This window comes from Xenopus tropicalis, chromosome 7 (assembly GCF_000004195.4).
Source record: "Xenopus tropicalis strain Nigerian chromosome 7, UCB_Xtro_10.0, whole genome shotgun sequence".
In the NCBI taxonomy this organism is placed as follows: domain Eukaryota; kingdom Metazoa; phylum Chordata; class Amphibia; order Anura; family Pipidae; genus Xenopus; species Xenopus tropicalis.
In genome coordinates, this window is record NC_030683.2 from 125,335,635 (window position 1) to 125,407,723 (window position 72,089).

The 72,089-nt window shown below is 39.2% G+C and overlaps 1 protein-coding gene across 1 annotated transcript; it reads left to right on the plus strand.

Annotated features, from left to right (window-relative positions):
- Nucleotides 1–4,962: 4,962 nt before the first annotated feature.
- On the plus strand, nucleotides 4,963–59,057 carry LOC105945759 (sushi, nidogen and EGF-like domain-containing protein 1). Its single transcript, XM_031906573.1, has 8 exons — nucleotides 4,963–5,039; nucleotides 6,096–6,131; nucleotides 48,284–48,337; nucleotides 52,069–52,187; nucleotides 53,738–53,971; nucleotides 56,343–56,435; nucleotides 56,747–56,778; nucleotides 59,021–59,057. The coding sequence occupies exons 1-8, from the start codon at nucleotides 5,003–5,005 to the stop codon at nucleotides 59,055–59,057; spliced, it is 642 nt and encodes a 213-aa protein (XP_031762433.1). The 5' UTR covers nucleotides 4,963–5,002.
- Nucleotides 59,058–72,089: the final 13,032 nt, after the last annotated feature.

The following is a 72,089-nucleotide window of genomic DNA, read 5'->3' on the forward strand; positions in this document are numbered from 1 at the left end:
AAAAAGGAATCATTTAACCATTAAATAAACCCAATAGGGCTGTTCTGCCCCCAATAAGGGTTAACTATATCTTAGTTGGGATCAAGTACAGGTATTGTTTTATTATTACAGAGAAAAGGGAATCATTGAACTATTAAATAAACCCAATAGGGCTGTTCTGCCCCCAATAAGGGGTAATTATATCTTAGTTGGGATCAAGTACAGGTACTGTTTTATTATTACAGAGAAAACAGAATCATTTAAACAGGGAATAAACCCAATAGGACTGTCCTGCCCCCAATAAGGGGTAATTATATCTTAGTTGGGATCAAGTACAAGTACTGTTTTATTATTTCAGAGAAAAGGGAATCATTTAACCATTAAATAAACCCAATAGGGCTGTTCTGCCCCAATAAGGGTAAGTATATCTTAGTTGGGATCAAGTACAGGTACTTTTTTTATTATTACAGAGAAAAAGGAATCATTTAACCATTAAATAAACCCAATAGGGCTGTTCTGCCCCCAATAAGGGGTAATTATATCTTAGTTGGGATCAAGTCCAAGTACTGTTTTATTATTATAGAGAAAAAGGAATCATTTAAACAGGGAATAAACCCAATAGGGCTGTTCTGCCCCCAATAAGGGGTAATTATATCTTAGTTGGGATCAAGTACAGGTACTGTTTTATTATTTCAGAGAAAAGGGAATCATTTAACCATTAAATAAACCCAATAGGGCTGTTCTGCCCCCAATAAGGGGTAATTATATCTTAGTTGGGATCAAGTACAGGTACTGTTTTACTATTTCAGAGTAAAATAGAAAAAGGAATCATTTAACCATTAAATAAACCCAATAGGGCTGTTCTGTCCCAATAAGGGGTAATTATATCTTAGTTGGAAACAAGTACAGGTACTGTTTTATTATTACAGAGAAAAAGGAATCATTTAACCATTAAATAAACCTAATAGGGCTTTTCTGCCCCAATAAGGGGTAATTATATCTTAGTTGGGATCAAGTACAGGTACTTTTTTATTATTACAGAGAAAAAGGAATCATTTAACCATTAAATAAACCCAATAGGGCTGGTCTGCCACCAATAAGGGGTAATTATATCTTAGTTGGGATCAAGTACAGGTACTGTTTTATTATTACAGAGAAAAAGGAATCATTTAAACAGGAAATAAACCCAATAGGGCTGTTTTGCCCCCAATAAGGGGTAATTATATCTTAGTTTGGATCAAGTACAAGTACTGTTTTATTATTACAGAGAAAAGGGAATCATTTAACCATGAAATAAACCCAATAGGGCTGTTCTGCCCCCAATAAGGGGTAATTATATCTTAGTTGGGATCAAGTACAGGTACTGTTTTATTATTACAGAGAAAAGGGAATCATTTAACCATGAAATAAACCCAATAGGGCTGTTCTGCCCCCAATAAGGGGTAATTATATCTTAGTCGGGATCAAGTACAGGTACTGTTTTATTATTACAGAGAAAAGGGAATCATTTAACCATTAAATAAACCCAATAGAACTGTTCTACCCCCAATAAGGGGTAATTATATCTTAGTTGGGATCAAGTACAGGTAATATTTTATTATTACAGAGAAAAGGGAATCATTTAACCATTAAATAAACCCAATAGGGCTGTTCTGCCCCCAATAAGGGGTAATTATATCTTAGTTGGGATCAAGTACAGGTACTATTTTATTATTACAGAGAAAAGGGAATCATTTAACCATTAAATAAACCCAATAGGGCTGTTCTGCCCCAATAAGGGGTAATTATATCTTAGTTGGGATCAAGTACAGGTACTGTTTTATTATTTCAGAGAAAAGGGAATCATTTAACCATTAAATAAACCCAATAGGGCTGTTCTGCCCCCAATAAGGGGTAATTATATCTTAGTTGGGATCAAGTACAGGTATTTTTTTATTATTACAAGAGAAAAAGGAATCATTTAACCATTAAATAAACCCAATAGGGCTGTTCTGCCCCCAATAAGGGGTAATTATATCTTAGTTGGGATCAAGTACAGGTACTGTTTTATTATTACAGAGAAAAAGGAATCATTTAAACAGGAAATAAACCCAATAGGGCTGTTCTGCCCCCAATAAGGGGTAATTATATCTTAGTTGGGATCAAGTACAGGTACTGTTTTATTATTACAGAGAAAAAGGAATCATTTAAACAGGAAATAAACCCAATAGGGCTGTTCTACCCCCAATAAGGGGTAATTATATCTTAGTTGGGATCAAGTACAGGTACTGTTTTATTATTACAGAGAAAAAGGAATCATTTAACCATGAAATAAACCCAATAGAACTGTTCTACCCCCAATAAGGTGTAATTATAACTTAGTTGGGATCAAGTACAGGTACTGTTTTATTATTTCAGAGAAAAGGGGAATCATTTAACCATTAAATAAACCCAATAGGGCTGTTCTGCCCCCAATAAGGGGTAATTATATCTTAGTTGGGATCAAGTACAGGTACTTTTTTATTATTACAAGAGAAAAAGGAATCATTTAACCATTAAATAAACCCAATAGGGCTGTTCTGCCCCCAATAAGGGTTAACTATATCTTAGTTGGGATCAAGTACAGGTATTGTTTTATTATTACAGAGAAAAGGGAATCATTGAACTATTAAATAAACCCAATAGGGCTGTTCTGCCCCCAATAAGGGGTAATTATATCTTAGTTGGGATCAAGTACAGGTACTGTTTTATTATTACAGAGAAAACAGAATCATTTAAACAGGGAATAAACCCAATAGGACTGTCCTGCCCCCAATAAGGGGTAATTATATCTTAGTTGGGATCAAGTACAAGTACTGTTTTATTATTTCAGAGAAAAGGGAATCATTTAACCATTAAATAAACCCAATAGGGCTGTTCTGCCCCAATAAGGGGTAAGTATATCTTAGTTGGGATCAAGTACAGGTACTTTTTTTATTATTACAGAGAAAAAGGAATCATTTAACCATTAAATAAACCCAATAGGGCTGTTCTGCCCCCAATAAGGGGTAATTATATCTTAGTTGGGATCAAGTCCAAGTACTGTTTTATTATTATAGAGAAAAAGGAATCATTTAAACAGGGAATAAACCCAATAGGGCTGTTCTGCCCCCAATAAGGGGTAATTATATCTTAGTTGGGATCAAGTACAGGTACTGTTTTATTATTTCAGAGAAAAGGGAATCATTTAACCATTAAATAAACCCAATAGGGCTGTTCTGCCCCCAATAAGGGGTAATTATATCTTAGTTTGGATCAAGTACAGGTACTGTTTTATTATTACAGAGAAAAGGGAATCATTTAACCATTAAATAAACCCAATAGGGCTGTTCTGCCCCCAATAAGGGGTAATTATATCTTAGTTGGGATCAAGTACAGGTACTGTTTTACTATTTCAGAGTAAAATAGAAAAAGGAATCATTTAACCATTAAATAAACCCAATAGGGCTGTTCTGTCCCAATAAGGGGTAATTATATCTTAGTTGGAAACAAGTACAGGTACTGTTTTATTATTACAGAGAAAAAGGAATCATTTAACCATTAAATAAACCTAATAGGGCTTTTCTGCCCCAATAAGGGGTAATTATATCTTAGTTGGGATCAAGTACAGGTACTTTTTTATTATTACAGAGAAAAAGGAATCATTTAACCATTAAATAAACCCAATAGGGCTGGTCTGCCACCAATAAGGGGTAATTATATCTTAGTTGGGATCAAGTACAGGTACTGTTTTATTATTACAGAGAAAAAGGAATCATTTAAACAGGAAATAAACCCAATAGGGCTGTTTTGCCCCCAATAAGGGGTAATTATATCTTAGTTTGGATCAAGTACAAGTACTGTTTTATTATTACAGAGAAAAGGGAATCATTTAACCATGAAATAAACCCAATAGGGCTGTTCTGCCCCCAATAAGGGGTAATTATATCTTAGTTGGGATCAAGTACAGGTACTGTTTTATTATTACAGAGAAAAGGGAATCATTTAACCATTAAATAAACCCAATAGGGCTGTTCTGCCCCCAATAAGGGGTAATTATATCTTAGTTGGGATCAAGTACAGGTACTGTTTTATTATTACAGAGAAAAGGGAATCATTTAACCATTAAAAAAACCCAATAGGATTGCTCTGCCCCAATAAGGGGTAATTATATCTTAGTAATTAAATCTTAGTTGGGATCAAATTTCAGGTACTGTTTTATTATTATAGAGAAAAGATAATCATTTATAAAAATTAGAATTATTTGCTTATAATGGAGTCAATGGGACATTCTAATTGTAAAATGATCGTTTGTATAGGAAGAGGTTAAGCTTAAAGGGGCACTAAACCCTGCTGCACAGCGCGGCTCAGCCAAACTTTACTCAGCTGTTGCTGGACTACAAATCCAAGAACAATGTACCATAAAATGAAGGGTGAGGCATGGTGGGAGCTGTAGTCCAGTAATGTCAGGGCTGTATTCTTAATGCAATATTTTACAATAAAACTTTTCCAAAACTTTCCCCCAAATCCCCATTAAAATGCAAGAAATCCCCCAATGAGAATCCCAGCTGATGTGAGTAAATCCGGCTCCCTGTTCTCTGTTCCTGCAATTAGAGTTGGGAGCAATAAGCACAGTTTCCCAGCACTGAACAAGTCTGTCCCTTTATCCCCATGTCTGATTCATGTGCCATATAATGACGGGAAAAATGCCATCATTATCTCTATATGTAAGGTACCAGCAAGGGGCCTGACACAGTGCTGGGAATCAGCATTCTTATTGGTCACTTCTCTTGCACTTACAGTCACATTGTTGCTCAGTAGAATTCTCATTGGGGAATTTCCTTGCATCTATAATGATGTTTTTGACAACTTCTATAGCAAAGCTAGGGGGCACAGTGGGGCAGCTTTATGGTTGGGTTTACATAACCTTTAAAAAAAATGTCAGTTTATTACAAAGAAATTTTAAAAACTTGTTCCACAGGTGCATCAGGATCATCTCTACCAGAGTTGCTGTTCCTGTATAAATATGGCCCTTTGTTATATTGCAAAGATTCTTCTATTTGGTGAGTTTTGTTATGTTGATTGTAAAAACTTTGCTAAAGTTTAAAAAAAGTGAAAAAGCTGTCTCTCTCTACTCCCCAACATTAGTCCATTTTCCACATCTTGCATAGCAAGACCCATACTATCTACCCAAGGAGGATGACTTATCTAGAGCCTATAGTAAAATAAAACTGAAATGGGTGGTTCACATTTATGTTAACTTTTAGTATGCTATAGAATGTCCTATCCCTAGCAACCTTGCAATTGGTATTCATTGTTTATTTTTTATAGTTTTTTAATTATTTGCCTTTATCTTCTACATATTTCCAGCTTTCAAAATGGGGGTCACTGACCTCTGAGGCCTCTTACATGGTAACAACGTAGTAACATAGTTAGGTTGAACAAAGACAGACATCCATGAAGTTCAAACTTAATGCCGATATATAACCTGCCTATCTTTATTGTATTTGATTTTCTTCATTCATGGCTCTGTAAACAGTGCTGCTATCTCACCCCCAGTTAACAGAAGTGACATTATTCGCAGTTGTGCACATGATGTCACTTCTATTTATGCATGACATCACTTCCTGTGCAATTGACATCACATCTGCCCACCCTCCAGCTCTGCCACGTGATCCACTGAAAGTCTCTGGCGGTGGCTGGGGATCTATATATAGGTATGCACCGTATCCACTATTTTAGGATTTGGTCGAACACCAGATCCTAATTTGTATATGCAGAAGTAAAGGTAAAAGAGCAAAAGGCGAAAAAATTTCAACTACCGTGTTTGTGTGACAAAATCACAGGATTGTAAGAATTTGAATTCAGTTAGGCCAGCGGTATAGATTCAACCAAATCAAGATCCTGCTGAAAAAGGCCAGATCTTGGCCAAATCCCGTACCAAATCCAGGATATAGGCACCCGAGGGTCCCCCCCCTAATGCTGCCGGCCTAGGCATGGGCCCTATATAAATACCCTATATAAATATGGCCCTGGTAGGAGTGACTAATAGGATGCATTCAAAATCTCAGATTCACTCATATTTTTGTTCCTTTCTTTCTCTTCCGTTTCCTTTTCAGCTCACATTGGGTTACAAGGAGCAGCCGCAACAAATGGTATTTGAGTTTTTAATTTATTTTAATCGCTGTAAAACAGATTACAGATGGCACTTACAACTGAAAGCGCATAGACCACACACTAGGAGCTGATTTACTAATATTAAGGGGCATTTTTACTAAGCTATTTTGAGAAAATTTTATTTTGCTTTATGTGTAGATATTTTTGAGATTTCTGAATGGGTTTTTTTGCCAGTATGTAATTTTTCTGATATTTTTTCAGAAAAAAATAGTTTATGGATAAGTTCTTTCTGTAATTTGGATCTCCATACCTTAAGGGCAAAATTCCACAAGCGTTTTTCATGGGATCGACAAAACACATGCAGCAAATTGCATATAGTTACATATAGCTCATCAAAATATATATTGGGGCCGATACAAAAATTGCATTTGTAAACAACATGTCATTTTTTCCATCAAGCTACTTGCTGCATCTGCGTCCATCACAATATTGTTGCATCCAGTCAGAGCAATTTTTTTTGCCTGTACTTGATCCCAACTAAGATATAATTACCCCTTATTGGGGCAGAACAGCCCTATTGAGTTTATTTCATGGTTAAATAATTCCCTTTTCTCTGTAATAATAAAACTGTACCTGTACTTGATCCCAACTAAGATATAATTACCCCTTATTGGGGCAGAACAGCCCTATTGAGTTTATTTCATGGTTAAATAATTCCCTTTTCTCTGTAATAATAAAACTGTACCTGTACTTGATCCCAACTAAGATATAATTACCCCTTATTGGGGCAGAACTGCCCTATTGGGTTTATTTAATGGTTAAATGATTCCCTTTTCTCTATAAAAATAAAACAGTACCTTGTAGGGGTAATTATATCTTAGTTGGGATCAAGTACAGGTACTGTTTTATTATTACAGAGAAAAGGGAATCATTTAACCATTAAATAAACCCAATAGGGCTGTTCTGCCCCAATAAGGGGTAATTATATCTTAGTTGGGATCAAGTAAAGGTACTGTTTTATTATTACAGAGAAAAGGGAATCATTTAACCATGAAATAAACCCAATAGGGCTGTTCTGCCCCAATAAGGGGTAATTATATCTTAGTTGGGATCAAGTACAGGTACTGTTTTATTATTACAGAGAAAAGGGAATAATTTAACCATTAAATAAACCCAATAGGGCTGTTCTTTCCCAATAAGGGGTAATTATATCTTAGTTGGGATCAAGTACAGGTACTGTTTTATTATTACAGAGAAAAGGGAATCATTTAACCATTAAATAAACCCAATAGGGCTGTTCTGCCCCAATAAGGGGTAATTATATCTTAGTTGGGATCAAGAACAGGTACTGTTTTATTATTACAGAGAAAAGGGAATCATTTAACCATTAAATAAACCCAATAGGGCTGTTCTGCCCCAATAAGGGGTAATTATATCTTAGTTCGGATCAAGTACAAGTACTATTCCGAATTATGGGATGGTCATCTTCCATAAACTCCATTTTAATTAAGTAATTCAAAATTGTCAAACATATTTCCTTTTTCCCTGTAATTATAAATCAGTACAAGTATAGGATATATCTAGTATAAATAAATTTGAAGCAACTGGACTTGTTTAGTAATCATTGAAGACGTTTCACTACTCATCCGAGCAGTATATATGCTGAGGACTTCCCATACCAGCCAGTTGAACTGAAGAAGCTGCTCGGATGAGTAGTGAAACGTCTTCAATGATTACTAAACAAGTCCAGTTGCTTCAAATTTATTTATACTAGATATACCATGACCTGGATGAATGAAAATCTTCATAGACAAGTATAGGATATGTTTTCCAGAAACCCATTATCTAGAAAGCTCCAAATTACAGGAAGGCTATTTTACCACAGACTCACATTTTAATCAAATAATTCAAACTTTCAAAAATTATTTCCTTTTTGTCTGTAATAATAAAACAGTGCTCTAATCCTTTTAGTAATCCTTACTGGGGGAAAAACGATCCTAATGGCCTTATCAATGAATTTTCAAGTTTGGGAATTCTTGTTTGTTTACATGAATTGAATAAACTTGCATATTAAATGCTGACTTTATTAATAAGGAAAACTCATTTGAAAGAAAAACTTTAATGTTTACAAACTTAAAAATCTAAAAAAAAAACTCAAAAAATTGAGTTTGATATTGTGGCTTGACTTTGCCTATGACAACTCTCATTGACTTCAATAGAAACTCACAAGCTTTGAGATGGCAAACGTTTACATTCAAGTTTTTTTGCACATTATAAATCCCAGACATTCAAGTTTTTGAAACAAAATTCAAATTTAAGTCTTTTTTAGTGAAAGTTGATCAATCCCCCCTTAATGTTTTAATCATTTTTAGAAGACTTAGGGGCCCATTTACTAACCATTAAGTTTTCAGCGACTTTAAGTGATAAAAATCTGATTTGAGGAAGAAAAAAAAAAGGCTTCATTATTTTAGATATACTATGGGGCACATTTACTAAGCATCTTTTACTTGTAGATATTTTTTAGATTTACTAAAGGATTTTTACTAGTTCTCAATTTTTCTGATATCGTTTCTTGAAAAATGCCTGTTTTTCAGAAATTTACCCCAAAATTTCTAGTTTTTTTGATAATAACTCCCATAGTTTGTGATTTATTAATGTTCAGTGAACAAAAAAAATTGACAGTTTTGATCTGTCGAGTACTATTGAGTATTCTTACAATAGCAGAGGAATAAAATAGTCAGTGACAGCCTGTCCTTGACACATTGTCAAGGACAAGTTAATCCCATCATTGTTTTCTGTATCACCCAGTTTCAAGGGTAAGTTAATCCCATCGTTGTTTTCTATATCACTCGTTTTCAAGGGGAAGTTAATACCCTCATCAAAAAAAACATTTTTTTAGTAAATCAGCCCCTTAAAGTATGGAGATACAAATTACAGAGAAAGATCCCTTATACAGCAAATGACAGGTCCTGCACATTCTGAATAACAGGTCTCAGGTCCTCCCAGCTGAGGAAGTGGCTTGCAAAAGTATTCTGCCCCCTTGAACTTTTCCACATTTTGTCACATTACAGCCACAAACATGAATCAATTTTATTGGAATTCCACGTGAAAGCCCAATACAAAGTGGGGTACATGTGAGAAGTGGAAGGAAAATCATACGTGATTCCAAACATTTTTTACAAATAAATAACTGCAAAGTGGGGTGTGCGTAATTATTCAGCCCCCTGAGTCAATACTTTGTAAAACCACCTTTTGCTGCAATTCCAGCTGCCAGGCTTTAGGGTATGTCTCTACCAGCTTTGCCCATCTACAGACTGAAATCCTTGCCCATTCTTCTTTGCAAAACAGCTCCAGCTCAGTCAGATTAGATGGACAGCGTTTGGGAACAGCAGTTTTCAGATCTTGCCACAGATTCTCGATTGGATTTAGATCTGGACTTTGACTGGGTCATTCTAACACATGGATATGTTTTGTTTTAAACCATTCCATTGTTGCCCTGGCTTTATGTTTAGGGTCGTTGTCCTGCTGGAAGGTGAACCTCCGCCCCAGTCTCAAGTCTTTTGCAGACTCCAAGAGGTTTTCTTCCAAAAAAGAAAAAAAAAAGCCCTGTATTTGGCTCCATCCATTTTCCCATCAACTCTGACCAGCTTCCCTGTCCCTGCTGAAGAGAAGCCCCCCCAGAGCATGATGCTGCCACCACCATATGTGACAGTGGGGATGGTGTGTTCAGAGTGATGTGCAGTGTTAGTTTTCCGCCACACATAGCGTTTTGCATTTTGGCCAAAAAGTTCCATTTTGGTCTCATCTGACCAGAGCACTTTCTTCTACATGTTTGCTGTGTCCCCCACATGGCTTGTGGCAAACTGCAAACGGGACTTCTTATGGTTTTCTGTTAACAATGGCTTTCTTCTTGCCACTCTTCCATAAAGGCCAACTTTGTGCAGTGCACGACTAATAGTTGTCGGACAGATTCCCCCACCTGAGCTGTAGATCTCTGCAGCCCCCCCAGAGTCACCATGGGCCTCTTGGCTGCATTTCTGATCAGCGCTCTCCTTGTTGGGCCTGTGAGTTTAGGGGGGGCCGTGCCTTGGTAGGGTTACAGTTGTGCCATACTCCTTCCATTTCTGAATGATCGGTGGAACAGGGCTCCGTGGGATGTTCAAGGCTTTGGAAATCTTTTTGTAGCCTAAGCCTGCTTTAAATTTCTCAATAACTTTATCCCTGACCTGTCTGGTGTGTTCTTTGGACTTCATGGTGTTGTTGCTCCCAATATTCTCTTAGACAACCTCTGAGGCCGTCACAGAGCAGCTGTATTTGTACTGACATTAGATTACACACAGGGGCACTCTATTTAGTTATTAGCACTCATCAGGCAATGTCTATGGGCAACTGACTGCACTCAGACCAAAGGGGGCTGAATAATTACGCACGCCCCACTTTGCAGTTATTTATTTGTAAAAAATGTTTGGAATCATGTATGATTTTCGTTCCACTTCTCACGTGTACCCCACTTTGTATTGGTGTTTCACGTGGAATTACAATAAAATTGATTCATGTTTGTGGCTGTAATGTGACAAAATGTGGAAAAGTTCAAGGGGGCCGAATACTTTTGCAAGCCACTGTAAATTGTAGGATGGCAAACAATTAGAAAAATATGTTTGTTTGTTTTTTAAATGAAAAGAACAGGCAGAATGCATTATATAACACACGTCCTATTGATCATCCCGATTTTTAACCAACAAGTTTTAGGAGTAAACTTCCCCTTTAACCTTGATAATATGTCACATGACTTTGTAGTCCAGAAACAACTAAAGCTTGGTTGAGCAGTGCAGTGCAGTAGGGTGTAGATCCGCTTTAATGAGGCTATTCTCATTGTTGATGGTGTTTGTCATATTGTCTCCTTCACATCCATTTAGGTGTTCTGTATGAATACGGGAACCCAACTGACAGTCTGACCACAAGAGGTGATGGTGGTTCCATGCCTGTATTTCTTAATAGCAATTTCCCTGCTTTTGGAAATTCCTTTTCTACTTTTGACGTGAGTTACACATATATACTACTCATTGATTGTTCTGGAAACATACACAGATACCCTGGAGTAAAAGCAGCAACTGCAGTTACCATTTAAAGGGAATATAAACCCTCCATAAAAGTGTCTCACTGCGCAACAAATTAACCAAATATGTCATTACAGATGCAAGAGAACTGACCAATGAGAATGCTGATTCCCAGCACTGTGTCAGCCATCTTGCTCCTTGAGATTATTGTGCCATTTTGGCTTCATGATATTAAGCTGTAATTAAACAGGTGGAACTGATACCCAACTGGGGCACATTGTCTGGAAACTGCATTGGCAAGTGCTATACCCCTGCACTGTTATCCTCTGCCACTTCCAGTAGACCTTTAAAGGATAAGTAAACCTTAAAAATAAGTAATGAAAAATTGCTCAGGGTGCTTTTCTAAGCTCTTTTGCAATTTGCATAATTATTTAGATTTGTTCAGTTTCAGAGCTACAGCTATTTAAGTGTTTGTTAACTGCCAATGCAGTGAATTTTGTAACAACAGCACCACCTGCTGGTCAGTTCCTGTAACTGTACAGACAAAGAGATATCCCTTCAGAAGGAAAACAGAGAAGGGTTCAGATGTTGTTCTGCTCAGGAAGGAGATGGGAAAGGGCATCTGAGGCTTCTGGTCTCTTTCCTGAGCAGAGCAACATCAGAACCCTTCTCTGTTTTCCTTCTGAAGGGACATCTCTTTGTCTGTACAGTTACAGGAACTGACCAGCAGGTGGTGCTGTTGTTACAAAATTCACTGCATTGGCAGTTAACAAACACTTAAATAGCTGTAGCTCTGAAACTGAACAAATCTAAATAATTATGCAAATTGCAAAAGAGCTTAGAAAAGCACCCTGAGCAATTTTTCATTACTTATTTTTAAGGTTTACTTATCCTTCAAACTTGCCAGACATGCAAATGGATGTCACCAAAGCTGTGACATTCTGCCTCCTGTGGTGCAGGGCACACAATCAAATCACAGGCAGTGACTGAAGCTCAGTTATTAACCATTAGCATTTAGACTTCTAGGCATTTATACTAAGGCCTCACCAATTGGCCCATCTTCAGAGATCCCAAAGCTGAGTCTCCAGGCTTCTAGTCTGGCAAATACGTGCCCCTTGTTTTAGTCAGTGGATCCTGGAGAGCCATATTACACGAGGGGGCACATTTATCAATCCCGAATTGGAATCCCGAATGGGAAAAATTCGGATTGGATACGAAAATTTCTGAAGATCGCAAATATCACGAAAATGCTTATGAAAAAATTGTATTAATCACAAAAAAATCGTATTAGTCATGATAATATCGTATTGGCGATCCGAAAGTCACTAAATTTTCGTACCGAACCATTGTAAACAGCGGCAGAGCCTTTCTGAATTTTTCGCGCAGAAAAGTTGTTTGTGTCTTGGTAAATCTCCCCCTAGGTAAAATTTTTGTTGGTGATGGGCAAATTTTTTTTATCAGACATGGATTCGTGGCGAAATTCCACATTTCACCATTGGTGAATTTTATCACATGACTGTTGGGAACATTTGCCACATGAAATAAATTTGCCAAGAAAAAATGCCATTGATTTTAATGTATTTGGAGAAAAAGTTGCGCCTAAAAAAAAAGTTGCACAAATAAATAAAAAGTCACATGGTAGGAGTGGGAAAAATAACCACTGACTTTAATGTACTTAGAGCACATTTTTTTACGATTTCGCGAAATTTTCGACAAAGTGAAATAGGACAGATTCACTCATCACTTATCTTTCTCCAACTAAAGCCCCACTGATTACAAATACGAGGGTTTCATAAATGAATGTCTTTCTGTTCTAGCTGTACAACAGAGGATACCTGGATTTAAGTGGATTCCATATTGCCCCGTTTTATGCCAACATTTCTACTGCAATATCTGGTAACATTTACTACCGGCAGAGCACTGATTCCAGCCTCCTGGCAAACGCATCGCAAGACATCAACACCTACTTTCCAGGTTTAGGGTTTTCTGCCAAACGAGTGTTTATAGCGACATGGGACAAGGTGCCACGGAATGGAGGAAATGCCAGTCAGGTATCACTTTTATGTTATTTCTCAATCTGCATCATAATCTCATAATAAATGTTCTGCTATTAAATACTGGCAAAGGGGAGTTTGGTAGCTTCATTTTAGCTTTAATCTCAAAGCTTGACAGCTCCAAAGAAAAATGATATACATATATATCCAGATAAAAAAATTGAGCACTCATGGGACTTACGAATAAGTGAAAAAGTTTTTATTAGTTTGTCAACGTTTCTATCCTGCTAAGAAGACCTTTCTCAAGACATCCCAAACACACCAGGATCCCACAGCCTAAAGTAGCCCCTTGATTATGTCAATTGGCCTCCAACCCACTCCCTGTGATGCCATCAGTGTGCAGTATATACATTGTCATGAAATGCCCCTACAAATATGAGCGCATTCAAAACAAATGCCCAATAGTCAAAAAGAGGAGGAGAAGGGCTGAGAGGAGTCACTCATGCAAAGTATCAAGTGAAGTGGTTTCATATAGAACTACAGTTTCATAGTAACCAAAAATACCCTGCACCTCACTGTTCACAGGGGGGCACTTATCAGCCATTGCTCAGCCGACACATGGGTTTCAGAAGACTCCTCATCAAGTAGACTTGATGAAGGGTATTGACCAGAAACATGTCGTGTTACCACTACCCACAATAAATGTTTTGCAGCAAACCTGCTGAAGCTTTTTTTCCTACTTTTTACAGAAGACTCCGCACCTGCCAAGTTAGAGTCAGAATATGTTGGTTGGTTGCAGAATAATAGTACAGGCTCATTGGTTACTCTGTGTAGACATAATAATGCCCCATTAAAAGAGGACTTGTAATATTACAAACAGGCTGAGGAAGCCCCGACACACCATTTGGAACATAAGGCACATAGCATATCAAATAATGATTGGCTGTATAGGTGCTTAAAGGTAATATCACCCCTGGCCCAGGCAGGCTAAAAAAGCCCCGGTCAAAAAAGAGAAAAGAAACTCACACTTCTCTGAGTAAAGTTCAGACTGCACTGGGTGTTTACCACCCTAATTGATTAACTCCAATACAGAAAAAAAACTCAAGTGCTTCTTCTGATTAAATAATTAAAACATAGCTTTTATTTAATCTAAAGTTAAAAAGTGAATTTCATATAATGAATAAATAGTTAAATAAGTTACAAAAGATATATTTACACATTTATTAGTCTTTGTTGGTTGTCTTGATAATCAGTAATAGATTGATATTAATCATTGTACATGATCAGTTATCTAATAAATTGCAAGGATAAAATTCAAGGGGGTGAAAATCAGTGAGGTAGAAGTTCACTATAATATTTACACTTATTTACAGGGTAAGTCACATTTCATTAGTCTCATGCATCGTCACAGGAGACATAAATCTATGTATCCCATAGCACTGGCCTCATAGTAGTAAGATTAGCCAGATGCAGTACGGGGAAGAGGGGGAAGAGGGGGGAAGGTAGGTGCATGTATTAGATCAGTGCTGTCCAACTTCTGTGGTACCAAGGGCCGGAATTTTTCCGGCCTCCGTGGTGGAGGGCCGATAATGGAAGCTAGTTTTGACCACTCCCCTTTTTAAAACCACACCCACTTGAAACCACACCCATATTATTGCATGACCATAGCCATATTAATGGTGGTAGTACAGAAAAAACCTGCCATACTCTGCCTTCCCTACCCTGCCTGTGTGTGCCATACTCTGCCTTCCCTACCCTGCCTGTGTGTGCCATACTCTGCCTTCCCTACCCTGCCTGTGTGTGCCATACTCTGCCTTCCCTACCCTGCCTGTGTGTGCCATACTCTGCCTTCCCTACCCTGCCTGTGTGTGCCATACTCTGCCTGCCCTACCCTGCCTGTGTGTGCCATACTCTGCCTGCCCTACCCTGCCTGTGTGTGTGTGCCATACTCTGCCTGCCTGTGCCATACTCTGCCTGTCCTATTCTGCCTGTGTGTATGGCACACACAGGCAGCCTACAGTGATGCAATGCTGGCACTGCTCCTACAGTCTGCACAATAACTATATATTAAAAAACTTTTTAATTGCAGTACCACCACAGTATATGTTCTTTTTATAGTGTGCAGCAGTGCTGTCCAACTTCTGTGGTACCAAGGGCCGGAATTTTTCCGGCCTCCGTGGTGGAGGGCCGATAATGGAAGCTAGTTTTGACCACTCCCCTTTTTAAAACCACACCCACTTGAAACCACACCCATATTATTGCATGACCATAGCCATATTAATGGTGGTAGTACAGAAAAAACCTGCCATACTCTGCCTTCCCTACCCTGCCTGTGTGTGCCATACTCTGCCTTCCCTACCCTGCCTGTGTGTGCCATACTCTGCCTTCCCTACCCTGCCTGTGTGTGCCATACTCTGCCTTCCCTACCCTGCCTGTGTGTGCCATACTCTGCCTTCCCTACCCTGCCTGTGTGTGCCATACTCTGCCTTCCCTACCCTGCCTGTGTGTGCCATACTCTGCCTGCCCTACCCTGCCTGTGTGTGCCATACTCTGCCTGCCCTACCCTGCCTGTGTGTGTGTGCCATACTCTGCCTGCCTGTGCCATACTCAGCCTGTCCTATTCTGCCTGTGTGTATGGCACACACAGGCAGCCTACAGTGATGCAATGCTGGCACTGCTCCTACAGTCTGCACAATAACTATATATTAAAAAACTTTTTAATTGCAGTACCACCACAGTATATGTTCTTTTTATAGTGTGCAGGGTTTATTTGTGGGTTTCTACTGAGGTGTGAACAGGAGAACAATGGGGTGATTACAGCCTGAGCCTGAGGTGTGAACACTGCAGGGGGTGAACAATGCAGGGATTAAAAGGTGTGAACAACACAGGGGATTACATTTTTAAACAATACAGGTGGATTACAGCCTGAATCTGAGGTGTTAACCATGCAGGGGGCCAGTACAGATACCATTTAATAAAGCTTACACAAAGATAAGCCATCAAAGCAGCCAGACAGGTGGGGGGCCACACAGAGGGGGGTCGCGGGCCGCCAGTTGGACAGCACTGTATTAGATCATTGGGGTCTGAAAACACCGTAGTTAAACTGTCAAACCAACCTCTATAAACAGTCTATTGTACTAAAGCCCCACTTTCTCTTCTATTGTCAAATAAATATCCACCTCATTGAGGTTACATAGGGAACTAAGTACTGATCAAATGGGAGGTTGCCAAGCGCTCTCGTCACAACCTTCCACCAACCTAAAAAAGCCCCGGCACAGTATGTAGGGAGAGTAGTTATATTTATATAAGGTAAAGCGCCCATTTAAAATACTGCAGCCAGAAGTTTTGAGTCAACTCAGGGCAACTAAGTCCCATTGAGTGCACCATTTTTTCATGTGGATACTCATTTCTCTTGGATCCACCCAGGCCATTTTTCCCTATATTGAGAGTCCGTTATAACCATTTGTTTGTTGTTTTATATATATATATATATATATATATAATCAGTCCTGATGGTGTCTGCACTCCAAGGCTTTAGTATTCTGTGGGGTGCACAGCCAAAATCTGAGTATTTAGCATGAAATAATCCATGGCCGGCACACCCTTAAAATTCAAAAAAAATTTTTTATTGAAAACTCATTGTTTAAAAACCAACGTTTCGGTCCTCATTAGGACCTTTATCAAGGATAAAACAACGGTGTATCATCTCACATATAAATACCCTTGCAATCTAAACAAGTGAAAAAGGTGCCCAATCCCCATTTCCAAACCATTATGTAATTAGCCAATGCTGTTACGTGTGCAGAAATTCAAACGGGCCAATGCTTGGCCTATATCAGTGCATATAGAATATGACAAACTCATTCAATAAACATAAAGTGATCATGTCATAAAACAACCTTATATCACATAAAACCTAATATATAGCGTAAAAACCATATGACATAAATAATTAAAAGTGCTTTGCCATAAAATACAATGTTAAAGTGCAATAATCATAAAACACACTTATAAAGGTGCAATATATATTCTCACCATACGGTGTCACCAGTGCATCAAGTGAGCTCATTTAGTGTCCATAAAAAACTTTTTTTCTTTTCAAAAAATGTCCTGTGGGAAAAAAAATAAATACTATATTGTAATTCTATCCCAATAGTAAGTGTCCATTAAAAAAATTATCTGACACCTTTTGGAAATACTACAAAGATATATACAGAAAGTCTCCTTAAAATATCTATCTAAGTCAAAAAACAGCTCAAATTTAAACCTTGAGGGTGCACGCAATTTAACTCACTGATCCAAAAGGCTTCTCTCCTGAGCAGTCTATTGCCGCTATCGCCACCCCTAGGGTGTATTTCAATCTGCTCTATAGGCATACACCGGAATGAAGAAGCATCATGCTTTGCCTCGGCCCAGTGCTTAGCAACCGGTTGTTGTGCAATATCTTGCTTTTGTTCCTCCATTTTTTTAATCTTAGTCGCCCGTTCTGGATCTAGGGCTGCTCTAATGCTTGCTCGGTGCATGCCTATCCTCTCTTTAAGCTGCCTCACAGGTTGCTGTATTGTGGTAAGACTGTGAGGCAGCTTAAAGAGAGGATAGGCATGCACCGAGCAAGCATTAGAGCAGCCCTAGATCCAGAACGGGCGACTAAGATTAAAAAAATGGAGGAACACAAGCAAGATATTGCACAACAACCGGTTGCTAAGCACTGGGCCGAGGCAAAGCATGATGCTTCTTCATTCCGGTGTATGCCTATAGAGCAGATTGAAATACACCCTAGGGGTGGCGATAGCGGCAATAGACTGCTCAGGAGAGAAGCCTTTTGGCTTTTAAAAAAATAGTACAGTATTTTGCTCTTTAAATACTGTACTATTATTAGTATTTATATGGTTCCAAAATATTGTGCAACCCATTGGAACTGTACGTTCTTCATCATATCACTTACTAGGCCTAACCAATATGCAGGATTTTTATACATTATATATATTTTAAACATTATATTAAACATTATACATGTAAACCCTTCTTGGCCCTGAATACAGACCTGACCAGCTAGATAGATTTTAGAGCATGGGGTACATGGGACACACAGAATGGGCTTTTGCTATATGGAAAGATCAAGGGGTATGTAGTGCAATTACAACTCATTTGGCTGTGTGCAAAGTAAATGAAAGAATGGACGTCAGAAGGTTCTTTTGTGGTTAAACAGAACATAGCTTATTTATTTCCCAGACAAATGACCCACAGGGTTATACAATACTCACAATATGGATTAGGCAGGTAAAGGCACAGCAGATAGAAAGAGAGGGTGTCCACTGGTTTATCCCACCTCAGCCGAGTGTGGGCAGGGTAAAGGCAGCCAAACAGCATGGCACCACTGTGGGGAGTAGTCTGGATAAGTATCCTGTATCCTTAGGGCAGTGCTGTCCAACTTCTACGGTGCCGAGGGCCAGAATTTCTCTAGCATACATAGTGGAGAGCCGCCAATGGAAGCCAGTTTTGACCACTCCCCTTTTTGAAGCCACACCCACTTCAAACCACACCTATTTTATCACAATGGTGGTACCACAGCAAAATCCCAAATGCTTGGTCCTTACTGTGGGGATATCAACCATCATTCATATGTGAAAGAATTATGTCATATTAAGATATACCCTTAAATTCCATATGCCTCCTCCTCCTCCCCTGTGGATAGCACAGCAACCCCCAGTACATAATTACACACCTTAGGGACCATTTAATGGCTATTTCCAACTGCTAACAAACTCCCACAAAAAAACCCTGCCAGGTTCACCTCCCACAAGCAGCATAGGGCAAGCAGAGTATGGCACACACAGGCAACACTCTGCCTGTCCTACCCTGCCTGTGTGTGCCATACTCTGCCTTCCCTATGCTGCCTCTGTGTGCCATACTCTGCCTGCCCTACCCTGCCTGTGTGTGCCATACTCTGCCTGCCCTACCCTGACTGTGTGTGCCATACTCTGCCTACCCTACCCTTCCTGTGTGTGCCATACTCTTCCTGCCCTACCCTGACTGTGTGTGCCATACTCTGCCTGTCTTACCCTTCCTGTGTGTGCCATACCCTCCCTGACCTATGCTGCCTGTGTGTGCCATACTCTACCTGCCCTATGCTGGCTGTATGTGCCATACTCTGCCTACAGTACCTATGTCTGAGGTGTGAAGAAGTGAACAATGGGAGTGATTACAGTCTGAGCCTGAGGTGTGAAGAAGTGAACAATGGGAGTGATTACAGTCTGAGCCTGAGGTGTGAACACTGCAGGGGGTGAACAATGCAGGTATTAAAAGGAATTACATTTTTAAACAATACAGAGGGATTACAGCCTGAATCTGAGGTGAGAACCATGCAGGGGGCCAGTTAATCTCAGTACTGATACCATTTAATGCTTACTCAAAGGTAAGCCATCAAAGCAGCCAGACAGGTGGGGGCCACACAGAGGGGGGTCACGGGCCGCCAGTTGGACAGAACTGCCTTAGGGTGTGCACCTTAGCGGACGGTGGTTCAGGGATAAGTACTAACCTGATACCTGTGTCTTAACTGCGACCCTACACTAAGGCAACAGTGTCTGTATAGGAGAATACTCCCAGCTATCTCTCCTGGTTGGAGCCAGAAACTGCTCTTTCTAACTAGACTCACTATCTCACTTTCCTAGAAAGTGCTTTTACAGATACTGTATTATCCTAATACTCATTACTCCTCATTCACGGGGTCCCTGATCCCCAACTTCACTAGAGCTAGATGCAGCCTCTAGGGTAGATGGCTTTCCTGTGCCCCTGTTGATCCCGGACTCTGAAACTTCCACCTGAGTCAACAGATGCAGTCAAAGAGGAAGACCCACCCCTTTGCTAAACACTATATTAGCGTGCCAAGGGAGTGGTCTACCTGTGACCCAATAAGGCACAGAATGCCTTAATATCAAACTAGATACATGGGTCTTGCCCAGTCGTGCCCAATAACAAGGAGAAATAGGAAATGGTAGGGTTTAAAGCCATAGGGGCATATTAACCCTATGGGTCCTACATACATATATGCATTATACATTGTAAATCCAAATGCTAGAAATGAAACCTGTTTAGGAACTACTGTATATAATACCCAGCAAACTCCAAGCCTGCAAAATGACTTTATGTTATTTCTTTTAATGCATCAGCGCTGTCACAATTGTGGAATATGTCTGCTCTATTTCTACTGTTTTTTAATATGGGACCTCACCACTATCCTCTCTTTTCTAGGTGAATACGTTCCAGGTTGTTCTCATCACAGATGGGAACATTTCATTTGTTCTTTTTAACTATGCGGATATTCAGTGGACAACTTATATAACGGTAATTATGATATTTGAAATGTGTTTTAACTAGTAATGAGCAATTATTTTTGCCAGGCATGAATTTGCTGTGAAATTACGCATTTTGGCATTGGCAAATTCTTTTGCAAACCTGCGGCGAAATTGTGACGTGTCAGAAACTCTCTGCTCGCCACACAAATCAATATACATGCAACTCTTATAGGGCACCTATCGGTGGAATATTGTTTACCCCACTGGAAGTGCAGCTAATAGAGACTACACTTTGGTTGGGAAAACAATACCATTTTGTGCAAAAACTGCTCCTTAGGGGCACTATGCCCCCAGCAACAGGAGGGGCTCCCAGTGTGGGCGGCCATGTTGTGGCACTAACATGCAAATGATACTTAGTGCCCCAGTTTGATCATTATGTGCATGTGTGTGAGAGCCCCAGCTCCCCAGGGCCAACAGCTACATTAAAGGGGAACTAAACCCTGCTGCACAGTGCTGCTCAACCAAACGTTACTCAGCTGTTGCTGGACTACAAATCCCAGAACAATGTAACATATAATAAAGGTTGAGGCATGCTCAGAGCTGTAGTCCAGCAACATCAGGGTTGTGTTTTTAAAGCAATATTGCACAATAAAACTTTTCAAAACATTTCCCCAAATTTCAAGGGCCTCACTTTTACCCTTAAGACCACATATTTTGTTGCAATATACTTGAGACATGATGTACAAAGTAAGGTGGGGGGGGCAGTGGTGGAAGTGGCGAGTGGGCCCCCGCGGTAAGGTTCTCTGGTGGGCCCCAGGTGCCCCAGTCCAACACTGTCCCCTGCCAAACACTATATTACAGTGTGCAGGAAGTGGTCATAAGGCACATAAGCCAATAACATGAGCTGTGTTACAGCAAAATAGATACATGGGCATCTGCCCAGTAACCGTGAAATAAGGAATTGTAGGGTATTGTAAGGATTTAAACCCCTATAAGATCCTTACACAATAGAACCCTATAGGGGACAAGTACAGGTATTTAGATGCTGTCATTTGTGCAGAAATACAAAAAAGTCACAGTTATCGTGTGACAAGTCATAAAAGTTGTGGTTTTTGGAACTTTTCCGCTATTTTTTTTCGTTCATGCTTTTTTCAGTTCAGACCTTTTGATAAATGACCATTTGTGCAAAAGGGTTTTTATGTGGTTTCTTAAAAATGAAAGAAAAAACAGTGTTATAGTACATTCCCCTCTTAATGTGATAATTTCCCTAACAGGTTGGGTTCGACAGTAGATATGGTGTAGTATCTTATCTATTAAATACAAGTGGATCTTCTTTCAATTGGACAAGCTCAAGTAACACTAACTATCCTGGGCGATGGGCTTTCAGAGTAGACAGATTACAAATTGAAGGTACGTATAACAGCTTTGTATATTTAGGAACCGCTAATATCTGTACCACTAGGTAGAACATTCAGCCAGAAACCTTGGAAACGCCAACAAAAATATGGCAAAGAACTAAGAAAAATGTTACTTGTTATTTGGTTCATTCTGCAAACTGATTCAGCCACCAGATATCATTTTTGATTTAACAGTTTATAATTGTATTTTCCGTTTGACCACTTAGGGGCAGATTTATCAAAGTACAGTTGTTTCTGAATACAAAAAAAATTGTATTTTTCATACTGTGTGTATATTTCGACTTTTTCATATTTGTCGCAACGAGTACGAAAGTTTCAGTTTCATTAAAGATTCATTATCGTGCCTTTCCTTGGGCCGGGTTGGAGCTGCAGAGTGCCATTGAGCCCTATGGGAGACTTTCCTTGGGCCAGGTTGGAGCTGCACAGTGCCATTGAGCCCTATGGGAGACTTTCCTTGGGCCGGGTTGGAGCTGCAGAGTGCCATTGAGCCCTATGGGAGACTTTCCTTGGGCCAGGTTGGAGCTGCACAGTGCCATTGAGCCCTATGGGAGACTTTCCTTGGGCCGGGTTGGAGCTGCAGAGTGCCACTGAGCCCTATGGGAGACTTTCCTTGGGCCGGGTTGGAGCTGCAGAGTGCCATTGAGCCCTATGGGAGACTTTCCTTGGGCCGGGTTGGAGCTGCAGAGTGCCATTGAGCCCTATGGGAGACTTTCCTTGGGCCGGGTTGGAGCTGCAGAGTGCCATTGAGCCCTATGGGAGACTTTCCTTGGGCCAGGTTGGAGCTGCAGAGTGCCATTGAGCCCTATGGGAGACTTTCCTTGGGCCGGGTTGGAGCTGCAGAGTGCCATTGAGCCCTATGGGAGACTTCCTTGGCCAGGTTGGAGCTGCAGAGTGCCATTGAGCCCTATGGGAGACTTTCCTTGGGCCAGGTTGGAGCTGCAGAGTGCCATTGAGCCCTATGGGAGACTTTCCTTGGGCCGGGTTGGAGCTGCAGAGTGCCATTGAGCCCTATGGGAGACTTTCCTTGGGCCGGGTTGGAGCTGCAGAGTGCCATTGAGCCCTATGGGAGACTTTCCTTGGGCCAGGTTGGAGCTGCAGAGTGCCATTGAGCCCTATGGGAGACTTTCCTTGGGCCGGGTTGGAGCTGCAGAGTGCCATTGAGCCCTATGCGAGACTTTCCTTGGGCCGGGTTTGAGCTGCAGAGTGCCATTGAGCCCTATGGGAGACTTCCAAAATCATTTGTGAGAAAATCGGATCGGATCGCCAATATAATATTATTGTGACTATTATGATTTTTTCATAAGCATTTTTGTGACATTTCCGATCATCAGAAATTATCGTATCTAATCCAAATTTTACCCATTTCGGGATTCAAACCCGTACTTTGATGAATCTGCCCCCTAGTGTTGGATAGAAATAACTTTTAAATCATATGATGTGATGAATTCAGAATAAATCAGGACATTCGGTGATGCTTCCTTGGTATCACATTTTCTTCATACTGTATTCTCAAAATCTTAGGCTGGAGAAAGAAATTTTATATGGTATGGGATCTTTTATCCAGAATGTTTGGGACCGGGGGTGTTCTGGAAAAAGACATTTCAGATTTTAATCTGTTAAAAATCAATTATCAATCCAATATGTATTTATGTAGCTTACGTATCCAAAGTACTGTTTAATTATTACAGGGAAGAAGGAAACACTTTTTAAAAAAATCAATTTGATCAAAAAATCAATAAAACATTAAATATACCCAATAGGACTGTTCTGCCCCCAATAAGGGGTAATAATATCTTAGTTGGGATCAAGTACAGGTACTGTTTTATTATTACAGAGAAAAGGGAATCATTTAACCATGAAATAAACCCAATAGGGCTGTTCTGCCCCCAATAAGGGGTAATTATATCTTAGTTGGGATCAAGTACAGGTACTGTTTTATTATTACAGAGAAAAGGGAATCATTTAACCATGAAATAAACCCAATAGGGCTGTTCTGCCCCAATAAGGGGTAATTATATCTTAGTTGGGATCAAGTACAGGTACTGTTTTATTATTACAGAGAAAAGGGAATCATTTAACCATTAAATAAACCCAATAGGGCTGTTCTGCCCCCAATAAGGGGTAATTATATCTTAGTTGGGATCAAGTACAGGTACTGTTTTATTATTACAGAGAAAAGGGAATCATTTAACCATTAAATAAACCCAATAGGGCTGTTCTGCCCCCAATAAGGGGTAATTATATCTTAGTTGGGATCAAGTACAGGTACTGTTTTATTATTATAGAGAAAAAGGAAATCTGTTTTAAAATTCTGAATTATTTGATTAAAATGGAGTCTATGTAATGTAATTCAGAGCTTTCTGGATAACGGGTTTCCGGATAAGGGATCCCATACCTGTACCATATTTCTCAGGAAGGAAACCATCTCGATTATGCAGCTCATTTTACATACGAGACAGAAATGTTAAGGATTGAACAAAACATAATAAATACACAGATAAAGATAATTTTTTCATTCTTCTTTCCTATGATCTTTCATTTTGTGTTCCCTTTGATTATTATTTCTGGGTTCCACCAATCCGCTTCTCTTATTTGTGTCCCATTTGTTCACCTTTAAATTAACTTAGTTTAATTTAGACAATGATAATTTGCAATTGGTTTTATATGGTTATTTACTATGTATTTCAACAGCTTCAGGGAGGGAGTTCCAGCTGTTTACCAGTGGTTTAAATGAGAACATGGAAGAGGAATTGGAGAGGGACTGAATAGAAAGATGAAGAATAAACAGTAGCAATAACAGTAAAATTGTAGCTTTTACAAGCAATAGGTTTTTTACCCGAAGGGGTCAGTGACCCCCATCTGAGGCAGAGGAGAAAGGCAAATAATTTAAAAACTTTAAGAAATAATTCACTCAATCAATGGCCTCCTCTGTCTGTGAGATTAAGAATAATACACTTGATCAAGTGTAGATTTACCAACTTTTTTTTGAGGTTTTTACCCGTCCTACTATTTCAACTAGTTTCAAACTCAACTCAGATATCTGAGATTTATTAACCTAAAAAACTTGAAAACTCAAATATAGAAATTCAGCAGCCAATCATTTTTCTGTATCTTGAACTCCCACTTGGGTACCCAAGGAGGAGCTGTGGCACAAACTGCCCCTGTCCTGGATAAACCTGACGGCTTCCCCACCTGGTTTGTTTAGGGTTGGCAGTTGTTCAGTTTTGACCCAGTTTGGTTTTTCTAAGGCCTGTTTGGTTCTCGAACAGTCTGTTCGGTTTTCAGAGTTGTGAAACCCGGACAACAAAAATCTGGTCAATGAATAAAAATCAAGTATGAAGATACTCACCCCAACATGGCTTAGTTATCATCAAGTACAGTTCATTTCTTATTATTACAGAAAAAATTAAAAAAACAAAATCAATCAATTAGTATTTTTTTTAAACTTAGCATTGCTGCATTTCAAAGCTTTCTGGATAACTGATTTCTGTATAATAGATCCCTTACATTTAATTAAAGGATTGGACTTGCTCATCAGGCAGAATATAGATAGAGATAGGGCTCCCACCCATACAGTTTTTTAACCGGAAATTCCAATTTTTCAAAGGGCTGCCCAGTTCAAAACTTTCTCTCAGGTTGAAAACACTGAGAAAACTAGACAGAAATCAAGCCAATTGCATTTAAGTGATGCAATAACCCCCCCCACTTTGGCATCCTAATCCCACTGACATCATTGTGACCACCTCTGATATCATCATACCCTCATCCAACATCCCTGCCCCACCCCCAATCCCATCTGCCCCACCCCCTTTGTTTGGTTTTAGCCTCTGGCAAAGGTGGTAACTTTGGGTTTATTTCTTCTGGTCTGGAATCTCAGGTTGTTCCCATTGGCCAAAGAGGGCCACATCCACTTCTGTATTGCTTTTATATCCTTTGGATTTCTCCCTCCTTTCTACAATTTTCTCTATTTTTAAATTAGTAGAATAAGAATAAATGCACGGTAGCTACTGGTAACTGATATCCAGGCTTATGCTGGCCTGTAATACTGCCTCCTTAGGCTCAAGTACTTAGTGCCTAGGGCTCTGTTAATATTAAATTAACACTTTTTTTCTTACTCTTTTAGTACCCGCACTACAGCAACCAGCAAATACAGGTAAAGTTACATCTATAAATGGTAACAAACTTTTCCTTGTCCTTTTTTACTTGGTTATTGTATGTGGGATTAATAGTTGATGCAACTGAAGCTGCTGTGTTTCCCTAGGGTAGATAGATGGGGTCAAAATAAATGCTACAAACTGCATATTAAAGAAGATTGTTTCATGGAAAACATTTTGAAAATTCTAGATGTGGTGATTGAATTTTTGTTTCCAAGTTATTTTTGTAACTACAAAATATATTTCCTGGTCACAAAATATATCTTTAACCCAACAAAACAAAATTTGCTGCACAAAAAAACCATAATGGAGGGCCACATCCACTCCTGTGTTCCTTTCAAACCCTTTGGATTTCATCCTTTTTTCTAGAATTTTCTCCAGCTCCTTCTGGTGGTAACGTGTAGTAATTACATCCTTAACTACTGTATGAAAACTCTCTGCTACCACCTATTAGTGAAAAATATACATTACACATAACATTTAACCTTTTGTTACCCTCTTACATATTTGTAGCTGATCCATCAGCACAGTCACAAACTTGCATTTTTTTCATGAATAAGGTGGGAGTTGGGACAGTCATGTGATTTGTTCACGCTCTTTGGTTAATAATAAATGGGTTAGGCACCATTTCATGCTTCCTGTATGTGTGGCTCCTTGAGAACATGGCAGTAGTAATACCGTTTGCATGGGATTCATCTGGGCCAAGCGTGAGTGTCTGTAGGCACAACATTCAAAAGGAATCCTGTAAATAATATTTACAGAACTCACTTACACTTGTGTATCATGAAGGCCTGCCGGTAACTCCAGGGCTCCCTTAGTGGATTGCATCATTAGCCCCAACTAACTTGCCTACTAATGCCATTATTAAAGCTGTGCCCCAGAACATGAACCGGAATATATTTGTGGTTAAGTATTTCAAACTAGATGTTTTTAGATTATAAGTAAAAAAACATTTTGAAAATTCGAATAAAAAACTCTCCCACCTAAAACCAGTTAAGATTCTATAGAAGTCAATGGGAAGGGACTAGAACTGCCAGAGTGCCCGCCCTTCTAAAACACAGCACTGTACCCCCCACTGTAGCCATATTTGCCCTGCCCATTCCTAAAATGCAGAGTAGCCACATCTTGTGCTGCTCAATGTTCTCTGAGAAGCCTTATTAAAAATGTATGATATGCATGGAAAAATGTTTGAAAATTTGAAAAATTGCTAAATCTGCCTCCCCATGTGCCTGTTAGAGGGCGGCGCCAAGAGGGCCATGTTTAATTGTATGTTGCAATTCTCTAACTGAAAATGAATACTAATACATACTGATTTGACATTTATAGCCTGCACCAATCAGGCTTGCTAGTACTGCACCTATTTTGACTCGGCCACGCCCAATTTCGATGTGACATGCCGTTTTGACATGCCCACTCCTATTTTAACGTGACAGTATCAAATTTGACGAGACCACACTCATTTTGTCAAGACCGCAACATTTTTTTGATTTTCTACACATTTTTTTTGCAGCAAACTTTCGTTATAGTTTCCTAGTCACCTTTTCCATGGGTATTAAACCTTTCTTTTTACAGTACTTTCCTAAATAAATTATACAGATGCAGCCAAGTTCCTTTATCATGTTGTCGCCTTATGACTCTTCCAGTTAACACAGGGGGAAAAAATATCTAAATTCACCACCAGGTGGCTCATGGTCTACGGCATTTTTGCTGCCAAGTTTTTGCACTCTAGCACCATCTAGAGGCAGGATTTAAGACTCAAAAAATGTTGTCTGGTCATAGCGAAACAAAATGTGAAAACGTGCTGTCTGTATTTCCCAAAAATGTAGGACGGAACAATGGTTCTTCAACAAACTACATAAAAACTATCTGGACCTGATCTGATATTATCTCCTGAATAGTACAGATACATGTTCAGACTTAATTGTTTTATTAGAGACTTGTTAGGGGTAGCACTCTATTCTCTGATGAATAATGAAGGTAAAGAGGAATGATGGCACATTTGTATGTAGGTTTTTGATCACTGCATTCTCCTAAGAGAGAATCCAGAAGGTAAAGTCCTAAAGCCACTGCCGACCAAAACTATTTCTACAGCATGAGATGAATGGATGACTGTGTGTTAACTGCCAGTTGCCTTTTGTTTCACCCATTTTAATTGCAACAAAACCATGAAAGGATTGATCAAATTTAGTGGGGTAACAGTTCTCCAAAGCCATCGTTTGTGCAAACACATGAGCAAATATGTGACTTCAGTGGTCTGTTACTTTCCCAATCCTCTGGCCTGGTTGGTTTCATGATCCAAGGTGAACGCTTACCTGTCGCCTTCTAAGCAAGAAGTTGTGTGTATCTTTATTAGGGTTTAGGCTTAGTGATGAGTGAATCTGTCCTGTTTCGCTTCGGTGAAAAATTAGCAAAACTACAGAAAAATTAGCAAAACGGGAACATTTGCAAAATGCAGTGTCGTGGGACTTTACGTCATGCAAAATGTTTTGTAACCGCGCCTATTACAAACAATTCACCAATGTGAAATGTGGAAATTCGCTGCAAATCCATGGGTGCCGAAAAAAATTGCTCATCACTAGTTAGGGTGAGATAGGAGAGATAAGTAGGCTGGAACTGGGCTGTCAAAATGGCACCTGCTTTTCAGAAATAATCTAATCATAAAAACTGGTAAAAAAAATGTAAAGTTGCAAAAAGTTATCATTAAGTACAGTTCATTTCTCATCATTACAGAAACAAAAAAAAAAAAGCAAACTTTTTAAACTTAGCATTGTTGCTTTTCAAAGCTTTCTCAATAACTTATTCTGGAAATTCACTGGAAATCCATGGGTGCCGAAAACATTCGCTCATCTCTAGTTAGGGTGAGATAGGGGAGATATTGTAGGCTGAAACTGGGCTGTCAAAATGGCACCTGCTTTTCAGAAATAATCTAATCATAAAAACTAGTAATAAAATAAAAAAGTTGCAAAAAGAATGACATTTGTAAGAGAGCAGAGTGAGAGCAGCACAGAGTATGGGCTGGGAATCAGCAGAAAAGAAGATGGGGGGCTACTGGGGCATCTTTGGGGGCACAGGCCTTCCCTGCTAAAGGGTTATTATAAGGCACTGCAAAACCAGCATTGACTGAAAGTCACATTACAACTCAAATAATTCCAGAAACTTAAAATAAATATAACAGATATGAATTAAAAAGCTAAAATAACTCTCTTTAGGTATCAAACCCCAAGTAGCAGTGTGCACTTCAACTACAGTTTATAGATATGTTTGTCCCTATGGAATTTACAGCAAGTAATAACAGTTTTTTTATTTTATGATCAGATCTCACTACTCCAGGGTAAAGTATCTGTCAGCTGGGCACCACTTTGAAAGGCAGTCTGGATAGTTACTCCAATCCTCAGGTTGATAACTTTTAACTCTTGTGGGTCCTACGGTTTGGGCATGAATCTGGGTTTATTCTAACCTGTATCCTGTCACTTATCCATGGCCCTGAGCTAAGGCAACATTGCTGGATGGAAGGAATACTTCCAGCTGTCTTCTAGTTAGGGCCTGAGCTGCCCTTGCTATCTAGATCTTAACTAACTCACTCTCCTAGAGGGTGCTATAACAAGTGCTGCTATTCTTTCTAATCCTCGTTCACGGGGCCCTGTCCCCGACTTTACCAGAGTAGATATTAATCTCTGGGGTAATGGCTTTGCTGTACTGGGGTCTATGTCTGCACCCAGGCTCAGTGGAGCTGTTCTTGGGTAGACAGACGGTAGCCAAAGAGGAAGCCACTCTTCCTTGCTTGACACTATATGAACCTGCAAGGGGTGTGGACAACCAGGCTAAACCAATAGTGTATAAAGTATAGTGCATACTAGATACTGTGGACTTTGCCCAGTAACAATGGAAATGTGAAGAGGTAGGGTTAGCTTAACACTATGGGGAGGGGAGCTTAACCCTATGGGTCCCTACACTTATGTATGTCCAATATATTACAGGTATCGGACCCATTATCCAGAATGCTCGGGACCTGTGGTTTTCCGGATAAGGGGTCTTTCCGTAATTCAGATCTCTAAATGCAAATATTTAAACAGTAATTAAACCCACTAGGATTGTTCTGCCCCCAATAAGGGGTAATTATATCTTAGTTGGGATCAAGTACAGGTACTGTTTTATTATTACAGAGAAAAGGGAATCATTTAACCATTAAATAAACCCAATAGGGCTGTTCTGCCCCCAATAAGGGGTAATTATATCTTAGTTGGGATCAAGTACAGGTACTGTTTTATTATTACAGAGAAAAGGGAATCATTTAACCATTAAATAAACCCAATAGGGCTGTTCTGCCCCAATAAGGGGTAATTATATCTTAGTTGGGATCAAGTACAGGTACTGTTTTATTATTACAGAGAAAAGGGAATCATTTAACCATTAAATAAACCCAATAGGGCTGTTCTGCCCCCAATAAGGTGTAATTATATCTTAGTTGGGATCAAGTACAGGTACTGTTTTATTATTACAGAGAAAAGGGAATCATTTAACCATGAAATAAACCCAATAGGGCTGTTCTGCCCCCAATAAGGGGTAATTATATCTTAGTTGGGATCAAGTACAGGTACTGTTTTATTATTACAGAGAAAAGGGAATCATTTAACCATTAAATAAACCCAATAGGGCTGTTCTGCCCCCAATAAGGTGTAATTATATCTTAGTTGGGATCAAGTACAGGTACTGTTTTATTATTACAGAGAAAAGGGAATCATTTAACCATGAAATAAACCCAATAGGGCTGTTCTGCCCCCAATAAGGTGTAATTATATCTTAGTTGGGATCAAGTACAGGTACTGTTTTATTATTACAGAGAAAAGGGAATCATTTAACCATTAAATAAACCCAATAGGGCTGTTCTGCCCCCAATAAGGGGTAATTATATCTTAGTTGGGATCAAGTACAGGTACTGTTTTATTATTACAGAGAAAAGGGAATCATTTAACCATGAAATAAACCCAATAGGACTGTTCTTCCCCAATAAGGGGTAATTATATCTTAGTTGGGATCAAGTACAGGTACTGTTTTATTATTACAGAGAAAAGGGAATCATTTAACCATGAAATAAACCCAATAGGGCTGTTCTGCCCCCAATAAGGGGTAATTATATCTTAGTTGGGATCAAGTGCAGGTACTGTTTTATTATTAGAGAAAAGGGAATCATTTAACTATTAAATAAACCCAATAGGGCTGTTCTGCCCCCAATAAGGGGTAATTATATCTTAGTTGGGATCAAGTACAGGTACTGTTTTATTATTACAGAGAAAAGGGAATCATTTAACTATTAAATAAACCCAATAGGGCTGTTCTGCCCCCAATAAGGGGTAATTATATCTTAGTTGGGATCAAGTACAGGTACTGTTTTATTATTACAGAGAAAAGGGAATCATTTAACCATTAAATAAACCCAATAGGGCTGTTCTGCCCCAATAAGGGGTAATTATATCTTAGTTGGGATCAAGTACAGGTACTGTTTTATTATTACAGAGAAAAGGGAATCATTTAACCATTAAATAAACCAAATAGGACTGCTCTGCCCCAATAAGGGGTAATTATATCTTAGTTCGGATCAAGTACAAGGTTAAAGTATAGGATCCATTATTCTGAAACCTGTTTTCCATTAATTCCAAATTACGGGAAGGTCATCTTCCATAGACTCTATTTTGATTTAGAAGTAATTCAAAATTGTCAAACATATTTTACTTTTTCCCTGTAATTATAAATCAGCACAGTTATAGGATCTGTTTTCCAGAAACCCATTATCCAGAAAGCTCCAAATTACAGGAAGGCCATTTTACCATAGACTCCATTTTAATCAAATAATTCAAACTTTCAAAAAGTATTTCCTTTTTTTCTGTAATAATAAAACAGTGCTCTAATCCTTTCAGTAATCCATACTGGGGGCAGTTTGTTAATCCGTGTTTGTTTTTCTGAATTGAATAAAGTTGCATATTAAATGCTCACTTATGTATTTATAATTTATTTATATGTTATTTATTTTTATAAGGAAAACTTATTAGAATAAAAAACTTGAATATTTAGAGTTTATGAACTTTAAAAACTCAAAAAAAATCAGAATGTGGCTTTACTTTGCCTTTGACAACTCCCATTGACTTCTATAGAAACTCTGAAGCTTTCAGATGGCAAATTTTTACATTCAAGTTTTTGGGGTTTTTTTGCACTTTATAAATCCCAGACATTTAAACTTTTGAAACATAATTCCAATGTAAGTTTTTAAAAGTGCAAAAAAACCTTAAATCTTTAAAAAACAAACTTGAAAGTTAATAAATCACCCCCTCAGTGTTTTAATGATTTTTGGAAGATTTAGGGGCCCATTTACAAATTATTTCGTTTTATTTTCTCGAATCAGATTTTTAGCACTAAAAGTCGCTGAAAAAAGTCTTCATGTTTTTGAGATATACTCTGGGGCACATTTACTAAGCATCTTTTACTTTTAGATATTTTTGAGATTTACGAATGGGTTTTTGCCAGTACTCAGTTTTTCTGATATTGTTTCTCGAAAAATGTGGGTTTTTCAGAAATTTTTCACGAAAAAGTTTTTTGACAAAAACTCCCATAATTCGTGATTTATAAATTGTTTTTGTCAAATTTTTTTTAGCAGGTTTGATGTGAAAAGTACTATTGAGCCCTATGGAGGATAAGAATAGCAGAGCAATAGAGTAGTCAGTGAGAGTCTGACTTTTGAAGTAAATGTTAATCCCCTCATTGTTTTCAGTTTCACCCAGTTTCAAGTAAAATACATTATTGTTTTATAAGAATGAGTGCCAACGCTCCTAAAATGGCCGCTGGTGCAATTCCTTTTTATTAAAAATAAAGAGGATTCATGGAAACGAACGTTGATTTAAACTTGAACTTTTCGAGATTTAACAATACTTTCAGCTCAAACAATTCAGCATTTTTGAATGTAAACTCGAAATTTTCATACGAACCATTCAAGCGTTATCACGACTTTTTATAACTACAACAATGATTGAATTTAATTTTAATTTATATCATGTCGAGTTTGATTATGATTTTCAAGGCCAGAAAAAAACTAATTTTAGTTTATCGGCCCCTTAGTGACAATTCACCAGGATAAACTTGCTGAGTTCATGTAGAAGTCAATGGCAGAGGACCCTTTGTTTAAAGGGCACCTATTGGTGGAAAATTGTTTAAACAATACCATTTTGTGCAAAAAAAATGCTCCTAACGGTCACTATGCCCCCAGCAACAGGAGGGGCTCCCAATGCGGGCGGCCATGTTGTGACATTAACATGCAAATGATACTTAGTGCCCCAGTTTGCTCATTGTGTAAACTACCCCTTTAAACTTGTTAATAACCTGTATGTCACATGACTTTGTAGTCCAGACACAACTAAAGCTTGGTTGAGCAGTGCAGTGCAGTAGGGTGTAGATCCGCTTTAATGAGGCTATTCTCATTGTTGTCATATTGTCTCCTTCACATCCATTTAGGTGTTCTGTATGAATACGGGAACGCAACTGACAGTCTAACCGCAAGAGGTGATGGTATTGTGTCGGTAAATCCTACAAGTTCCCTTTTGGGGGAAACACCTATTCTTCTTTTGACGTGAGTTATACATATATACTACTCATTGATTGTTCTGGAAACATACACAGATACCCTGGGGTAAAAGCAGCAACTGCACTTACCATTTAAAGGGAATATAAACCCTCCATAAAAGTGTCCCACTGCGCAACAAATGAATAAGCTAACCAAATATGTCATTACAGATGCAAAAGAACTGACCAATGAGAATGCTGATTCCCAGCACTGTGTCAGCCATCTTGCTCTTTGAGATTATTGTGTCATTTTGGCTTCATGATATTAAGCTGTAATTAAACAGGGTGGAACTGATAACTGACTGGTGCACCCCCCCTGCACTGTTATCTTCTGCCACTTCCAGTAGACCTTTAAAGCAGCGTTTTTCAACCACTGTTGAGATGTTGCCTGGTGTGCCGTAGGCAGGGCACCAATTTACTAGGGGGGCACTGCTCTTGGCACCAATGTACTAGGGGGGCACTGCTGCTTGGCACCAATGTACTAGGGGGGCACTGCTCTTGGCACCAATGTACTAGGGGGGCACTGCTGCTTGGCACCAATGTACTAGGGGGGCACTGCTCTTGGCACCAATGTACTAGGGGGGCACTGCTGCTTGGCACCAATGTACTAGGGGGGCACTGCTCTTGGCACCAATGTACTAGGGGGGCACTGCTCTTGGCACCAATGTACTAGGGGGGCACTGCTCTTGGCACCAATGTACTAGGGGGCACTGCTGCTGGGCACCAATGTACTAGGGGGGCACTGCTGCTGGGCACAGAGTTAAATTTTTTAACATTTTCTAATGGTGGTGTGCCTCGTGATTTTTTTCATGAAACAAGTGTGCCTTTGCCCAAAAAAGGTTGAAAAACACTGCTTTAAAGGATAAGTAAACATTAAAAAAAAGTCATGAAAAATTGCTCAGGGTGCTTTTCTAAGCACTTTTGCAATTTGCATAATTATTTATTTTGTTCAGTTTCAGAGCTATTAAAGTGTTTATTAACTGCCAATGCAATGAACTTTGTAACAGCAGCGCCTCCTGCTAGCTAGTAGCTTCCTTCAGAAGGAAAACAGAGAAGGGTTCTGATGTTGTTCTGCTCAGGGAGGAGATGGGAAAGGGCATCTGAGGCTTCTGGTCTCTTTCCTGAGCAGAGCAACATCAGAACCCTTCTCTGTTTTCCTCCTGAAGGGACATCTCTTTGTCTGTACAGTTACAGGAACTGACCAGCAGGTGGCACTGTTGTTACAAAATTAATTCTATTGGCAGTTAATAAAAACTTAAATAGCTCAGAAACTAAACAATAAATAATGAATGCAAATTGCAAAAGTGCTTAGAAAAGCACCCTGAGCAATTTTACATTTAGTTTTTGTGCAGGTTTACTTATCCTTCAAACTTGCCAGACATGCAAATGGATGTCACCAAAGCTGTGACATTCTGCCTCCTGTGGTGCAGGGCACACAATCAAATCACAGGCAGTGACTGAAGCTCAGTTATTAACCATTAGCATTTCGACTTCTAGGCATTTCAACTAAGGCCTCACCAATTGGCCCATCTTCAGAGATCCCAAAGCTGAGTCTCCAGGCTTCTAGTCTGGCAAATACGTGCCCCTTGTTTTAGTCAGAGGCTTCTGGAGAGCCATATTACACTAGGTTTTTGTTGGCGATGAGCAAATGTTTTCATCAGACAGAGATTCACGGCGAAATTCCACATTTCCACATTGGGGAACATTTGCCACATGAAAAAAATTTGCCAAGAAAAAAATGCCCATTGATTTTAATGTATTTGGAGAAAAAAAGTTGAGCATAAGAAAAGTTGCATGGTAGGAGTGGGGAAAATAACCACTGACTTTAATGTATTTGGAGTAAGAAAAAAAGTAGCATGCACAAAAAAAGTTGCACACGTAGAAAACGTTGCGTACGCATTTCACACATTTTTTTACCATTTGGCTAATTTTCATCAGTTTTGCAAGTTTTTCAGCAAAGTGAAATAGGACAGATTCGCTCATCACTAATCTTTGTCCAACTAAAGCCCCACTGATTACAAATACGAGGGTTTCATAAATGATTGTCTTTCTGTTCTAGCTGTACAACAGAGGACTCCTGTATTTCAATGGATTCGTTATTGCCCCGTTTAGTGCCAACATTTATAACGCAGTATCTGGTAACATTTACTACCGGCAGAGCGCTGATCCCAGCCTCCTGGCAAACGCAACGCAAGACATCAACACCTACTTTCCAGGTTTAGGGTTCTCTGCCCAGTGGGTGTTTATAGCGACATGGGACAAGGTGCCACAGAATGGAGGAAATGCCAGTCAGGTATCACTTTTATGTTATTTCTCAAAGCTATTCTGCATCATAATCTCAATAAATGTTCTGCTATTTAATACTGGCAATGGGGAGTTTGGTAGCTTCATCTTAGCTTAAATCTCAAAGCTGGACATCTCCAAAGAAAAATTATATGTATATTCTGTATATCCACTTACAAATGAGTAGAAACGTTTTTATTAGTTTGTCAACGTTTCTATCCTGCTAAGAAGACCTTTCTCAAGACATCCCAAACACACCAGGATCCCACAGCCTAAAGTAGCCCCTTGATTATGTCAATTGGCCTCCAACCCACTCCCTGTGATGCCATCAGTGTGCAGTATATACAGTGTCATGAAATGAAACATTATTGTAAATATCCCATAAAGCAATGCAATACAGTTTCAGCCAATAGTCATGTGTAGAGTTTGCAGGTTCCCCTACAAATATGAGCGCATTCAAATCAAATGCCCAATAGTCATGGGTGAAATTATACGCCAGGCATGGATTTGTGGGGAATTTCTGCATTTCGCTTTTGGCGGATGCTTTCGCTAAACGGGCGTCAAAATTCACCTCATAAAAATTTGACACACGACAAAGATATTCTTGCGCGCATGTAAAAAAATGATAAACACAGCAATTTCAGAACGCACAACAATTTTTTTTGACACACAACATTATGACCATTTCGCAAATCTTTTGAAAGAATCTTTCAGTGAAACGGGACAGATTTGCTCATGACTAATGGCCACAAGACTGGAAAAGAGAGAGAAGAGAGTACAGAATCAGTTACCAAAGACAATAGAGGACATCAGGCTTAAGGTCCCCATACACTATTAGATCGGCTCGCTTGGCGATCTTCACCCGATATCCCCACCTAGGGGTGGGGCATTTAGGCAAATTCTATCGTTTGGCCCTGGGGCCAAACAATCGAATCCTAAAAGCGGCAATGGGGCAGTCGGTTTCCCGATCTGACTGGATCTTCTAACCTTTCCGATCGCTATCTGGCCAATTTCAGGCCAGATATCCGTCGGCCAGGCCCCCTCGGTTCTGCCCCTACACAGGCCAATAAGCTGCCAAATCGGTCTAAGGGACCGGTATCGGCAGCTATAATCGGCCCGTGTATGGGGACCTTTAGTCATAAATTGGTCAACTATATAAAGGGGAGAAGAAGGGCTGAGAGGAGTCACTCATGCAAAGTATTATTAGTATTTCTATGGTTCCAAAATATTGTGCAACCCATTGGAACTGCATGTTTTTCACCATATCACTTACTAGGACCTAACCAATATGCAGGATTTTTATACATTATATATATATTTGATACATTATATTAAACATTATATATGTAACCCCTTCTTGGCTGTGAATGCAGACCCGTCCAGATAGATAGACTTTAGAGCATGGGGTACATGGGACTCTAACACACAGGATGGGCTTTCGATATATGGAAATATCAAGGGGTATGTAGTGCAATTACAACTCATTTGGCTGTGTGCAAAGTAAATGAAAAAATGGACGCCAGAAGGTTCTTTTGCGCTACAACAGAACTTATTTATTTCCCAGACAAATGACCCACAGGGTTATGCAATACTCACAATATGGATTAGGCAGGTAAAAGCACAGCAGAAAGAGAGGGTGTCCACCGGTTTATCCCACCTCAGCCGAGTGTGGGCAGGGTAAAGGCAGCCAAACAGCACGGCACCACTGTGGGGAGTAGTCAGGATAAGTATCCTGTATCCTTAGGATGTACACCTTAGCGGTCACAGACCCCAAACAGCTGACGGTGGTTCAGGGATAAGTACTGACCTGATACCTGTGTCTTAACTGCGGCCCTACACTAAGGCAACAGTGTCTGTATAGGAGAATACTCCCAGCTATCTCTCCTGGTTGGGCCCAGAAACTGCTCTTTCTAACTAGACTCACTCTCACTTTCCTAGAAAGTGCTTTTATAGATATTATCCTGATACTCACTACTCCTCATTCACAGGGTCCCTGTTCCCCGACTTCACTAGAGCTAGACATAACCTCTAGGGTAGATGACTTTACTGGGGCCTTGTTTATCCCGGACTCAGTGGAACTTCCACCTGGATCAACAGATGCAGCCAAAGAGGAAGCCCCACCCCTTTGCTAAACACTATATTAGCTTGCCAAGGGAGTGGTCTACCTGTGAGCCAATAAGGCACACATATATTTTATACATTATGAATCCAAATGCTACAAACAAATCCTGTTTAGGAACTACTGTATATAATACCCGGCAAACTCCAAGCCTGCAAAATGACTTTATTTTTTTAATGCATCAGCGCTGTCACAATTGTGGAATATGTCTGCTTTATTTCTACTGTTTTTCAATATGGGACCTCACCACTATCCTCTCTTTTCTAGGTGAATACGTTCCAGGTTGTTCTCATCACAGATGGGACCTTTTCATTTGCTCTTTTTAACTATGCGGATATTCAGTGGACAAATGGTGCACAGGTAATTATGATATTTGAAATGTGTTTAAACTAGTAATGTAAGTAAACAAGATTTTTTTGTCATCTGTGCCTTTTTTTACGTGACCACACCCATTTTTGACAAAAGCACACCCAATTTGACATGCCGGCGACTTTTTTTAAGTGTGGCGAATTTTTCTGTGGTGAATATTCGCTGAAGTTCCTCAAAGCGATTCTCCAATGGCGAAATGCAAAAATTCACTGTGGATCCATGCTTGCCAAAAAAAAATTCACTCATCACTAGTACTAAACCCTGCTGCACAGCGCTGCTCAACCAGACTTTACTCAGCTGTTGCCGGACTACCCATCCCATAATAATTCAACATATTATGAAGGGTGAGGCATGCTGGGAGCTGTAGTCCAGCAACATCAGGGTTGTATTTTTAAAGCAATATTGCACAATAAAACTCTTCAAAAAAAATTCTCATTGGGTAATGTCCTCACATGTATAATTATGTTTTTGTTATCTTCTATAGCAAAACTAGGGGGCGCAGTGGGACAGTTGGGTTTATATCACCTTTAATATGCAGAATACTTCTCCAATGAAAATCCCAGCTGATCCACTAATAGGTGCCCTTTAATTACACATGGAAAACAATTCACCAATAAGAATTCTACTGACCAAAATGGTACAACAGATACAGGCCAAAGAGATCCACCCCCTGCCAGGGTCAGACTGGCCCACCAGGATACCGGGAGAAATCCCAGTTGGCCCCAGTCCTGCTGGGCCCCGCTATATGCCCCACTAGACCCTGCTGGCAGCCCCCTTCTCTCCTTTCTGGCCTCCACCCACCCAGCACCCTGCTGGCCCTGGTGAATTTATGAAATGCGTGGGGTAAATGTGCTGATATCTACTCGCTGCATTGATTTTACTGGCACGTGTAAAGTTATTTCTGATGTGATCAAAGCTTTTTTTCTGCAGTGATCTTAATTGTATGTCTGGGTAACTATGACTAAAGTGTGTGGCAAAGGGCATACAAATGTTGGCACCATGCTCAGTGCATTTTTGGACCCCAAAGTTTCACTTTTACCCTTAAGGCCCCATAATTTGTTGCAATTTACTTGAGACATGATGTACAAAGTAAGGTGGGGGCAGTGGTGGAAGTGGCGAGTGGGCCTCCGCGGTAAGGTTCTCTGGTGGGCCCCAGGCGCCCCAGTCCAACACTGCCCCCTGCCAAACACTATATTACAGTGTGCAGGAAGTGGTCATAAGGCACATAAGCCAATAACATGAGCTGTGTTACAGCAAAATAGATACATGGGTATCTGCCCAGTAACCGTGAAATAAGGAATTGTAGGGAATTAAACCCCTATAAGGTCCTTACACAATAGAACCCTATAGGGGACAAGTACAGGTATTTCTATGCTGCCATTTGTGCAGCAATACAAAAAATTCACAGTTATAGTGCGACAAGTCATAAAAGTTGTGGTTTTTGCGACTTTTCCGCTACTTTTTTCGTTCATGCTTTTTTCAGTTCAGACCTTTTGATAAATGACCATTTGTGCTAAAGGCTTTTTATGTGGTTTCTTAAAATGTGATCATTTCCCTAACAGGCTTATTGGAAAAACGGAACCCAAGTTTATCAGTTAAACACAGTAGGATCTGTTTTCAATTGGACAACATCAAGCAACGTTAACTATACTGGGCGGTGGGCTTTCATGGTAGGCAAAGTACAACCTGTAGGTATGTATAACAGCTTTGTATATTTATGAACCGCTAATATCTGTACCGCTAGGTAGAACATTCAGCCAGAATCCTTGGAAACGCCAACAGAAAATATGGCAAAGAACAATGCAAAAATGTTACTTGTTATTTGGTTCATTCTGCAAACTGATTCAGCCACCAGATACCTTTTTTGGATTCCTCTATGTCCTGATTTAACAGTTTATTATTGTGTAAGTTATAATTTTATTTTCCATTTGACCACTTAGCGGCACATTTACTAATCCATGAACCCTCCGAAGGTGTCCAAATGCGTTTTTTTCGTAATGATCGGTATTTTGCGTTTTTTCGTAAATTGTCGCAACTTTTTCGTAGTCATTATGATTTGCGCAAATTGTCGTCACTTTTTCATAGCTGTCACGCCGAGTGCGAAAGTTTTGGATTCATTCAAGCTTCAGTATTGTGACTTTTCTTGGGCCATTGAGCCCTATGGGAGACTTTCCTTGGGCCGGGTTGGAGCTGCAGAGTGCCATTGAGCCCTTTGGGAGACTTTCCTTGGGCCAGGTTGGAGCTGCAGAGTGCCATTGGGCCCTATGGGAGACTTTTCTTGGGCCGGATTGGAGCTGCAGAGTGTCATTGAGCCCTATGGGAGACTTTCCTTGGGCCGGGTTGGAGCTGCAGAGTGTCATTGAGCCCTATGGGAGACTTTCCTTGGGCCGGGTTGGAGCTGCAGAGTGCCATTGGGCCCTATGGGAGACTTTCCTTGGGCCAGGTTGGAGCTGCAGAGTGCCATTGAGCCCTATGGGAGACTTTCCTTGGGCCGGATTGGAGCTGCAGAGTGTCATTGAGCCCTATGGGAGACTTTCCTTGGGCCGGGTTGGAGCTGCAGAGTGCCATTGAGCCCTATGGGAGACTTTCCTTGGGCCGGGTTGGAGCTGCAGAGTGCCATTGAGCCCTATGGGAGACTTTCCTTGGGCCGGGTTGGAGCTGCAGAGTGCCATTGAGCCCTATAGGAGACTTTCCTTGGGCCGGGTTGGAGCTGCAGAGTGCCATTGAGCCCTATGGGAGACTTTCCTTGGGCCGGGTTGGAGCTGCAGAGTGCCATTGAGCCCTATGGGAGACTTTCCTTGGGCCGGGTTGGAGCTGCAGAGTGCCATTGAGCCCTATGGGAGACTTTCCTTGGGCCGGGTTGGAGCTGCAGAGTGCCATTGAGTCCTATGGGAGGCTTCCAAAATCATGCAAAGTCTGAAAGGTTTGCCCGCCGTTTATGAGCGCTCAATACGAAAAAGTCGCGCCAAAATGCGAGCAAATTGTAACGGCTAAAAAAAAGTTGCGACAATTCGCGCAAACCGTAATGGCTACGAAAAAGTCACGACAATTTACAATAAAGTCGTAATGGCTACGAAAAAGTTGCAAAAATTACGAAAAAGCCGCAAAATGTTCGTTTCCAATCCGATTTTTTCCCATTCGGATTCGTGGATTATTTAATGTGCTCCTTAGTGTTGGAAAGAAATGACTTTTTAATCATATGATGTGATGAATTCAGAATAAATCAGGACATTCAGTGATGCTTCCTTGGTATCACATTTTCTTCATACTGTACTCTCAAGAAAGAAATTTTATATGGTATGGGATCTTTTATCCAGAATGTTTGGGACCTGGGGTTTTCTGGAAAAAGACATTTCAGGTCTTAATCTGTCAAAAATCAATTATGAATCCAATATGTATTTATGTAGCTTACGTAACCATCAAGTACAGGTACTGTTTTATTATTACAGAGAAAAGGGAATCATTTAACCATTAAATAAACCCAATAGGGCTGTTCTGCCCCAATAAGGGGTAATTATATCTTAGTTGGGATCAAGTACAGGTACTGTTTTATTATTACAGAGAAAAGGGAATCATTTAACCATTAAATAAACCCAATAGGGCTGTTCTGCCCCAATAAGGGGTAATTATATCTTAGTTGGGATCAAGTACAGGTACTGTTTTATTATTACAGAGAAAAGGGAATCATTTAACCATTAAATAAACCCAATAGGGCTGTTCTGCCCCCAATAAGGGGTAATTATATCTTAGTTGGGATGAAGTACAGGTTCTGTTTTATTATTACAGAGAAAAGGGAATCATTTAACCATTAAATAAACCCTATAGGGCTGTTCTGCCCCAATAAGGGGTAATTATATCTTAGTTGGGATGAAGTACAGGTTCTGTTTTATTATTACAGAGAAAAGGGAATCATTTAACCATTAAATTAACCCTATAGGGCTGTTCTGCCCCAATAAGGGGTAATTATATCTTAGTTGGGATCAGGTACAGGTACTGTTTTATTATTACAGAGAAAAGGGAATCATTTAAACATTAAATAAACCCAATAGGGCTGTTCTGCCCCAATAAGGGGTAATTATATCTTAGTTGGGATCAAGTACAGGTACTGTTTTATTATTACAGAGAAATGGGAATCATTTAACCATTAAATAAACCCAATAGGGCTGTTCTGCCCCAATAAGGGGTAATTATATCTTAGTTGGGATCAGGTACAGGTACTGTTTTATTATTACAGAGAAAAGGGAATCATTTAAACATTAAATAAACCCAATAGGGCTGTTCTGCCCCCATCAAGGGGCAATTATATCTTAGTTGGGATGAAGTACAGGTACTGTTTTATTATTACAGAGAAAAGGGAATCATTTAACCATTAAATAAACCCTATAGGGCTGTTCTGCCCCCAATAAGGGGTAATTATATCTTAGTTGGGATCAAGTACAGGTACTGTTTTATTATTACAGAGAAATGGGAATCATTTAACCATGAAATAAACCCAATAGGGCTGTTCTGCCCCCAATAAGGGGTAATTATATCTTAGTTGGGATCAAGTACAGGTACTGTTTTATTATTACAGAGAAAAGGGAATCATTTAACCATGAAATAAACCCAATAGGGCTGTTCTGCCCCCAATAAGGGGTAATTATATCTTAGTTGGGATCAAGTGCAGGTACTGTTTTATTATTACAGAGAAGAAGGAAACACTTTATAAAACTCCAAATGAATAGCTGTAAGTAGGAGATGGCCTTCCTGTAAACAGGTTTCCAGATCCCATTCCTGTATTGGTTTTACAGCAGGATAAAGTGCGGCTAATACCATATTTCTCAGGAAGGAAACCATCTTGAATATGCAGATCATTTCACATACGAGACAGAAATGTTAAGGATTGAACAAAACATAATAAATACACAGATAAAGATAATTTTTTTCCTTCTTCTTTCTTATGATCTTTCAGTTTGTGTTCCCTTTGATCTTTTTGTCTGTGCCATTATTTCTAGGTTCCACCATTCTGTTTCTTTTATTTGTGTCCTATTTGTTCACCTTTAAATTAATTGAGACAATGATAGTCTGAGATAATTTGCAATTGTTTTTTTTATGGTTATTTAGCATGTCTGTCTCAGGGATGGAGTTTCAGCTGTCTGCCAGGGGTTTAAATGAGAACATGGAAGAGGAATTGCAGAGGGACTGAATAGAAAGGAATAGAATAAAAAGTAGCAAAAACAGTAAAATAGCTTTAACAAGCAATAGATTTTTTTTAGCAGAAGGGGTCAGTGACCCCCATCTGAGGCAGAAGAGAAAGGCAAATTATTTAAAAACTATAAGAAATAATGTGATGCCAGGATATGGCAAAGCCACAGAACTCCAATATTTGGTTTTACTGGTTTAATTAAACAGTATAATGCATAACAACACGGCAAACACTCCACAGGTAGACAGCCAAGAGCTTTCCAACAATGGATGAAATGTCCCACACTTAAAGATTAGTTACAGAATGTCCAGCAACACAGGGGTTAAACATGCCCCCAACAATACAACCCAGTACTTCCTGGCCAGCAGAGCAAGCAGTCCTGGTACATCTTCCTCCAAGGTTGTAGCAGCTCCCCAATTCCAGCAGTGATTCACTCTGCAGGCAATTTAGATCCTCAGTGGTTCTGCTGGGGTCAGTTGCTTGGACCTTCCCTGATCCACTAGCCAATAATCCGGTCAGACGTAGCACCGCAGCCAATATGCCCAACACTCAGTACCAATTCCCTGCCCCAGCCCCTCTGTAGCCAGTTTGAAAGTCCCGGGGGTTGAGATTCCACCCCCTTTGTTACTTATCCCATTGTTCCATTGGCTGGACATGCACTTCAACTGCCCAGGGTGGGGCATTAGTACTGCCTCCAATTGTTCAAGCAGGCCTGTGTATGTGACCTGCAGCATGTCCCCAGTTAACCCATTGCCTCCTGGCACTTCAATCCACTGCAAAAGAGAGTTAATGCTGGAGATCTTTACTTAGGTCTCCACAAATAACTCACTCAATCAATGGTCTTATCTGTTATCTGATATCTGTTTAGGGTTGGCAGTTGTTTAGTTTTGACCCAAACAGTTTGGATTTTCTAAGGCCTGTTTGGGTCACAACCGTCAGTTCAGTTTTCAGAGTTATGAAACAAATATGAAGATACTCACCTCAACATGGCTTAGTTATCATCAAGTACAGTTAATTTCTCATCATTACAGAAACAAAAATAAATCAAAATTTTTAAACTTAGCATTGCTGCATTTCAAAGCTTTCTGGATAATTTATTTCTGTATAATAGATCCCTTACCTTTAATTAAACGATTGGACATACTCATCAGGCAGAATATAGATAGAGGTAGGGCTGCCACCCGTGCAGTTTTGAACTGGACAATCCCAATTACCACTTGTACGTGGGGCAATTAGTGATGAGTGAATTTTTTCGCCAGGCATGGATTTGAAGCGAATTTCCGCATTTCGTCATTGGTGAATGTTGTGTGAAAATTCGTCATGGGAAAATACGTTGCACGGATTTTTTTTTCTCACGTGTCAAATTGGTCGCAGCCGCGTACAAAAAACAGGTGTGGCCACGGCAAATTGGCACGGTCACGTCAAAAAGGGTGCGGTCATGACAAAATGGGAGCGGCCGTATAAAAAAGGTGTGACCTGTCAAAATTGGGCGCGGTTGCGGCAGTAAAAAAATATATGCTGCGACAAAATAGACATCGGGGAATTTTTTGCTGTTTTGCGTATTTTACAGTGGAGCGAAACGGGACAGATTCGCTCATCACTAGAGGCAACTTTTCTTAAAATGTATAATTGTTTTCTCAGATCACAGCCAAACAAACATGACCACAAATATATTTCGGTTCAAGTATTTGAAACTAGATGCTTTTAGATTTATCAAGTAAAAAAACATCTTGGAAATTCGAATAAAATACTCTTCCACTTAAAACCAGTTGAGATTCTATAGAAGTCAATGGGAAGGGTGATTGATGATTTTATGTAAGTCAATGGTTGAGTTAATTAAAGGAGAATAAATCCCATGTACCCATGTTATAACTGCCAGAGTGCCCACCCTTCTAAAACACAGCACTGTATCCCCCACTGTAGCCCTATTTGCCCCGCCCATTCCTAAAATGCAGAGTAGCCACATCTTGTGCTGCTCAATGTTCTCTGAGAAGCCTTATTGATAATGTATGTTGTGCATGGAAAAATGTTTCAAAATTTAAAAAATTGCTAAATCTGCCTCCCCATGTGCCTGTTAGAGCGCTGCTCCGAGAGGGCCGTGTTTAATTGTATTAATTCTCTAACTGAAAATATGAAAGGCTACATACTGATTAGACATTTAAAGCCTGCACCAATCAGGCTCGCTGGTAACAGACTTCCATTCCCCCTACTGGGCTATAATCCCGTCACTTCTACTGACTTCTTTACATTATTTTAGAAATCACCACAGAACTGAAAGTGCAAAGAATAGCAGTTATATTTACAAATAACATTTAAACCATTTAAAATTTGTTTATGAAAGAACACTGCAAAACTACTTAGAAATATATTTTATTATACAAAAAAGTGTATTTTTAACAGCTTTTGAAATGACCATGCCTATTTCAACATGACCGCACCTATTTTGACTCGGCCACGTCCAATTTGGACATGACCATGCCGTTTTGACACGCCCGCTCCTATTTTAACATGACCATATCAAATTTGACGAGACCACACTAATTTTGTCAAGACCGCAACATTTTTTGACATGCAACACATTTTTTTGTGGCGAATTTTTGCTAAAGTTTCCTAGTCACCTTTTCCATGGGTATTAAAGCTTTCTTTTTACAGTACTTTCCTAAATAAATTATACAGATGCCGCCAAGTTCCTTTACCATGTTGTTGCCTTATTACTCTTCCAGTTAACCCAGGGAAAAAAATACCTAAATTCACCACCAGGTGGCTCATGGTCTATGGCAGTGCTGTCCAACTTCTGTTGTACCGAGGGCCGGAATTTTTCCGACCTACGTGGTGGAGGGCCGATAATGGAAGCCAGTTTTGACCACTCCCCTTTTTGAAACTGCACCCACTTGAAACCACACCCATGTTATCACATGACCATACCCATATTAATGGTTGTAGTACAGCAAAAACCTGCCATACTCTGCCTGCCCTACCCTGCCTGTGTGTGCCATACTCTGCCTTCCCTACCCTGCCTGTGTGTGCCATACTCTGCCTTCCCTACCCTGCCTGTGTGTGCCATACTCTGCCTTCCCTACCCTGCCTGTGTGCCATACTTGGCTGGTTTGTGCCAAACTTGGCCTGTGTGTGCTATACTCTGCCTGCCCTACCCTGCCTGTGTGTGCCATACTCTGCCTTCCCTACCCTGCCTGTGTGTGCCATACTCTGCCTTCCCTACCCTGCCTGTGTGCCATACTTGGCTGGTTTGTGCCATACTTGGCCTGTGTGTGCTATACTCTGCCTGCCCTACCCTGCCTGTGTGTGCCATACTCTGCCTTCCCTACCCTGCCTGTGTGTGCCATACTCTGCTTGCCCTACCCTGCCTGTGTGTGTATGGCACACACAGGCAGCCTACAGTGACACAATGCTGGCACTGCTCCTACAGTCTGCACAATAACTATATATTAAAAAACTTTTTAATTGCAGTACCACCTCAGTATATGTTCTTTTTGTAGTGTGCAGGGATTATTTGTGGGTTTCTACTGCTCCTGAGGTGTGAACAGGGGAACAATGGGGGTGATTACAGCCTGAGCCAGAGGTGTGAACTCTGCAGGGGGTGAACAATGCAGAGATTAAAAGGTGTGAACAACACAGGGGATTACATATTTAAACAATACAGCCTGATTACAGCCTGAATCTGAGGTGAGAACCATGCAGGGGGTGGCAGTTAATCACAGTACTGATACCATTTAAAGCTTACACAAGAGTAAGCCATCAAAGCAGCCAGACAGGTGGGGGGCCACACAGAGGGGGGTCGCCAGTTGGACAGCACTGGTCTATGGCATTTTCTACTGTGTTTTGCTGGCAAGTTTTTGCACTCTAGCACCATCTAGAGGCATGATTTAACACTCAAAAAATGGTTTCTGGACATAGTGAAACAAAATGTGAAAACGTGTTGGCTGCGTCTGTATTTCCCAAAAATATAGCATTGAACAATGGTTCTTCAACAAACTATATAAAAAACTATCTGGACCTGGGTAAACCTGGGTTTATCTCCTGAATAGTATAGATACATGTTCAGACTTAATTGTTATATTAGAGACTTGTTAGGGGTAGCACTCTATTCTCTATGAATAATGAAGGTAAAGAGGAATGATGGCACATTTGTATGTAGGTTTTTGATCACCGCAGTCTCCTAAGAGAGAATCCAGAAGGTAAATCCTAAAGCCACTGCCAACCCAAACTACAGCATGGGAAATGGATGACTGTGTGTTAACTACCAGTTGCCTTTTGTTTCAGCCATTTTATTTGCAACAAAACCATGAAAGGATTGATCAAATTTAGTAAGGTAACAGTTCTCCAAAGCCTTCAAAAAGTTGCAAAAAGAATGACATTTGTAAGAGTGCAGAGTGACAGCAGCACAGAGTATAGGCAGAAAAGAACATGGGGGGGGGGCTACTGGGGCATCTTTGGGGGCACAGACCTTCCCTGCTAAAGGGTTGTTATAAGGCACTGCAAAACCAGCATTGACTGAAAGTCACGTTACAACTCAAATAATTCCAGAAACCTAAAATAAATATAATGGATATGAATTAAAAAGCTAAAATAATTCTCTTTAGGTATGAAACCCCAAGTAGCAGTGTGCACTTACTACAGTGCACAACTACAGTTTCATGTTTGTCCCTGTGGAATTTACAGCAAGTAATAACAGTTTTTTTATGATCAGAAACCACTACTCCAATGACAAGCGGTACGTCAGCAGCGGGGACATCCGGCACCGGTAATAACATTATATTTATTTTGTACTTGAGCAATATACAGTATAAAGTGACAATAAGGAAGCTGGGAATAAGATACTGTGGGGAATCCCTACAGCAGGGATCTCCAACCTTTTATACCTGTGAGCCACATTCAAATGGAAAAAGTGTTGGGGAGCAACACAAGTATGGAAAAAATTCTTAGGGGGTGCAAATAAGCTATAATTGGTTATATGGTAGCCCCTATGTGGACTGGCAGCCTATAGAAGGCTCTGTTTGTCTTTACACTAGGTTTTTATGCAATCAGAACTTGCCTCAAAGCCAGGAATTCAAAAAAAAAAGCACCTGCTTTGAGGCCACTGGGAGCAACATCCAAGGGGCTGGAGAGCAACATGTTGCCCCCGAGCCACTGGTTGGGGATCACTGCCCTACAGATTAGCCACAAGCCTGTCAGAGCATCAGAACCCTAAAGCTCACAGGATTTACTGCCCTGATTCCCCGAATATCTGGGCTCAAAGGCAGCAAATCATTGGTGTCTGCAAAGAAGAATCAGGTGCTTTGGTGCAGTGACATGAAAGTGACAGTTGTGCTTGAAAGGAGCAGATTATAGTAACATATGCAGTAAATGGTAAGGTTCCTCCCTATTATTGTAAAACTTATGTTTGTCCAATATATTACAGGTATGGGACCCATTATCCAGAATGCTTGGGACCTGGGGTTTTCCAGATAAGGGGTCTTTCCGTAATTCAGATCACTAAAAAAAAATATTTAAACAGTAATTAAACCCAATAGGACTGTTCTTCCCCCAATAAGGGGTAATTATATCTTAGTTGGGATCAAGTACAGGTACTGTTTTATTATTACAGAGAAAAGGGGATCATTTAACCATTAAATAAACCCAATTGGGCTGTTCTGCCCCAATAAGGGGTAATTATATCTTACTTGGGATCAAGTACAGATACTGTTTCATTATTACAGAGTAAAGGGAATCATTTAACCATGAAATAAACCCAATAGGATTGTTCTGCCCCAATAAGGGGTAATTATATCTTAGTTGGGATCAAGTACAGGTACTGTTTTATTATTACAGAGAAAAGGGAATCATTTAACCATTAAATAAACCCAATAGGGCTGTTCTGCCCCAATAAGGGGTAATTATATCTTAGTTGGGATCAAGTACAGGTACTGTTTTATTATTACAGAGAAAAGGGAATCATTTAACCATTAAATAAACCCAATAGGGCTGTTCTGCCCCCAATAAGGGGTAATTATATCTTAGTTGGGATCAAGTACAGGTACTGTTTTATTATTACAGAGAAAAGGGAATCATTTAACCATGAAATAAACCCAATAGGGCTGTTATGCCCCAATAAGGGGTAATTATATCTTAGTTGGGATCAAGTACAGGTACTGTTTTATTATTACAGAGAAAAGGGAAAAATTTAACCATTAAATAAACCCAATAGGGCTGTTCTGCCCCAATAAGGGGTAATTATATCTTAGTTGGGATCAAGTACAGGTACTGTTTTATTATTACAGAGAAAAGGGAATCATTTAACCATTAAATAAACCCAATAGGGCTGTTCTGCCCCCAATAAGGGGTAATTATATCTTAGTTGGGATCAAGTACAGGTACTGTTTTATTATTACAGAGAAAAGGGAATCATTTAACCATGAAATAAACCCAATAGGGCTGTTATGCCCCAATAAGGGGTAATTATATCTTAGTTGGGATCAAGTACAGGTACTGTTTTATTATTACAGAGAAAAGGGAAAAATTTAACCATTAAATAAACCCAATAGGGCTGTTCTGCCCCAATAAGGGGTAATTATATCTTAGTTGGGATCAAGTACAAGGTCAAAGTATAGGATCCATTATCCTGAAACCTGTTTTCCAGGAATTCCATATTACGGGAAGGTAATCTTCCATAGACTCTATTTTGATTAAGTAATTCAAAATTGTCAAACATATTTTCCTTTTTCCCTGTAATTATAAATCAGCACAGTTATAGGATCTGTTTTCCAGAAACCCATTATCCAGAAAGCTCCAAATTACAGGAAGGCCATTTTACCATAGACTCCATTTTAATCAAATAATTCAAACTTTCAAAAAGTATTTTCTTTTTGTCTGTAATAATAAAACAGTGCTCTAATCCTTTCAGTAATCCATACTGGGGGCAGTTTGTTAATCCGTGTTTGTTTTTCTGAATTGAATAAAGTTGCATATTAAATGCTCACTTATGTATTTATAAGTTATTTATATGTTATTTATTTTTATAAGGAAAACTTATTAGAATAAAAAACGTGAATATTTAGAGTTTATGAACTTTAAAAACTCAAAAAAAAATCAGAATGTGGCTTTACTTTGCCTTTGACAACTCCCATTGACTTCTATAGAAACTCTGAAGCTTTCAGATGGCAAATTTTTACATTCAAGTTTTTGGGGTTTTTTTGCACTTTATAAATCCCAGACATTTAAACTTTTGAAACATAATTCCAATGTAAGTTTTTAAAAGTGCAAAAAAACCTTAAATCTTTAAAAAACAAACTTGAAAGTTAATAAATCACCCCCTCAGTGTTTTAATGATTTTTGGAAGATTTAGGGGCCCATTTACAAATTATTTCGTTTTATTTTCTCGAATCAGATTTTTATCACTAAAAGTCGCTGAAAAAAGTCTTCATGTTTTTGAGATATACTCTGGGGCACATTTACTAAGCATCTTTTACTTTTAGATATTTTTGAGATTTACGAATGGGTTTTCGCCAGTACTCAATTTTTCTGATATTGTTTCTCGAAAAATGTGGGTTTTTCAGAAATTTTTCACGAAAAAGTTTTTTGACAAAAACTCCCATAATTCGTGATTTATAAATTGTTTTTGTCAAATTTTTTTTAGCAGGTTTGATGTGAAAAGTACTATTGAGCCCTATGGAGGATAAGAATAGCAGAGCAATAGAGTAGTCAGTGAGAGTCTGACTTTTGAAGTAAATGTTAATCCCCTCATTGTTTCCAGTTTCACCCAGTTTCAAGTAAAATACATTATTGTTTTATAAGAATGAGTGCCAACGCTCCTAAAATGGCCGCTGGTGCAATTCCTTTTTATTAAAAATAAAGAGGATTCATGGAAACGAACGTTAATTTAAACTTGAACTTTTCGAGATTTAACAATACTTTCAGCTCAAACAATTCAGCATTTTTGAATGTAAACTCGAAATTTTCATACGAACCATTCAAGCGTTATCACGACTTTTTATAACTACAACAATGATTGAATTTAATTTTAATTTATATCATGTCGAGTTTGATTATGATTTTCAAGGCCAGGAAAAAACTAATTTTAGTTTATCGGCCCCTTAGTGACAATTCACCAGGATAAACTTGCTGAGTTCATGTAGAAGTCAATGGCAGAGGACCCTTTAAAGGGCACCTATTGGTGGAAAATTGTTTAAACAATACCATTTTGTGCAAAAAAAATGCTCCTAACGGTCACTATGCCCCCAGCAACAGGAGGGGCTCCCAATGCAGGCGGCCATGTTGTGACATTAACATGCAAATGATACTTAGTCCCCCAGTTTGCTCATTGTGTAAACTACCCCTTTAAACTTGATAATAACCTGTATGTCACATGACTTTGTAGTCCACACACAACTAAAGCTTGGTTGAGCAGTGCAGTGCAGTAGGGTGTAGATCCGCTTTAATGAGGCTATTCTCATTGTTGATGGTGTTTGTCATATTGTCTCCTTCACATCCATTTAGGTGTTCTGTATGAATACGGGAACGCAACTGATCGTCTAACCGCAAGAGGTGATGGTATTGTGTCGGTAAATCCTACTGTCAAGTTCCCTTTTGGGGGAAACACCTATTCTTCTTTTGACGTGAGTTATACATATATACTACTCATTGATTGTTCTGGAAACATACACAGATACCCTGGGGTAAAAGCAGCAACTGCACTTACCATTTAAAGGGAATATAAACCCTCCATAAAAGTGTCCCACTGCACAAAAAATGAATAAGCTAACCAAATATGTCATTACAGATGCAAAAGAACTGACCAATGAGAATGCTGATTCCCAGCACTGTGTCAGCCATCTTGCTCTTTGAGATTATTGTGTCATTTTGGCTTCATGATATTAAGCTGTAATTAAACAGGGTGGTACTGATACCCGACTGGTACACCCCCCCCCTGCACTGTTATCTTCTGCCACTTCCAGTAGACCTTTAAAGGATAAGTAAACATTAAAAAAAAGTCATGAAAAATTGCTCAGGGTGCTTTTCTAAGCACTTTTGCAATTTGCATAATTATTGATTTTGTTCAGTTTCAGAGCTATTAAAGTGTTTATTAACTGCCAATGCAATGAACTTTGTAACAGCAGCGCCTCCTGCTAGCTAGTAGCTTCCTTCAGAAGGAAAACAGAGAAGGGTTCTGATGTTGCTTTGCTCAGGGAGGAGATGGGAAAGGGCATCTGAGGCTTCTGGTCTCTTTCCTGAGCAGAGCAACATCAGAACCCTTCTCTGTTTTCCTCCTGAAGGGACATCTCTTTGTCTGTACAGTTACAGGAACTGACCAGCAGGTGGCGCTGTTGTTACAAAATTAATTCTATTGGCAGTTAATAAAAACTTAAATAGCTCAGAAACTAAACAATAAATAATGAATGCAAATTGCAAAAGTGCTTAGAAAAGCACCCTGAGCAATTTTACATTTAGTTTTTGTGCAGGTTTACTTATCCTTCAAACTTGCCAGACATGCAAATGGATGTCACCAAAGCTGTGACATTCTGCTTCCTGTGGTGCAGGGCACACAATCAAATCACAGGCAGTGACTGAAGCTCAGTTATTAACCATTAGCATTTCGACTTCTAGGCATTTCAACTAAGGCCTCACCAATTGGCCCATCTTCAGAGATCCCAAAGCTGAGTCTCCAGGCTTCTAGTCTGGCAAATACGTGCCCCTTGTTTTAGTCAGAGGCTTCTGGAGAGCCATATTACACTAGGTTTTTGTTGGCGATGAGCAAATGTTTTCATCAGACAGAGATTCACGGCGAAATTCCACATTTCCACATTGGGGAACATTTGCCACATGAAAAAAATTTGCCAAGAAAAAAATGCCCATTGATTTTAATGTATTTGGAGAAAAAAAGTTGAGCATAAGAAAAGTTGCATGGTAGGAGTGGGGAAAATAACCACTGACTTTAATGTATTTGGAGTAAGAAAAAAAGTAGCATGCACAAAAAAAGTTGCACACGTAGAAAACGTTGCGTACGCATTTCACACATTTTTTTACCATTTGGCTAATTTTCATCAGTTTTGCAAGTTTTTCAGCAAAGTGAAATAGGACAGATTCGCTCATCACTAATCTTTGTCCAACTAAAGCCCCACTGATTACAAATACGAGGGTTTCATAAATGAATGTCTTTCTGTTCTAGCTGTACAACAGAGGACTCCTGTATTTCAATGGATTCGTTATTGCCCCGTTTAGTGCCAACATTTATAACGCAGTATCTGGTAACATTTACTACCGGCAGAGCGCTGATCCCAGCCTCCTGGCAAACGCAACGCAAGACATCAACACCTACTTTCCAGGTTTAGGGTTCTCTGCCCAGTGGGTGTTTATAGCGACATGGGACAAGGTGCCACAGAATGGAGGAAATGCCAGTCAGGTATCACTTTTATGTTATTTCTCAAAGCTATTCTGCATCATAATCTCAATAAATGTTCTGCTATTTAATACTGGCAATGGGGAGTTTGGTAGCTTCATCTTAGCTTAAATCTCAAAGCTGGACATCTCCAAAGAAAAATTATATGTATATTCTGTATATCCACTTACAAATGAGTAGAAACGTTTTTATTAGTTTGTCAACGTTTCTATCCTGCTAAGAAGACCTTTCTCAAGACATCCCAAACACACCAGGATCCCACAGCCTAAAGTAGCCCCTTGATTATGTCAATTGGCCTCCAACCCACTCCCTGTGATGCCATCAGTGTGCAGTATATACAGTGTCATGAAATGAAACATTATTGTAAATATCACATAAAGCAATGCAATACAGTTTCAGCCAATAGTCATGTGTAGAGTTTGCAGGTTCCCCTACAAATATGAGCGCATTCAAATCAAATGCCCAATAGTCATGGGTGAAATTATACGCCAGGCATGGATTTGTGGGGAATTTCTGCATTTCGCTTTTGGCGGATGCTTTCGCTAAACGGGCGTCAAAATTCACCTCATAAAAATTTGACACACGACAAAGATATTCTTGCGCGCATGTAAAAAAATGATAAACACAGCAATTTCAGAACGCACAACAATTTTTTTTGACACACAACATTATGACCATTTCGCAAATCTTTTGAAAGAATCTTTCAGTGAAACGGGACAGATTTGCTCATGACTAATGGCCACAAGACTGGAAAAGAGAGAGAAGAGAGTACAGAATCAGTTACCAAAGACAATAGAGGACATCAGGCTTAAGGTCCCCATACACTATTAGATCGGCTCGCTTGGCGATCTTCACCCGATATCCCCACCTAGGGGTGGGGCATTTAGGCAAATTCTATCGTTTGGCCCTGGGGCCAAACAATCGAATCCTAAAAGCGGCAATGGGGCAGTCGGTTTCCCGATCTGACTGGATCTTCTAACCTTTCCGATCGATATCTGGCCAATTTCAGGCCAGATATCGGTCGGCCAGGCCCCCTCGGTTCTGCCCCTACACAGGCCAATAAGCTGCCAAATCGGTCTAAGGGACCGGTATCGGCAGCTATAATCGGCCCGTGTATGGGGACCTTTAGTCATAAATTGGTCAACTATATAAAGGGGAGAAGAAGGGCTGAGAGGAGTCACTCATGCAAAGTATTATTAGTATTTCTATGGTTCCAAAATATTGTGCAACCCATTGGAACTGCATGTTCTTCACCATATCACTTACTAGGACCTAACCAATATGCAGGATTTTTATTTATTTATTTTATTATATATATATTTGATACATTATATTAAACATTATATATGTAACCCCTTCTTGGCTGTCCAGATAGATAGACTTTAGAGCATGGGGTACATGGGACTCTAACACACAGGATGGGCTTTCGATATATGGAAATATCAAGGGGTATGTAGTGCAATTACAACTCATTTGGCTGTGTGCAAAGTGAATGAAAAAATGGACGCCAGAAGGTTCTTTTGCACTACAACAGAACTTATTTATGTCCCAGACAAATGACCCACAGGGTTATGCAATACTCACAATATGGATTAGGCAGGTAAAAGCACAGCAGAAAGAGAGGGTGTCCACCGGTTTATCCCACCTCAGCCGAGTGTGGGCAGGGTAAAGGCAGCCAAACAGCACGGCACCACTGTGGGGAGTAGTCAGGATAAGTATCCTGTATCCTTAGGATGTACACCTTAGCGGTCACAGACCCCAAACAGCTGACGGTGGTTCAGGGATAAGTACTGACCTGATACCTGTGTCTTAACTGCGGCCCTACACTAAGGCAACAGTGTCTGTATAGGAGAATACTCCCAGCTATCTCTCCTGGTTGGGCCCAGAAACTGCTCTTTCTAACTAGACTCACTCTCACTTTTCTAGAAAGTGCTTTTATAGATATTATCCTGATACTCACTACTCCTCATTCACAGGGTCCCTGTTCCCCAACTTCACTAGAGCTAGACATAACCTCTAGGGTAGATGGCTTTACTGGGGCCCTGTTTATCCCGGACTCAGTGGAACTTCCACCTGGATCAACAGATGCAGCCAAAGAGGAAGCCCCACCCCTTTGCTAAACACTATATTAGCTTGCCAAGGGGGTGGTCTACCTGTGAGCCAATAAGGCACACATATATTTTATACATTATGAATCCAAATGCTACAAACAAATCCTGTTTAGGAACTACTGTATATAATACCCGGCAAACTCCAAGCCTGCAAAATGACTTTATTTTTTTAATGCATCAGCGCTGTCACAATTGTAGAAAATGTCTGCTTTATTTCTACTGTTTTTCAATATGGGGCCTCACCACTATCCTCTCTTTTCTAGGTGAATACGTTCCAGGTTGTTCTCATCACAGATGGGACCATTTCATTTGCTCTTTTTAACTATGCGGATATTCAGTGGACAAATGGTGCACAGGTAATTATGATATTTGAAATGTGTTTAAACTAGTAATGAGCAATTATTTTTGCCAGGCATGAATTTGCTATGAAATTAGGAAATTTTTTTGCAAACCTGCCGCAAATTTGTGGCGTGTCAAAAATTCAGCAAGTGGGGGAAAAGTCTCGATCATGTAAAAAAAAGTTGCGTCAGAAAAAGTTGCAGTTCTGTCAAATAAGTGACGGGCACGTCAGTCACGTGAAATAAGTACACATCCAAAAAGTCGAGCAGAAGCCGCATTTCACAGATTTTTCCAGCAGTTTTGTGAATTTTTTTGCAAATCTAAACAGGACAGATTCGCTCACCACTACTGGGTACAATGGTAAATGTTGTTTTACACACACAGCTTCTATAGATATAATTTCTGCATTAAAGGAGAGCGATATTATTAATAGTTATATAAACATAAGGCTGGTTTCCTGGCACAGAATAACATGTACCTGACTGCAGACTGCTGCATGGGTTCTATTCTGACCATGATACTCCCTACATGGAATTTGTACTGTATTTTCTCCATCATAGAGTAAAGAGGCTGCTGGGACACAGTTAATGGAACAATTGTGTATGAATTCATAGTAACCAGAGGCCAATAGGGAAATCCATGCAGTCAGACAATTGCAGGTGTAAGTTGCCGAGTGCGCCAGAAACTCTCTGCTCGCTACACAAATCAATATACATGCAACTCTTATAGGGCACCTATCGGTGGAAAATTGTTTACCCCACTGGAAGTGCAGCTAATAGAGACTACACATTGGTTGGAAAAACAATAACATTTTGTGCAAAAAATGCTCCTAAGGGGCACTATGCCCCCAGCAACAGGAGGGGCTCCCAGTGTGGGCGGCCATGTTGTGGCACTAACATGCAAATGATACTTAGTGCCCCAGTTTGCTCATTATGTACATGTGTGTGTGAGAGCCCCAGCTCCCCAGGGCCAACAGCTACATTAAAGGGGAACTAAATAGTGATGAGCGAATCTGCCCCATTTCACTTTGCCATAAAATGTATGAAATGGCAAAAAATTTGCGAAATGCATTTGTTACAAGATTTTTTTGTCATCTGTGCCTTTTTTTACGTGACCACACCCATTTTTGACAAAAGCACACCCAATTTGACATGCCGGCGACTTTTTTTAAGTGTGGCGAATTTTTCTGTGGTGAATATTCGCTGAAGTTCCTCAAAACGATTCTCCAATGGCGAAATGCAAAAATTCACTGTGGATCCATGCTTGCCAAAAAAAAATTCACTCATCACTAGTACTAAACCCTGCTGCACAGCGCTGCTCAACCAGACTTTACTCAGCTGTTGCCGGACTACACATCCCATAATAATTCAACATATTATGAAGGGTGAGGCATGCTGGGAGCTGTAGTCCAGCAACATCAGGATTGTATTTTTAAAGCAATATTGCACAATAAAACTCTTCAAAAAAAATTCTCATTGGGTAATGTCCTCACATGTATAATTATGTTTTTGTTATCTTCTATAGCAAAACTAGGGGGCGCAGTGGGACAGTTGGGTTTATATCGCCTTTAATATGCAGAATACTTCTCCAATGAAAATCCCAGCTGATCCACTAATAGGTGCCCTTTAATTACACATGGAAAACAATTCACCAATAAGAATTCTACTGACCAAAATGGTACAACAGATACAGGCCAAAGAGATCCACCCCCTGCCAGGGTCAGACTGGCCCACCAGGATACCGGGAGAAATCCCAGTTGGCCCCAGTCCTGCTGGGCCCCGCTATATGCCCCACTAGACCCTGCTGGCAGCCCCCTTCTCTCCTTTCTGGCCTCCACCCACCCAGCACCCTGCTGGCCCTGGTGAATTTATGAAATGCGTGGGGTAAATGTGCTGATATCTACTCGCTGCATTGATTTTACTGGCACATGTAAAGTTATTTCTGATGTGATCAAAGCTTATTTTCTGCAGTGATCTTAATTGTATGTCTGGGTAACTATGACTAAAGTGTGTGGCAAAGGGCATACAAATGTTGGCACAATGCTCAGTGCATTTTTGGACCCCAAAGTTTCACTTTTACCCTTAAGGCCCCATAATTTGTTGCAATTTACTTGAGACATGATGTACAAAGTAAGGTGGGGGCAGTGGTGGAAGTGGCGAGTGGGCCTCCGCGGTAAGGTTCTCTGGTGGGCCCCAGGTGCCCCAGTCCAACACTGCCCCCTGCCAAACACTATATTACAGTGTGCAGGAAGTGGTCATAAGGCACATAAGCCAAAAACATGAGCTGTGTTACAGCAAAATAGATACATGGGTATCTGCCCAGTAACCGTGAAATAAGGAATTGTAGGGAATTAAACCCCTATAAGGTCCTTACACAATAGAACCCTATAGGGGACAAGTACAGGTATTTCTATGCTGCCATTTGTGCAGCAATACAAAAAATTCACAGTTATAGTGCGACAAGTCATAAAAGTTGTGGTTTTTGCGACTTTTCCGCTACTTTTTTCGTTCATGCTTTTTTCAGTTCAGACCTTTTGATAAATGACCATTTGTGCTAAAGGCTTTTTATGTGGTTTCTTAAAATTTGATCATTTCCCTAACAGGCTTATTGGAAAAACGGAACCCAAGTTTATCAGTTAAACACAGTAGGATCAGTTTTCAATTGGACAACATCAAGCAACGTTAACTATACTGGGCGGTGGGCTTTCATGGTAGGCAAAGTACAACCTGTAGGTATGTATAACAGCTTTGTATATTTAGGAACCGCTAATATCTGTACCGCTAGGTAGAACATTCAGCCAGAATCCTTGGAAACGCCAACAGAAAATATGGCAAAGAACAATGCAAAAATGTTACTTGTTATTTGGTTCATTCTGCAAACTGATTCAGCCACCAGATACCTTTTTTGGATTCCTCTATGTCCTGATTTAACAGTTTATTATTGTGTAAGTTATAATTTTATTTTCCATTTGACCACTTAGGGGCACATTTACTAATCCATGAACCCTCCGAAGGTGTCCAAATGCGTTTTTTTCGTAATGATCGGTATTTTGCGTTTTTTCGTAAATTGTCGCAACTTTTTCGTAGTCATTATGATTTGCGCAAATTGTCGTCACTTTTTCGTAGCTGTCACGCCAAGTGCGAAAGTTTTGGATTCATTCAAGCTTCAGTATTGTGACTTTTCTTGGGCCATTGAGCCCTATGGGAGACTTTCCTTGGGCAGGGTTGGAGCTGCAGAGTGCCATTGAGCCCTATGGGAGACTTTCCTTGGGCCGGGTTGGAGCTGCAGAGTACCATTGAGCCCTATGGGAGACTTTCCTTGGGCTAGGTTGAAGCTGCAGAGTGCCATTGAGCCCTTTGGGAGACTTTCCTTGGGCCAGGTTGGAGCTGCAGAGTGCCATTGGGCCCTATGGGAGACTTTTCTTGGGCCGGATTGGAGCTGCAGAGTGTCATTGAGCCCTATGGGAGGCTTTCCTTGGGCCGGGTTGGAGCTGCAGAGTGCCATTGAGCCCTTTGGGAGACTTTCCTTGGACCAGGTTGGAGCTGCAGAGTGCCATTGGGCCCTATGGGAGACTTTTCTTGGGCCGGATTGGAGCTGCAGAGTGTCATTGAGCCCTATGGGAGACTTTCCTTGGGCCGGGTTGGAGCTGCAGAGTACCATTGGGCCCTATGGGAGGCTTTCCTTGGGCCGGGTTGGAGCTGCAGAGTGCCATTGAGCCCTATGGGAGACTTTCCTTGGGTCGGGTTGGAGCTGCAGAGTGCCATTGAGCCCTATGGGAGACTTTCCTTGGGCCGGGTTGGAGCTGCAGAGTGCCATTGAGCCCTATGGGAGACTTTCCTTGGGCCGGGTTGGAGCTGCAGAGTACCATTGAGCCCTATGGGAGGCTTTCCTTGGGCCGGGTTGGAGCTGCAGAGTGCCATTGAGCCCTATGGGAGACTTTCCTTGGGCCGGGTTGGAGCTGCAGAGTACCATTGAGCCCTATGGGAGGCTTTCCTTGGGCCGGGTTGGAGCTGCAGAGTGCCATTGAGCCCTATGGGAGACTTTCCTTGGGCCGGGTTGGAGCTGCAGAGTACCATTGAGCCCTATGGGAGACTTTCCTTGGGCCGGGTTGGAGCTGCAGAGTGCCATTGAGCCCTATGGGAGGCTTTCCTTGGGCCGGGTTGGAGCTGCAGAGTGCCATTGAGCCCTATGGGAGACTTTCCTTGGGCCGGGTTGGAGCTGCAGAGTGCCATTGAGTCCTATGGGAGGCTTCCAAAATCATGCAAAGTCTGAAAGGTTTGCCCGCCGTTTATGAGCGCTCAATACGAAAAAGTCGCGCCAAAATGCGAGCAAATCGTAACGGCTAAAAAAAAGTCGCGACAATTCGCGCAAACCGTAATGGCTACGAAAAAGTCACGACAATTTACAATAAAGTCGTAATGGCTACGAAAAAGTTGCAAAAATTACGAAAAAGCCACAAAATGTTCGTTTCCAATCCGATTTTTTCCCATTCGGATTCGTGGATTAGTAAATGTGCCCCTTAGTGTTTGTAAGAAATGACTTTTTAATCATATGATGTGATGAATTCAGAATAAATCAGGACATTCAGTGATGCTTCCTTGGTATCACATTTTCTTCATACTATACTCTCAAGAAAGAAATTTTATATGGTATGGGATCTTTTATCCAGAATGTTTGGGACCTGGGGTTTTCTGAAAAAAGACATTTCAGGTCTTAATCTGTCAAAAATCAATTATGAATCCAATATGAATTTATGTAGCTTACGTAACCATCAAGTACAGGTACTGTTTTATTATTACAGAGAAAAGGGAATCATTTAACCATTAAATAAACCCTATAGGGCTGTTCTGCCCCCAATAAGGGGTAATTATATCTTAGTTGGGATCAAGTACAGGTACTGTTTTATTATTACAGAGAAAAGGGAATCATTTAACCATTAAATAAACCCAATAGGGCTGTTCTGCCCCAATAAGGGGTAATTATATCTTAGTTGGGATCAAGTACAGGTACTGTTTTATTATTACAGAGAAGAAGGAAACACTTTATAAAACTCCAAATGAATAGCTGTAAGTAGGAGATGGCCTTCCTGTAAACAGGTTTCCAGATCCCATTCCTGTATTGGTTTTACAGCAGGATAAAGTGCGACTAATACCATATTTCTCAGGAAGGAAACCATCTTGAATATGCAGATCATTTCACATATGAGACAGAAATGTTAAGGATTGAACAAAACATAATAAATACACAGATAAAGATAATTTTTTTCCTTCTTCTTTCTTATGATCTTTCAGTTTGTGTTCCCTTTGATCTTTTTGTTTGTGCCATTATTTCTGGGTTCCACCATTCTGTTTCTTTTATTTTTGTCCTATTTGTTCACCTTTAAATTAATTGAGACAATGATAGTCTGAGATAATTTGCAATTGTTTGTTATGGTTATTTAGCATGTCTGTCTCAGGGAGGGAGTTCCAGCTGTCTGCCAGGGGTTTAAATGAGAACATGGAAGAGGAATTGCAGAGGGACTGAATAGAAAGGAATAGAATAAAAAGTAGCAAAAACAGTAAAATAGCTTTAACAAGCAATAGATTTTTTTTAGCAGAAGGGGTCTGTGACCCCCATCTGAGGCAGAAGAGAAAGGCAAATAATTTAAAAACTATAAGAAATAACTCACTCAATCAATGGTCTTATCTGTTATCTGATATCTGTTTAGTGTTTGCAGTTGTTTAGTTTTGACCCAAACAGTTTGGATTTTCTAAGGCCTGTTTGGGTCACAACCGTCAGTTCAGTTTTCAGAGTTATGAAACAAATATGAAGATACTCACCTCAACATGGCTTAGTTATCATCAAGTACAGTTAATTTCTCATCATTACAGAAACAAAAATAAATCAAAATTTTTAAACTTAGCATTGCTGCATTTCAAAGCTTTCTGGATAATTTATTTCTGTATAATAGATCCCTTACGTTTAATTAAACGATTGGATATACTCATCAGGCAGAATATAGATAGAGGTAGGGCTGCCACCCGTGCAGTTTTGAACTGGACAATCCCAATTACCACTTGTACGTGGGGCAATTAGTGATGAGTGAATTTTTTCGCCAGGCATGGATTTGAAGCGAATTTCCGCATTTCGTCATTGGCGAATGTTGTGTGAAAATTCGTCATGGGAAAATACGTTGCACGGATTTTTTTTTCTCACGTGTCAAATTAGTCACAGCCGCGTACAAAAAACAGGTGTGGCCACGGCAAATTGGCACGGTCACGTCAAAAAGGGTGCAGTCATGACAAAATGGGAGCGGCCGTATAAAAAAGGTGTGACCTGTCAAAATTTGGCGCGGTTGCGGCAGTAAAAAAACATATGCTGCGACAAAATAGACATCGGGGAATTTTTTGCTGTTTTGCGTATTTTACAGTGGAGCGAAACGGGACAGATTCGCTCATCAATAGAGGCAACTTTTCTTAAAATGTATAATTGTTTTCTCAGATCACAGTCAAAACAACATGACCACAAATATATTTTGGTTCAAGTATTTCAAGCTAGATGTTTTTAGATTTATCAAGTAAAAAAAATCTTGAAAATTCAAAGAAAATACTCTCCCACTTAAAACCAGTTGAGATTCTATAGAAGTCAATGGGAAGGGTGATTGATGATTTTATGTAAGTCAATGGTTAAGTTAATTAAAGGAGAATAAATCCCATGTACCCATGTTATAACTGCCAGAGTGCCCACCCTTCTAAAACACAGCACTGTAACCCCCCACTGTAGCCCTATTTGCCCCGCCCATTCCTAAAATGCAGAGTAGCCACATCTTGTGCTGCTCAATGTTCTCTGAGAAGCCTTATTGATAATGTATGTCGTGCATGGAAAAATTTTGTAAAATGTGAAAAATTGTTAAATCTGCCTCCCCATGTGCCTGTTAGAGCGCTGCTCCGAGAGGGCCGTGTTTAATTGTATTAATTCTCTAACTGAAAATATAAAAGACTACATACTGATTTCACATTTAAATCCTGCATCAATCAGGCTTGCTGGTAACAGACTTCCATTCCCCCTACTGGGCTATAATCCCGTAACTTCTACTGACTTCTTTACATTATTTTAGGAATCAGAACTGAAAGTGCAAAGAATAGTGATTATATTTACAAATAACATTTAAACCATTTAAAATTTGTTCATGAAAGAACATTGCAAAATTGCTTAGAAATATATTTTATTATACAAAAAGAGTATTTTTAATAGCTTTTGAAATGACCATGCCTATTTTGATGTGACCGCACCTATTTTGACGCGACCACGCCCAATTTGGATGCAACTATACCATTTTGACATGCCCGCTCCTATTTTAACATGACCGCATCAAATTTGATGAGACCACGCTCATTTTGTCAAGACCACAGCATTTTTTTTGACATGCAACACATCTTTTGTGGCAAGCTTTCGCTATAGTTTCCTAGTCACCTTTTCCATGGGAATTAAAGCTTTCTTTTTACAGTACTTTCCTAAATAAATTATACAGATGCCGCCAAGTTCCTTTACCATATTGTCACCTTATGACTCTTCCAGTTAACACAGTGGCTGTGTCTGTATTTCCTAAAAATGTAGCATGGAACAATAGTTCTTCAACAAACTTCATAAAAACTATCTGGACCTGATCTCGGTTCTCCTGAATAGAGTCTCCAGATTCATATTCTGAGTAAATTGTTATATTAGAGACTTGTTGGGGTAGCACTCTATTCTCTATGAATAATGAAGGTAAAGAGGAATGATGGCACATTTGTATGTAGGTTTTTGATCACTGCAGTCTCCTAAGAGAGAATCCAAAAGTTCTAAAGCCACTGCCAACCAAAACTATTTCTACAGCATGACAAATGGATGACTGTGTGTGTTACCTACCAGTTGCCTTTTGTTTCAGTCATTTTTATTGCAGCAAAACCATGGAAAGATTGATCAAATTTAGTTGGGTAACAGTCCCCCAAAGCCATCGTTTGTGGGCAAATATGGGCAAATATGTGACTTCAGTTATCCATTACTTTCCCATTCCTCTGGCCTGGTTGGTTTCATGATCCAAGGTTAATGCTTATCTGTCGCCTTCTAAGCAAGAAGTTGTGTGTATCTTTATTATTATTAGTGAATCTGTCCTGTTTCGCTTCGGTGGAAAATTGGCAAAACTACAGAAAAATTAGCAAACTGGGAAAATTTGCGAAACACGGGTGTTGTGAGGCTTTACTGTAAAATTTTTTGTTTACATATCTGCTCCTATTTTGGCATTTTTTTGATGCACAACAAGTTTTTTTTGTGGAGCATTTTCACAGAAGTCTTGCAAAAAAATTCGCCAATGCAAAATGCGGTAATTGACTATGAATCCATGTGTGCCGAAAAAATTCACTCATCATTAGTTAGGGTGAGATAGGAGAGATTTTTTTGACCTCGAAGAACTGTTCCATTGTATCTTTTAAATTTGTCAAAAATGGATACAAGTTAAAGATATACAATAATTCTCATTAGGTGCAACTCAAGGAACATTTAACACTTTTTAGGCATTCTAATTGTTTCTTTACATGTGTCCTTGTGCAATATATGTATTTATATTTTTTCTTTTTTGTTCAACAGTCACTACTCCAGTGACAAGCGCTACATCAACAGCAGGGACATCCAGCACTGGTAATAACCTTATATTTATCTTTTATTTTCTTTGTACTTGAGCAATATATGAAGTTAAAATAGGAATATTAGGAATAAGATACCGTGGGGAATCCCTACAGATTAGCCACAAACATGTCAGATCATCAAAACCCTAAAGCTCACAAAATTTACTTCCCTGATTTCTAGGCTGAAAAAAGAAAATATCTGAGCTCAAACGGCTGCAAATCAAGTAGTAGATTTTAGAAAATTGTGCAATAGATATCGAAAAAGTAAAAAAAATTGCACTTCAGGGAGAATAACATTTTCATGTTCATTTTCAATGTGGCTGAAAATCTTAACTGTATCGATGAGCGAACCTGTCTCATCTAGCTTCGCTCCAAAATTTGCAAAACATTGAAAGAATTCGCAAAATGGCAAAAAATGACACACGGGAAAAAATTGTTGCATGTGTAAAAAATACTTGTATGCATGTAAAAAAAAAATTTCCATGTCAAAGTTTTCTGACCAATTCCCAAAAAAATCTGCCAATGGCAAAATTCACTGAGAATCCATGTCTGCTGAAAAATGAGTTTTTTCTGGTGACTTTTTGCTGATTTACTGTAATGAATACTGAATATTTAGGGGTGTGAAAAATATTTTTGTGTATATTCTTGAGGTTTTTTTGCCGTACTTTTTCTCAAATTCTGAAAAAATTTCAAAGTGGAATTTTTACAAATCAGCCCTTAAAAACTATGAACTAAAATCTATGAAACTTGAATTATGGAAATAATACTAACATTGATAAACAATCTTCTTATTTATTAATGTTAATATTTTTTTTTCATAATTCAAATTTTTTTACCCAGAGGTCATTTGAAGTTGTATATTCTAATTGTTTCTTTACATGTGTACTTGTGCAATATATGTATTTATATTTTGTTCAGCATTCACTGCTCCAGTGACAAGCACTACATCAACAGCTGGGACCTTATATATATCTTTTATTTTCTTTGTTCTTGAGCAATATATGAAGTGAAAATAGGAAAATTAGGAATAAGATACTGTGGGGAATCCCTAGAGATTAGACATAAATCCCTGTTTTCTAGGCTGAAATATGAATATATCTGGGTTCAAATGGCTGCAAATCAAGTACAGGTATGGGATCCCTTATCTGGAAACCCGATATCCAGAAAGCTCCAAATTATGGAAAGCCTGTCTCCCATAGACCCCATTTTAATAAAATAATGAAAATTTTTCGAATTGATTTCCTTTTTCTCTGTAAAAATAAAACAGTACTTTGTATTTGATCTCAAATAAGATATAATTAATCCTTACTGTATGCAAAATAATCCTATTGGGTTTAATTAATGTTTTATTGATTTCTTAGTAGACTTAAGGTAGGGAGATCCAAATGACGGAAAAACCCCTTATCCGGAATACCCTTGGTCCAGAGCATTCAGGATAACAGGTCCTTTACCTGTAGTAGATTTTAGAAAATTATGCAATAAATATTGAAAAAGAAAAAAATTGCACTTCAGGGAGAATAACATTTTCATGTTCATTTTCAATATGGCTGAAAATCTTAACTGTATTGATGAGCGAACCTGTCCCATCTAGCTTTGCCCAAGTTCTTTCAAAATGTTGAAAGAGTTCTCGAAATGGCAAAAAATAACACACGGAAAAAAATTGTTGCATGTGTAAAAAAAACTTGTTGTGCATGTAAAAAAAATTTCCATGTCGAAGTTTTCTGACCATTTCATGAAAAAACCTGCCAATAATGAAATTCACTGCAAATCCATGTCTGCTGAAAAATATTGCTCATCAGTACTCAAATGTTGGCTTCAATACAAACTCGCTAGCTTTTACTTGCAGAGTTTTTTCTGGTGACTTTTTGCTGATTTTACTGTGATAAATACTGAATATTTGGGGGCCTAAAGAATATTTTTGTGTATATTCTTGGGGGGGGGGGGTTTTGCTGTACTTTTTCTTGAATTGTAAAAAAATTCCAAAGTGGAATTTTTACAAATCAACCCTTAAAAACTATGAACTAAGATCTATGAAACTTGAATTATGAAAAAAATACTAACATTGATAAACAATATTCTTATTTATCAACGTTAATATTTGTTTCCTTAATTCAAGTTTTTTTACCCAGAGAGCATTTGACGTTGTATTTTTTAAATTTGTCAAAGACGGATACAAGTTACATAGTTACATACTTACATAGGGTTGAAAAAATACCAGAGTCCATCAAGTTCAACCCATCCAAGTAAACCCAACACACACAACCTATACACTCACATACATAAACTGTATATACAAACACTAATACTAAGGGGCATATTTATCAAAACACGAGTTCGAATCCCGAATGGGAAAAATTCAGATTGGAAACAAAAATTTCTGAAGATCGCAAATATCACGAAAATGCTTACGAAAAATTGTTTTGGTCACGATAATATTGTATTGGCGATCCGGCGAGGATACGCTCGGAGCGTTCGGGTCTTTGTAAATCTCCCCCTAAGTGTAGATATTAGTATCACAATAGCCTTGGATATTCTGCTTGTTCAAGAACTCATTTAGGCCCCTCTTATTGGCATTAACAGAATCTGCCATTACCCCATCACTAGGAAGGGCATTCCCCAACCTCACTGCCCTAAAGTTAAAGATATACAATAATTCTCATAAACTGCAACTCAAGGTCCATTTAGCACTTTTAGTACTGTACATTCTAATTGTTTATTTACATATGTCCTTGTGCAATATATGTATTAATATTTTTATTTTTTCTTTAGCACTCACTACTCCAGTGACAAGCGCTACATCAACAGCTGGGACATCCGGTACCGGTAATAACCTTATAGTTATATTTCATTTTCATTGTACTTGAGCAATATATAAAGTGAAAATGAGAAAATTAGGAATATGATACTGTGGGGAATCCCTACAGATTAGCCACAAACATGTCAGATCATAAAAACCCTAAAGCTCACAAAATTTACTTCCCTGATTTCTAGGCTGGAATAAGAAAATATCTGGGCTCAAAAGGCTGCAAATCAAGTAGTAGATTTTAGAAAACTATGCAATAAATAATGAAAAAGTCAAAAATGGTACTGAAATAACCTTATAGTTATATTTGATTTTCTTTGTTCTTGAGCAATATATGAAGTGAAAGTAGGAAAATTAAGAATAAGATGCTGTGGGGAATCCCTACAGATTAGCCACAAACATGTCAGAGCATCAGAACCCTAAAGCTCACAGGATTTACTGCCCTGATTTCTTGGCTGAAATAAGAAAATATCTGTGCTCAAAATGCTGCAAATCATTAGTGTCTACAAAGAAGAGTAAGGTGCTTTGTTGCAGTGAAATTAAAGTGACAGTTGTGTTTTCAAGGTTCAGTGATGAGCGAATCTGTCGTGTTTCACTTCGGCAAAAAATTTGCAACTCTTTAAAAATATTCACAAAAAATTTGCAAAATGTCGAAAATGACCAACATCAAAATAATTGTCTTGCTTTTGATTTGTGCCAATTTGTCAAGGCGACATCATTTTGTATTGTACAAATTTTTTCTACGGCAAATTTTCTTCCCCATTAAGTGAAAAAATCAAGGCAAAACATGGAAATTCACTATAAATCTGTGCCTGGTGAATAATTTTCCCAATCACTAGAAAGCAGTAGATTTTAGAAACTTGTGCGGTAAATATTAAAGAAAAAAACTGAGAACAATAGTTGACTTTTATACAAGCTCACTAGTTTTTATATTAGATACTTGTTAGGGGTAGCACTCTATTCTCTATGAATAATGAAGGTAAAGAGGAATGATGGCACATTTGTATGTAGGTTTTTGATCACTGCAGTCTCCTAAGAGAGAATCCAAAAGTTCTAAAGCCACTGCCAACCAAAACTATTTCTACAGTATGACAAATGGATGACTGTGTGTGTTACCTACTAGTTGCCTTTTGTTTCAGTCATTTTTATTGCAGCAAAACCATGGAAAGATTGATCAAATTTAGTTGGGTAACAGTTCCCCAAAGCCATCGTTTGTGGGCAAATATGGGCAAATATGTGACTTCACTTATCCGTTACTTTCCCATTCCTCTGGCCTGGTTGGTTTCATGATCCAAGGTGAATGCTTATCTGTCGCCTTCTAAGCAAGAAGTTGTGTGTATCTTTATTATTAGTGAATCTGTCCTGTTTCGCTTCAGTGGAAAATTGGCAAAACTACAGAAAAATTAGCAAACTGGGAAAATTTGCGAAACACTGGTGTTGTGAGGCTTTACTGTAAAATTTTTTGTTTATGTATCTGCTCCTATTTTGGCATTTTTTTGATGCACATTAAGTTTTTTTTGTGGAACATTTTCACAGAAGTCTTGCAAAAAAATTTGCCAATCCAAAATGCGGTAATTGACTGTGAATCCATGTGTGCCGAAAAAATTCACTCATCGTTAGGGTGAGATAGGAGAGATTTTTTGACCTCAAAGAACTGCTCCGTTGTATATTTTAAATTTGTCAAAAATGGATACAAGTTAAAGATATACAATAATTCTCATTAGGTGCAACTCAAGGAACATTTAACACTTTTTAGGCATTCTAATTGTTTCTTTACATGTGTCCTTGTGCAATATATGTATTTATATTTTTTCTTTTTTGTTCAACAGTCACTACTCCAGTGACAAGCGCTACATCAACAGCAGGGACATCCAGCACTGGTAATAACCTTATATTTATCTTTTATTTTCTTCATACTTGAGCAATATATGAAGTTAAAATAGGAATATTAGGAATAAGATACCGTGGGGAATCCCTACAGATTAGCCACAAACATGTCAGATCATCAAAACCCTAAAGCTCACAAAATTTACTTCCCTGAAAAAAGAAAATATCTGAGCTCAAACGGCTGCAAATCAAGTAGTAGATTTTAGAAAATTGTGCAATAGATATTGAAAAAGTAAAAAAATTGCACCTCAGGGAGAATAACATTTTCATGTTCATTTTCAATGTGGCTGAAAATCTTAACTGTATCGATGAGCGAACCTGTCTCATCTAGCTTCGCTCCAAAATTTGCAAAACATTGAAAGAATTCGCAAAATGGCAAAAAATGACACACGGGAAAAAATTGTTGCATGTGTAAAAAATACTTGTTGTGCATGTAAAAAAAATTTCCATGTCGAAGTTTTCTGACCATTTCATGAAAAAACCTGCCAATAATGAAATTCACTGCAAATCCATGTCTGCTGAAAAATATTGCTCATCAGTACTCAAATGTTGGCTTCAATACAAACTCGCTAGCTTTTACTTGCAGAGTTTTTTCTGGTGACTTTTTGCTGATTTTACTGTGATAAATACTGAATATTTGGGGGCCTAAAGAATATTTTTGTGTATATTCTTGGGGGGGTTTTTTGCTGTACTTTTTCTTGAATTGTGAAAAAATTCCAAAGTGGAATTTTTACAAATCAACCCTTAAAAACTATGAACTAAGATCTATGAAACTTGAATTATGAAAAAAATACTAACATTGATAAACAATATTCTTATTTATCAACGTTAATATTTGTTTCCTTGATTCAAGTTTTTTTTACCCAGAGAGCATTTGAAGTTGTATTTTTTAAATTTGTCAAAGACGGATACAAGTTACATAGTTACATACTTACATAGGGTTGAAAAAATACCAGAGTCCATCAAGTTCAACCCATCCAAGTAAACCCAACACACACAACCTATACACTCACATACATAAACTGTATATACAAACACTAATACTAAGGGGCATATTTATCAAAACACGAGTTCGAATCCCGAATGGGAAAAATTCAGATTGGAAACGAAAATTTCTGAAGATCGCAAATATCAAGAAAATGCTTACGAAAAATTGTTTTGGTCACGATAATATCGTATTGGCGATCCGGCGAGAATACGCTCGGAGCGTTCGGGTCTTTGTAAATCTCCCCCTAAGTGTAGATATTAGTATCACAATAGCCTTGGATATTCTGCTTGTTCAAGAACTCATTTAGGCCCCTCTTATAGGCATTAACAGAATCTGCCATTACCCCATCTCTAGGAAGGGCATTCCCCAACCTCACTGCCCTAAAGTTAAAGATATACAATAATTCTCATAAACTGCAACTCAAGGTCCATTTAGCACTTTTAGTACTGTACATTCTAATTGTTTATTTACATATGTCCTTGTGCAATATATGTATTAATATTTTTATTTTTTCTTTAGCACTCACTACTCCAGTGACAAGCACTACATCAACAGCTGGGACATCTGGGACATCCAGTACCGGTAATAACCTTATAGTTATATTTCATTTTCATTGTACTTGAGCAATATATAAAGTGAAAATGAGAAAATTAGGAATATGATACTGTGGGGAATCCCTACAGATTAGCCACAAACATGTCAGATCATAAAAACCCTAAAGCTCACAAAATTTACTTCCCTGATTTCTAGGCTGGAATAAGAAAATATCTGGGCTCAAAAGGCTGCAAATCAAGTAGTAGATTTTAGAAAACTATGCAATAAATAATGAAAAAGTAAAAAATGGTACTGAAATAACTTTATAGTTATATTTGATTTTCTTTGTTCTTGAGCAATATATGAAGTGAAAGTAGGAAAATTAGGAATAAGATACTGTGGGGAATCCCTACAGATTAGCCACAAACATGTCAGAGCATCAGAACCCTAAAGCTCACAGGATTTACTGCACTGATTTCTTGGCTGAAATAAGAAAATATCTGTGCTCAAAATGCTGCAAATCATTAGTGTCTACAAAGAAGAGTAAGGTGCTTTGTTGCAGTGAAATTAGAGTGACAGTTGTGTTTTCAAGGTTCAGTGATGAGCGAATCTGTCGTGTTTCACTTCGGCAAAAAATTTGCAACTCTTTAAAAATATTCACAAAAAATTTGCAAAATGTCGAAAATGACCAACATCAAAATAATTGTCTTGCTTTTGATTTGTGCAAATTTGTCAAGGCGACATCATTTTGTTTTGTATAAATTTTTTCTACGGCAAATTTTCTTCCCCATTAAGTGAAAAAATCAAGGCAAAACAT

Coding starts and splice junctions, on each gene's coding strand:
- LOC105945759 (XM_031906573.1), top strand. CDS start 5,003: ATGGCCCTTTGTTATATTGCAAAGATTCTTCTATTTG. Junction 48,338..52,068: donor AGCGGGGACATCCGGCACCG/GTAATAACATTA, acceptor ACATCCATTTAG/GTGTTCTGTATGAATACGGG. Junction 53,972..56,342: donor ATGGAGGAAATGCCAGTCAG/GTATCACTTTTA, acceptor TCTCTTTTCTAG/GTGAATACGTTCCAGGTTGT.